At 45.4% G+C, this 60,948-nt stretch overlaps 2 protein-coding genes across 2 annotated transcripts; both read left to right on the top strand.

Annotated features, from left to right (window-relative positions):
• Positions 1-5,519: 5,519 nt before the first annotated feature.
• On the top strand, positions 5,520-31,005 carry LOC137537029 (zinc finger protein 585A-like). Its single transcript, XM_068259184.1, has 14 exons — positions 5,520-5,596; positions 7,135-7,254; positions 9,231-9,401; positions 9,487-9,610; positions 9,732-9,829; positions 11,550-11,838; positions 14,342-15,386; positions 16,260-16,344; positions 24,089-24,208; positions 24,558-24,728; positions 24,843-24,909; positions 25,033-25,130; positions 25,229-25,514; positions 28,376-31,005. Exons 2-14 carry the CDS (start codon positions 7,159-7,161, stop codon positions 29,518-29,520), a joined length of 3,795 nt encoding a protein of 1,264 aa, XP_068115285.1. The 5' UTR covers positions 5,520-5,596; positions 7,135-7,158; the 3' UTR covers positions 29,521-31,005.
• Positions 31,006-36,355: 5,350 nt separating this feature from the next.
• On the top strand, positions 36,356-52,521 carry LOC137535141 (zinc finger protein OZF-like). The gene is made up of 5 exons (XM_068256957.1): positions 36,356-36,391; positions 39,431-39,514; positions 39,596-39,693; positions 43,142-43,322; positions 49,985-52,521. The coding sequence occupies exons 2-5, from the start codon at positions 39,481-39,483 to the stop codon at positions 50,830-50,832; spliced, it is 1,161 nt and encodes a 386-aa protein (XP_068113058.1). The 5' UTR covers positions 36,356-36,391; positions 39,431-39,480; the 3' UTR covers positions 50,833-52,521.
• Positions 52,522-60,948: the final 8,427 nt, after the last annotated feature.

The raw sequence follows: 60,948 nt of genomic DNA on the forward strand, positions 1-60,948 counted from the left end.
TATATCACACTTTTCTCCTGGCGGACTCAAAGCACCAGAGCTGCAGCCACTAGGGCATGCTCTATAGGCAGTAGCAGTGTTAGGAAGAGAGAGAGATATGAATCTACCTGGCTATCTGGGGTTCTCTTTGGACACCTGTTGAACACAAAAGAGAAGGCCATGTCTGGCTACATATCTGTAAGCAGTGGCTGCATGGTTTAATGGTTAAGGGCTCTGTCTCTGACACAGGAGACCAGAGTTCAAATCTCAGCTCTGTCTGTTCAGTAAGCCAGCACCTATTTAGTAGGAGACCTTAGGCAAGTCTTCCTAACACTGCTACTGCCTATAGAGCATGACCTAGTGGCTGCAGCTCTGGTGCTTTGAGTCTGCCAGGAGAAAAGTGTAATATAAATGTTATTTGTCTTGTCTACTTTTTCTCTTGTATTGAGCATAAATGGTAATTTTTAGGCCAGCTTCAGTTGGTACAGTGGTTAGGGTGCATGCCCACCACACAGTGAGACCCAGGTTCAAATCCCAGCCAATGTGAGTTGGCTTTTATGCTACACATCCTTAAAGGGAACCTAAACAGAGAAGGATATGGATTTTTCCTTTTAAAATGATACCAGTTGCCTGAATCGCCTGCTGATCCTGTGTCTCTAATACTTTTAGCCACAGCCCCTGAACAAGCATGCAGATCAGGTGCTCTGACTGAAGTCAGACTGGATTAGCTGCATGCTTGTTTCAGGGTGTGATTCAGCCACTATTGCAGTCACAAAGATCAGCTGGACTGCCAGGCAACTGGTATTGTTTACAGGAAACATCCATATCACTCTCAGTTAAGGTTCCCTGTAAGCAACCTGTTTCTATTGCATTGAGCATAAATGGTAAATTTTAGGCCAGCTTCACTTACTACTGTAGTGGTACAGTGGTTAGGGTGACTTGGCCACCACACAGTGAGAGCTGGGTTCGATTCCCAGCCATGGTATGATATATACTGGTTTTTAAAATAGTATAATTCCCTGGCAGAAGAGACCCTCTTCCCTCCGGTAGGAGGTAGAAGGGAGGAGGGAGCCCACAAGAGGCTAATTAAAATCTCCCTAGCAGAGTGTGTAGCAGCTGTCCCATAACTAATTAGTGTAGACAGACAACTGAGTCAAATGGTATAAGGACCTTGCTTGGAGAAGGGAGGGAGGGTCCTCCAGCAGTGATGTGTGTTTCACTCAATCAGGTGTGCCTCCAGGTATTAGAGCTATTGAAACATGTTTTATATCATTTTTCTAGCCAGTAGAATTTTTTAAAATTTTCAAAGTTCGCTTCCCCATTGAAGTCTATTGCGGTTCGCGAACTTTTTCGCGAACCAAACCTATCGTGGAGGTTCGCGAACAGGGTTCGCGAACCGAAAATCGGAGGTTCGCGACATCTCTGCATGGCACATGTGCTGAATCTGGTCGTGCAAAGATTTGTCTCAAAGTACCCAGGCTTAGAGGACGTCCTGAAGCAGACCAGGAAGTTGTGTGGGCATTTCAGGCGGTCTTATACGGCCATGGCATGCTTTGCGGACATTCAGCGGAAAAACAACTTGCCGGTGAGACGCTTGATATGCGATAGCCCGACTCGCTGGAATTCCACCCTGCTCATGTTCTCTCGCCTGCTAGAACAGGAGAAAGCCGTCACCCAGTACCTGTACAACTACAGTAGAAGGACACAATCTGGGAAGATGGGGATGTTGTGGCCCAACAGCTGGACACTGATGCGAAATGCATGCAGGACCATGCGGCCGTTTGAGGAGGTGACCAACCTGGTGAGTCGCGCTGAAGGCACCATCAGCGACTTGATCCCCTACGCTTACTTCCTGGAGCGTGCCGTGCGTAGAGTGGTGGATGAAGCTGTGGAGGGGCGGGAATAGGAACAGCTATGGCAGGAGGAGTCGTGGGACCAATTTTCAGCCGAACCACAGGTTTCCTCAACACCTGCGGCATCACAGAGGGGGGAGGAGGAGGAAGAAGAGGAGTCGTGTGGGGAAGGAGAGGAGTCAGACTCGGATGATTGATTATGAGGAAGGTGTTTCTGTGGAGGAGGAAGAGGCGGCAGTGGCAGAAGAACAACCGCAGCAGCCGTCACAGGGGGCTTCTGCTGCTCCACGTTCCCGTGGTATTGTTCGTGGCTGGGGGGAGGAAGAGGAGTTGCGTGACGTCACTGTGGAAGAGCAAGAGGAGATGGAGAGTACGTCTGGATCCGACTTTGTGCAGATGGCCTCTTTCATGTTGTCCAGCCTGTTGAGGGACCCCCGTATCAAAAGACTCAAGGGGAATGACCTGTACTGGGTGGCCACGCTACTAGATCCTCGGTACAGGCACAAAGTGGCAGACCTGTTACCAACTCAACACAAGGCGGAAAGGATGCAGCACTTGCAGAACAAGCTGTCAATGATGCTTTACAATGCATTTAAGGGTGATGTGACAGTACAACGGAATAAAGGTACCACTGGCAGTATTCCTCCTCCTCCTCACCAGTCCACGCAGGCAAGGACAGGACGCTCCAATGATCTCGGGGTGATGTCGGACATGCGGACATTCTTTAGTCCAACGCCTCGCAGTAGCCTATCGGGATCCACCCTCCACCAACGCCTGGACCGGCAGGTAGCCGACTACCTGGCCTTAAGTGTGGATGTACACAAATTGGCCAGAGCTGTCCCAATTTGCCATACAACTTCTCTCTTGCCCTGCCGCAAGCGTCCTGTCAGAAAGGACCTTCAGTGCAGCTGGAGGCATTGTCACTGACAAGAGAAGTCGCCTAAGTCATGACAGTGTTCAGTACCTGACCTTTATCAAAATGAACGAGGCATGGATCCCTGAGGGCTATTGCACGACCGAAGACTAAGTCAGTCCCCACACACAGCATCTCTGCCTGCAGGCTGCTTGACTGCCTTCTCTGCCACCACCACCAGGGTCCAGGACTCTATGCGGATTCCAGAATTTTTAAGGCCGCTGCTAGCAGCAGCCGCTATACTAATTTTTATGGGGCGTGCACATGCCTGCCTAATTTTTCAGGCTGAACTGCAGGCGGCTGCAACAAAAAAACAAAAGGCATGTACATGTGCCCATCCCCCTTCGTGATCATTACCTTGCCGCGGTGAAAGGGCTTGCGTATCACAATGAAGCAATGACCGCCGGCTATATGAGTGTCTCGGGTGGGGGTGGCACACCAAAGATAATAAGGTCGTTGTTTCATTGTGGTCAGACCAAATTTGATCAGCTGGACAGTCACTGTTCTGTCATTCAGCTACATCAGCCAGGCGACCATATGGGCTGAAAAGCCACCATCACCTGCACTCTCGTCATGGTGCGCACCAGTCCAGCACGCCCGTCACTACACAAACAGCTGTTTGCAGTCACTGCATACCTTTCATTGCATCTGTGACTGCACATTATACTTGGCAGTCAGTGCATAACTTGCACTTGAATGGATACAGTTTTAAACAATTTAAAAATACAACCATCTACAGTTTCAAACAATTTAAAAATACAACCATCTACATTTTCAAACAATTTAAAAATACAACCATCTACATTTTCAAACAATTTAAAAATACAACCATCTACATTTTCAAACAATTTAAAAATACAACCATCTACAGTTTCAAACAATTGAAAAAAAAGCAAAAAACTTGCCCTCCGTAAAACATTCTTGGCAAATGCTTTCGACTTGGTTTGTCTTCCGCTGGGTCAAGGGTCCATCTGATCACAGATGCCTGGTCTGCAAAGCACGGTCAGGGCAGCTACAGCATGGGTCTCAGCAGGCTCCCACTTCGGGCCGAAATCCAACCTTCATTCCCCGCCCATTACCCGTGGTGACAATGTCAGACTTGCCCGCCTACATATGATTCTCGTGAAAGGAATGTGGTGTCATCTTTGCCCACCATAACTGGTTCTCGTTAAAGGATTTAAAGTACATTCATTTCAAATACAGCAAGCCCTCGATAGTCCTCCTGTATTGTTATTTTTGGTCACTACCTTGGGACGGGCATGCCTGCCTGCTGCCCTCCTTGCCTGTGTAGTGGTAGCCGTTGCTCAGGCTCCACACCGGATTCCATCCCTCATTCCCCGGCCATTACCCGGGGTCACAATGCCAGACTTGCCCGCCTCCATAGGATTCTCATTGTAGCTGTACTAAACAAGTACACAGCAAGTAGAAAATGTAATTTAAAAACAAAACGTAAGCTTTTTAACAATGCCATGGAAAGTTGAGAAGGCAGTCACACATTACCTGACATCACTGAGTGAGGAAGAGCAATCTCGCCATGTTGCGCAGTAGTCCAGCATGCATGGCCGTCACTACACAAACAGCTGGTAACTTGCGGTGCGTTACACAGTTAGTTTGGTGTGTCAGTGTGAAGCAGTACTCTAATTACACTACCTGATTGATGTATACACATGCAAGATGTTTTAAAGCACGTTAGGCCTGCAATTTAGCATTCAATGTGATTTCTGTCCTTAAAACGCTGTTTTGCTTCACATCCAGATTTTTCCCTGGGACTTTTGGCATGTATCCCACTCCGCCATGCCCCCCTCCAGGTGTTAGACCCCTTGAAACATCTTTTCCATCACTTTTGGGGCCAGCCTAATTTTTTCTATTTTTCAAAGTTCGCCTCCCCATTGAAGTCTATTGCGGTTCGCGAACTTTTCCGCAAACCGAACCTTCCGCGGAAGTTCGCGAACCCGGTTTGCGAACCTAAAATCGGAGGTTCGGCCAATCACTACACAGCACCATGGCAGAGGTTGGGGCTATATAAATAAAAAAAAATCATAATAATAACAGCTAACTTTAGATCATAATGCTCACTACAATCTGTAGACTGAGGAATGCTTCCCAACTTTTTGAGATAAGAAAGAGGAACACTTAAGTCACGCCCCTGTCACACCCCTAATTATGGCCCCTGACACACCTATAGTCATGCATACTATAAAGATTTGTTCATTTTCCTCCATATCAATATTTGAAAATAAGAAATATATCAATTTTAAGGATGGGAATTAAGTGTCAAGTGTCTTTAGATTGTAAGCTCGTAAGGGCAGGGTCGTCCTCCTAATGTTTACTGTTTTTGTTGTAATATTTGTGCTGCTTGAGACTCTGCTGTACATGTTTTGGTTGTACCTATGTTCCCACTGTTGTCTTACTGTGCTTTTGTAAAGCGCTGCGGAATATGTTGGCGCTATATAAATAAATAATAATAATTATTTTTCAGTATATAAAATACATATATTTACATAGATTTGTATGAGTCCTGAAAAAGGGACAAGAGGAAGAATTAGATTTTGAGCTTCTCTAAGGGGCAGTTAGTGACAGTAATTTGTACTGTGGATCATGCTACTGAAATACTAATGATGATGATGGTAATAATATTAAAATTAATAATACACTTGGGAAATATAATGGGGAACATAACACAAGAAGTGTCATGACAGTTGCAGTTCCACTATTCTTCACAAGGTGGCGAGATGATCTAACTCATACAAAGTGGAATGCAGAGATGGAAAAAGGGTAGAGACACCGGAAGTTCTGGGTGAAGTGGGCGGAAGTAAGGTTGGAGACTTTGCTGGGACTGGCAGCAGAGGAGGTAATAAGAGATTATTATTTTATATTTATACGCAGTAATGCCCATGTAGCCCACTCCTATATTATCAGCAGCTTCTGCTGTACATAAACAGAACACAGTACTATGTGTATGGCTCTATTACATCTGATACAGACAGTTATTACCTATTTTGCAGGGACACTGAGTACACTAAGAGGCTCAGTTATAAATCAGTGATAAACACTCTACACTGCCTCCCTCATATCACAGTGCTCCTCAAAAACATATGCAGCACCATTTATTAAATAAAAAGGGACTTTGTTAGAGACGTATATGGCTGCAATGTGATCGAAAATATCGAGATTTTGGACACTTGACCCATGAGAGGTGCATGAGACTAACACCCACCTCACACACGCGCACTGAATACAAATATTGCAATTGTTAAGCGGCTACCACCTGTCTTTCTTTAGGAGCCAAATCCCACTGGCCTTATTTCTTTCTTACTTGCCACTCAGATTTCAGACACCCATTAGCCGTATGGGGTGACATAACTCTGTAAACGTACTGATTTTGACCGCCCCCCCCCCCCCCCCCTCCGATTTGGAATGATTGCACAGCACGTGACAATTTACTCTGCTTCAATTAATGTTCTCACATGATATGCATCTGTGGGTCTCGTTCTCTTCCTACTCTTGACTGCATGCTGTTACTGTAAACACAGTGCAAACATGCTGCCCCTGTAATCTCTGCTGCCTGATGCAGATGTTTCACCGTGCCTCATGAAAGAACCGACCCTGTTTGTAAGTTGAGTCATGTGTTAAACATGGCGGATCAGCTGTTTTCGGCGCACGGCTCTGAGAGCCGAATGCCGAAACTGGGCGCCCCAGAGCAGCAATGCTGTGTGAGGCGCGTAGCGGTGATTTGGGGCTCTGGCGGCTGCCAGACCCCGAATTACAACTCCTTCTGAGTTCCGACAACTTGGAAGGGGAATAGTATTTAATGGCGCCTCAGAGTTTATCGGCAGCAGGGAGAGCCGTCATTCGGCTCTCACCGCACCAAATTGAGCTGCGCCAAAGTAATATGCACCCTAAACATGGGGAAGCATGAATAAATAACTTACTTTTGGACAACTCTGAACTCTTTAAATGTACGGTACTTTTAAAGTCAATGGGAATCAGTTTAAAAAAAAAAGTGCTCCCGAAGACGGACCGCTCCATACTGCACAGGCTCAAGCACCCTCTCTCACGCACTCGCGCGTGTGCAGTATGGAGCTGCCTGTCTTTGGGAGGATTTGGCTCCCGAAGACTTCTGATGTCTCCCGTGCCGAGGGATCCAAACGGGGAAGCTATCACTGCACCGAGGGCACCGGGAGTGGGGAGGGAAGGCTCTATAGGACCCAGAGCCTTCCTTCTCCTTAGGTAAGTATCTGGATTTTTTTTTTACTGATTCCCATTTACTTTAAATTGTTTTAAACTACATATAACAGTTTATACAATATTGTAACATGTATCAACAAAAATATGTAATAAAAAAAGAGATGTGCAGTCTGGATAATTCTCAGTCTATTATCTTTACAGAGAGAGACGTGAGGACTAAACCACATGACCGCATCTCTGATGATGGATGAAAAACAGTGTCTTATAACTGAGAAGATATTAAATCTTGCCTTGAACATCATCTGCCTGCTGACAGGAGAGGTGAGGAGGATTCTGGGAGGACACATGACATCACTCTTATCTCTATTAATAAGACACACACCTGACTAGAGAGGCGAGGAGCATTCTGGGAGGTCACATGACATCACTCTTATCTCTATTAATAAAAAAAAAACACTTACCTGACTAGGGAGTTGAGGAGGATTCTGGGAGGTCACACCTTATCTCCATCAATAAACACACACCTGACTGGTGAGGTGAGGAGGATTCTGGTTGGTAACATGACATCACTTTTATCTCTATTAATAAAACACACACCTGAATGGAGAGAGGAGGAGGATTCTGGGAGGTCACATGACATCACGTTTATCACTATTAATAAAACACACACCTGACTGGAGAGGTAAGGAGGATTCTGGGAAGTCACATGACATCGCTCTTATTTCTATTATTAAGGCACAGACCTGGAGAGGAGGATTCTGGGAGCAAGGAACGTCACTCTGGTGCCTGCTCCGCACCACTCAGCGCCTGACTTGGACGCAGCTATAGACCGTAATGGGAATTACGAATATAGTGGTGCAGGGGGAAAAACACTGTGATTCAGGTTATGGCAATAGCTGGACCCCAATTCACACCTCTAAAGGAGTAGGCTAAGTAGTCTGTAGAACAGCGAGGAGAACTCCAGCGCTTACCACTAAGGCTGCATCTGAAATGACCACAGTGGGGGGAAAGGCTGTGCATCCCTAGACTGTTAGCACTTGTCTAGGATGCAGGGCATGCATTTTTCAGTCTGGCAGAGGCGGTGTATGCCTGTGTGATTAACCATTCATTTGCAACATGTGTCTAGGGATACGCAGCCTTTCTCCCCACCTTTCCTTAACTTTGTAACTATGTAACTGTCAGGTTAGCTGCTCCCAGCCCCTCCTCCTGAGTTTCCTGTTTGCATAAAAGTTACACATTTTTTTCACTTAGCTGCTCCCAAGGTTTTAAATTTAGGTTAGGTCACTTGCCCGGAGGTTTGCCTCACCGTGGCACAAGTGTCTAGTTTAATATACTTTGCATGCAAACCATATTGGAAGCTAAAGTTCCTCCTAGTTTAATAAATGTTAGCACTTGTCTAGGATGCAGGGCATGAATTTTTCAGTCTGGCAGAGGTGGTGTATGCCTGTGCGATTAACCATTTATTTGCAACATGTGTCTAGGGATGCGCAGCCTTTCCCCCCACCTTTCCTTAACTTTGTAACTATGTAACTGTCAGGTTAGCTGCTCCCAGCCCCTCCTCCTGAGTTTCCTGTTTGCATAATAAGTAGTAGCAGATTTGCATATGATTTTCATCTGAATTGAATGCAAAGTGTGCAGAAAATCTATTTAGGTGCTTCACACTGAGCTGGTGGTCATTTCAGATGCAGCCTTAGTGGTATGCGCTGGCGTTCTCCTCGCTGTTCAACAAAATGTAATTTACAATTTTTTTTGCTTAGCTGCTCCCAAGTTTTCAATTTAGGTTAGGTGACTTGCCCGGAGGTTTGCCTCACTGTGGCGCAAATGTCTAGTATAATATACTTTGCATGCAAACTATAATGGAAGCTAAAGTTCCTCCTAGTTTAATAAATGTTAGCACTTGTCTAGGATGCAGGGCATGCATTTTTCAGTCTGGCAGAGGCGGTGTATGCCTGTGCGGTTAACCATTTATTTGAAACATGTGTCTAGGGATGCGCAGCCTTTCCCCCCACCTTTTCTTAAGTAGTCTGGAGGACAATATATTTATTATAGTCCCCTAGATTACCTTGCGAAGGGGGAGCCATCTTGCTGCTTCTCCTTGCGCCCAAAATGCAGCTGGCGGGAACATACCTAGTCTCTGGGAGGTCACATGACATCACTCTTATCTCTAATAATAAAACTCAACCTAATTGATGAGGGGAAAAAAATTAGGGGGGTGTTGCACATTACACACACAAAATAGGTTAGGAGGATTCTGGGAATGCACATGGTGATGGTTCTTTCTGTATGTTATTACACAGGATTATGATGTAGTGAAGAAGACAACTGGTGAGCTTTTGGCATCCAGCAGCCATCTCCATCGCCAGTCCTCCATCACACTGCCCTCTAATCATTCTCCAACAACTGAAATAAATAATGAGAAGAAGATTCTAGATGCCATCCACAAGATGATTGAGCTGCTGACAGGAGAGGTAAGCAGTGCTGGGAATTATGGGACATAATCCAGTAACAACAAGGGGTGTGTCTGGGTGGTGACTGTATCATTGTGTGTGTCAGGTTCCTCTAAGGTGTGAGGATTTCACCATCTATTTCACCATGGAGGAATGGGAGTATATACAAGGACACAAGCACCTTTACAAGGACGCCATGATAGAGGATCAGCCGCCACTCACATCACAGAGTAAGAGGAGACTTTAATTTCTTGTATGGGAGAAAGCAGTACAGAGGGCCCACCTAGATCCCCCAACATTTGATAATCACTTGGAGACATGGTATTCAGTCAGTATGTGTGTTTCTTACAGATGGATCCAGTAACAGAAACCCATCAGAGAGATCTACAGGTCCTCTTTATTCCATGGATTGCTCACACAAAGATCCCATCATCCCTCACCCTGATCAGGTAGGTGGAACTAAAGTGTGTAAAGCCTAAAATTAGATCCTTGACTGAAAACCACTGTAGGTTATTTATATTGGCATTAATATTTTGAATATGTTAATACTACTAAAATTCACATATAAAGGTGAGCGTAAAAAACTGAACGGTCAATGCTGACACCACAAGAAAAACACACACACTGTCCCAAGCATAGGGCTTGATTCACTAAGCTGCACTGCTAAAACAGCACAGCTTAATGAGAGGCGTGCAAGGTCAGCGCACACTATGCTGCGGTAGTGCACCGTAGTGTGCGCTGCTAACTTACGTGCGCATCTTGTAACTAACGGCCACTCCACTCGTACCGCCCTGGGCCCTGGCAGGTCCAGTGGCCTTCAAGGACCTGTTCCAGGCATTTTGATTGGCCCAATAGGCTGCCTGTCAGGATTGAGCCAATCAACATACAGGGATCACGTCCTAGAAAGCCGCTGGATTGGGGGTCAGGGTGGGTTCAGTGGAGCGGGCGGTAGTTACAAGGAGCGCGCGTAAGTTACCAGCGCACACAAAGCTGCACTACCGCAGTATAGCATGCGCTGAGCTCGCACTCCTCCGATTAAGCTGCACTACTTTATGAATCAAGCCCATACAGAGCTATCTGATATCCTTTTACAAATTACACCTCATCTTCAGGTGTAAAATCTCCAATTGTAAAAGCAAAAACTAAAATCATACTCCTGTGCAAAAAAACACTCCTAATAGCCATTAGGTCTCTATGCTATGCTTGTTTTGCTTCCACCTTGTCCCACATCTATCGGCTTAAAATCAAAGTTCACTCAATGCAATTCCAATAGAGTCACTACGTCCAGCTGTCAGATATATTGCAGCAGATCTGCTACTCGCAGATAACACAGTGCCGTTGGTGTCACTCTGCTTATGCCAATCTTATTGCATTCAGCGGGTATGAACTTACCGTTACTTTGTTTCTCTTCATGTGTAGTTTGCCAGGTTTCCTTTCAGTGTCCCAGTGGAACTTGAGTACATCTCCTTTACTTTACCCTTTTAGCAGCCAATTTATTTAGAGGCTTGCAAGTGCACCAGGCCAATTTATTTTAGCACCTTTTTTTTATTTCTTCTTTGTTACATTTCCTTGCTTCTAATTAGTGCTACTATAATGTGTATTTATTGCCACTTGTCACTAGGGGGCAGTGTGAGACAATTACAGAGGACTTCTACTTTCAGTTTCTATATTTTCTGCTAGTAGAGAGAGAGATGAAAGCATTCCAAGAATTTACAGCACAATGAGTTCTGCCTACCGAGGTCAAATGCAGTGCACTTATCTTAAACAAGGTCACTCTATTGAAGATGCTAATGAGTTAAGGGATGATGTGTATGCAGATCTACACCTCACTGTACCCTATTAAACCAACATGTTTTGGCATAATTGTCTGAGTATGCCGAAACATGTTGGTTTAATTTTTAAAGCTATACCAGATAGCGCTGCATGTTTTTTATGCACACCTTTTATAGATGAGTTTTAGTAGTATTAAAATAAGGTCTACAACTCAGTTCTCCTCTGTTTTGAATTTTGTATCTTTTGGAGTGGGGTGAGGGGGGGTCCCTTATTTAGAGGAAAGCAGCAGGGTGAAACTTTTTGGCAGAACTGTACCGGTATACCTGCAGTGCTGCCTGAGTCTTGTATAATATCTTGAATATGTGTTTTTGTCATTATTTGTATTATGTTGTTTAGGATGAGGAAGATATTGATGTGAATGTTGAGCTTAAGGATAAAAAAGAAGCCGTATATGCGAGGAGTGATCAGTGGTCTACAGAGGGGGATGTCCTGAAGAGGACAATTAAAGAAGAAGCACAAGAAGAGTCATATGAGTGGGATAATCAGCAGGCTGCAGAAGAGGAGGAAATAATGAGGACTATTGAAGAAGAGGAAATGCATGTGAGGGGTTATCAGCAGTGTATGGAGGAGGGTGACATAATGAGGACAATTAAAGAGGAGGAATCTTCTCTAGATATTGGCATGGGTAAGTAATTAGCACTAAATACAGATTTTTCTCATATTCTCATGCTATTTTACAGCAGATCTTTAAATCTCCAGTGAAGATGAAATTACATTTTTAAGCTGTAGAGAGTAGCAAAAATCACTTTCAGTCAAATAACAAAATAATTCCTCCTACCTGTATGTGTAGGCCAGAGAAGTACAGGGAGTAGCGTTCCCCATGTTGAAAATATTTTCCTTACATTTGGTAGTCCAGTATAAAGAGTTTCTGCCTGGCTTAGCTTCTCCTTTCTTCTTTATTGCCAGGCTAGGCCTCTATTGTCTCTGTTAAGGGGTCTGAGCACTGCAGAAAATGAGTCATTGAGCAGGAGAACAACCATGGAGAGGGAGTAGGAGGCACTAGGTTGAGGAGCCTGGCCTTGTGAGCATACAATCTAGAGGGTAGTAGGGTGGAGACACCAGGGAGAGAACCCTGCACATGTGAGCTTAGTATATGGTAGTGGGGTGGAGACACTAGTGAGAAGACCCTGCTCATGTGAGCTTACAATTTAGAGGTAATAGGGTGGAGACACTTTGGGGAGGACCCCTCCCATGTGAGCTTAGAATCTAGAGGGTAGTGGGATGGAGAAACAATGGAGAGGGCCCTGCTTGTCTTCATTCATATTGCAACAAGCTTGGCAGCTGGCATTGGATTGGCTGGGTCATTGACTTTAAAGCTGGCCTTCATTCGCCTGATGGAGGACTTGCCTGCTGACATTGAGGACTAGGTGATAGGCTTGCCTACTGTCCTTGAGGGGTTAGGTTATGGGCTTGTCTTCTGGCCTTGAGGGGCTAGGTGATAGACTTACCTACTGACCTTGAGGGCCAGCTGATGGGCTTGCCTATTGTACCTGAGAGACTATGTGGTAGGTAGACTTGCTTACTGATCTTAAATGGCTAGGTGATAGACTTACCTACTGACCTTGAGGGCCAGCTGATGGGCTTGCCTACTGTACCTGAAAGGCTATGTGGTAGGTAGACTTGCTTACTGATCTTAAATGGCTAGGTGATAGTCTTTATTAATGACCTTGAGGGACTAAGTAATAGGCTTGCCTACTGACCTTGAGGGACTAGGTGATGGGCTTGCCGAATAGGTTTGCGTGGCCACAGTTCCTTCCGTGTACGAGCGGAGCCGCACTGAGCAGGCACTAGATAGACCATGCCTGTGCAGTAGCACAGAGCCACTCATAAATGGCTTTTTCCTCTGTGCACAAGTGGCTCCATGCTTTTCCACAGGCATGGACCATCGGTGCACCTGTGCAGTCTGGCCAAGCTTGTACACAGAGGGGAGCGCAGCTGCTAAGAAGAAGAGGGTCCTGGGGACCAGCGGTATGCAGCATGGAAGATCCAGAGGCTTCCCTTTTCTCAGGTAAGTACCTACATTTTTTATTTTTTTAAGTCACAGGTTTGCTTCAATAATAACTTTCAAGCACCAGAAGCCAAGTTTATCTGGCATTTACCAATCCCCGTTGGTGCAGGATAACTGAGACACTACTGTAGTAATTAAAAGAGAGTTTAAATTACGGTACCTTTTTAAAGGCTACCAGAATCTGAAAAAAAAAGATACTTACCTCAGAGGGACAGATACGCTGCCAGGGGCTGGAGGAGGCCCCAGGTAAGTAGATCTTGTTTTCTTTTTGTTACCTTGGACCTGTCCTTTAAGGCCCCAGAGAAAGGGATATTTTTTCCTTGAGAAAGATAAGGTCCAGCTGAGTAAAACATATAGGCATGACAGCTCTTACACACCAATCCTGGCCTTTCATGTCTGGAGTGAGCGCTCCTCCACCTACTGTCTACGGCACACCAGCTGTATGAGTCACATGACGCAGCTGTGACTTCCTGGATGTACTGAGGGATGGCATTTATAGCCAATCCAGCCAAGCTGCACTGGCGGTTACCGGCGCTACGTCTCACGCGTGAGTCACCCCCCAGGAACAACCTGCTGAGACCTCTCCAGGAATTCACTGGCACTGTGACCAGGCAGACGTTTGAAGTGGCGGAGGGTGAGATACAATTTACCATCTTTGTTGCACCCCTCTCATTACCGCTGTAATATCTGCCGTTTTTGGACTACCTTACCTTCCTAGTTTCTGCCTGAATGTCGGGCCCAACATCGTTTACAACTCAATCAGACATACACTGAGGTTGTTTATGATGGATGTGGTTGTATGCCATCTGTCAGTGTGTGGAGGGGCGCGCTATTGAGAGTCGGACATGTTATTGGCTTTGGTTCTAGCCTGCACCTCTTTGCTGGTGGTATTCACACACGTGTGTATTTTTGATGTGCAATAATAAAGTTACTGTTTAACTCTTTCTGAGCCATCCATGAGTTTATGCTCTACAAAAAGCGAATTTAACCTTTTCCACAAGTGTTCATCTGTAAATATAATTAGACAGTCAATAGTATTCCCTTTACTTGCTTCGGCCATTCTGTGTTTTTTTTTCTTCAGTAACCCTGCAAGCACCAATCTTCTTTTTTTTCACATTAGATGGACACAATATCGAGATCCCCTTGGAGGGATGTCTTTTCTCACCTCCAGATGATGCTGCAGAAGATAATGGTGTCATGGAATATTCTCTAAGCGGAGACCCCATCACTGGAAATACACATTACAGACTTTACCATGAGGAGAGATCACCGGATCCCTCTAATCCTGAGGAGTCTTCTGATAGATCCCATACTGTTACCTCACAGATCCCGCGGGGTTATCACAGGGAGGAGAGGTCATCAGATCCTTTCAGTCTTCTCAGACTTCACAGCGTGGATAGATCAAAAGATTTGTTTAACCGTGACGGATCATCTTGCCCTGTTAAATATGAAAGCGAGAAGCTATATCCATGCCCCGCCTGTGACAAATGCTTTAGATGGAAATCACGCCTCATCCTGCATCAGAGAGTGCACACCGGAGAGCGGCCTTTTTCATGTTCACAGTGCGGGAAAGGGTTCAACCGTAAAGGGTACCTTCTCCAACACCAGAGAAGTCATGCCGGGAAATTTTTACTTTCAGGCTCAGAGTATGGGAAGTGCTTCAGCCAAAAAGGAACCTTTATTACTCACCCGAATATCCACAGAGGTGAACAACCTTTTTCGTGTTCAGAGTGTATGAAGTGGTTTCTGCTTAAAAGCGACCTCCTTAGACACCAAAAAGTTCACAGGGGTGAATGTCCCTTTTTCTGTTCAGAGTGTGGGAAAGGCTTCAGTCACAAGGAAAGCTTCCTTTCACACCAGATAAGTCACACTGGCTTCACTTATAAGAGAAATCTCCTCGCACAGCACAAACATCACATAGCTGATCGGCCCTTTTCCTGCTCAGAGTGTGGGAAACGTTTCCTTCAGAAAGATCACGTCATCACGCATCAGAGAATCCACACTGGCGAGCGCCCCTTTTCATGCACAGTGTGTGGGAAATCCTTCAACGTGAAAGGTAACCTTCGCAGGCACCAAAGAATTCACACAGGAGAGCATCCATTTTTGTGTTCAGTCTGTGGAAAATCTTTTACTCAGAAAGAACATCTGGTCGCACATCAGAAAATGCACATGCACTAAATGTAGGTGCTGTGTGAATTGATCTGTCAGTAGAAAAACTGTAGCATAAGGATGAGGTGATCCTCACTCTCCACTCAAAAGTTATCATCACCTGTTGTCATCTTGTCGCTTGAGGACTCAAGTGGGGGCATCCTAGAGTCATCCTTTCTGGTTCTGTTCCCAATAACTTGTGAGTGTTTGGCCCACTTTAGTTGTACATCCACTAATAGGGTATATGGGATTGTGGGTCAGTAAGCATACCCAGAGTAAAGACTTGGTAGCAGGGCTAACTCTCACCTGTCTGCCAGAGCTTCTTCCCATTTTTTCTCTCCACTGTGTCACCTGACTAGAAGCCTCTAGTGTTCACGTAAGGTACGTGCCACGGTGCCTGTTGTGTTTGGCCTCTAGCGTTTTTCAGGTGCCCTGGGAATGAAGACATGGGGGGAATGCCCGGCGGTGGAGAGAAGATACGGAAGGAAGCGTTGGCAGACGGGTGAATGTATTCAGAGACCCGGCAGGTAATGCCTATAGATTTAATCCTGAAATCTATTGGAAATTAGTGTGTAGAAGGATTCGATCCCATAGATCCCTCTCTGATCGACCAGGGTCTGGCCAGCTTTAGACGGGAGAGTTGTTTAATCTATGTTACTGGTGTAGAAGATCAGGTTAACAGCTCCGGAATATAAGCTTACAAGTCAGGGTGGAGTCCTGGGGCCTCTAGTGTTGGGATTGGTGGCCCCTCCTAAGCTCCTCCCATCCCAGCTTTTCTTTTGTGTTCTTCTCTGTTCTTGTTATTATCAGCTGTGCGTTCTTTTCTTCTGTATTATTTTGTTTTGGTTTTTCTGTTGTATGTAGAAGATAAAAACATATTAAAATACCAGATCTGTGATCTCTCTGAGTTCTGTCATTGCTCTGCTGTGTCCTTTGGGGAATAATCGCACCAATCCCTCCAAGAAGAAGTCATCGGTGAGCCTAATAGGTGGTCCTATGCCTATCCTCCAATAACAAGCCCCTGCCCTTCAATTATATTTAATTTGTTTTCATTTTGTATAATGTGAAACTTGCAGGTTATAGTGAAGTGTGAAGCACAGTGAATGGTAAGATATACAATCGGGTATGTGTTAGTGATAAGTTATAATGAGGTGCATAGGGGGTTGATGCACAAAACAAGCATGCAGCTAATCTTGTCAGGTCTGACAATAATGTCAGGAACATCTGATCTGCATATGCTTGTTCAGGGTCTATGGATAAACGTAATAGCGACAGAGGATCATCAGGGATGCTAGGTAATGTGCATTGTTTTAAAAGAAAAACATGGCAGCCTCCATATTCCTCTCCAGTTGTCCTTTAAGTTGCGCTAATAGCGTAACTCGTGGTACTGCAGGCAAAAGTTTACCAATGTTTTGTGCATCAACCCCTGCGGTAAAGAGAAGGATAAGGTGTAATGAGTTACAGAGAGGGATGAGGTATAAGGAGGAACAAGATATATTGAGGCCCATTCAAATCTGGGGAAAGCCAAATACAGCATTTAATCTGAAGAACCTAATCCCAACTGTAAAGCATGGTGGTGGAAATGTTATAAGTATTATTTATAAAGTGCCATCATATCACAAAGTAATGGACAATTAATATACTGTATTAATATACAGTATATATTAATAAATAGGGGTAACAGACAGCACTAGAACAATATAAGAATACAAGATCATGTAGCCCTGGAGAATGGCATGAGTGCAAAGCGATGTGCATGCAATCTATGATGTTAGGGTCTTAGAGACCAAGTAAGCCAATCAGTCAATGAAATAGGTGCATGATAATAAGGGAATGCAATCAAATAGGGTACACAAGGGGGGTTGGACACCCTGTCAAAGGCATACAATCTAAAGGAAGGAGGAAGGAACACACTGGGTAGGGTACTTATGTATGGCTGATCAGCAGAGAAGGTTAGGACAATGATGAGGGAGGGAAGATGAGCAAGCTGATCAGCAGAGAAGGTTAGGACAATGATGAGGGAGGGAAGATGGGCATGAACAGGTGCATTTTGGAGGTTCTGAAGGAAGGTACAAGAACAAGCCTAATGGGGCTTAGAAGGGAGCTCCAGAGAGTAGGAGCAGCTCTAGAAAAATGTTGTTTGGTTGTTGATTTGCTGCATCAGGGCCTGGGCATGCTAGGATTTTATTTGAATATGTAAAAGCATCCATCAGAAGACTGAAGCTCTGAAAGCAGACCTTGCAACACGACAGCAGACATAAATATTCTGGTATATCCACCAAAAATATCTCTGGTAAATAAATAAATAGAGTTCTGCGATGGTGAAGTTACAGCTCAGATCTAAGGGCTGGGTCACACTGGGGCGATTCTTCAGTGCTTTGCTGATCGCTGGCGATCATCAAAGCGCTGCTACAATGTATCCCTATGGATACATTCACACTGCAGCCGTTGCGATTTCGATCAAATGGGGGCGATTGCTCTGTGATTCTCGTTCTATTGAACGAGAATCACAAGCGCAAATCACGCTAAATCACAAGATTTTGCCCGCTAATTGCGATTGCGGAGCTGAACGCGATCGCAGGCAAAGCGCCAAGTGTAAACCGGCCCTTAAGCCTATTGATGTGTTAATTATTTAAAATAGCCTTTGGTCCCCACAAACATCAATGAGCCATAGGCTGTGTACACACATCCAATTTTAATTGGCCAATTTTTCCACCCCCATGTACTGTTGCATGAGGATCAACAGATTTTGAATACTATGAACAGATTGTGTTTTTAAGCTATTGTACTGTATGGAAGTGGTAAAATGGACAATCAAAATTGTATATGTGTGTATGCATCCTAAAAGTCTTGTGCGTATGTACAAGGCTTGGTGTCCAGCAGGGATTGGGATGTGATCCCTAGGGCGACATTGCAGGGCTGAGACTGTACAGACACGTTGCTAGCCTGAAGGCTAGTGGCACAGGTGTGATGTCATGCAGGTGGGAAGATCAGTGCTCTTGGAAGAAGCAGTCCGTCAGGCTGATTGCTGGGGAGGGGGGGGGGGGGGGACTGTCAGGGGCTGCTGTACACATGCTAGATTCATACCTGGGGTTTCCTACAGCCCCCTTCACACTGATTGTTCCCTCACAACATTCCTCCTGTGCCACCTGTATCCTCTGCAATTCAGCCCAGTAAATCCTCTAGCCGGGGCGTACTGTGCATGCACTGCTTAATTGCATGCACGCCCCCGTTGCTGGCAACTGCGCAGGACACTCCCAGTGATGGGAGCGCGATGGGGGTGTGCTCAACTGGACTGTGCATGCTCCAAATGGCCCCCAACTGAAGAAATGACTGGGCCGAATAGCGGAGGATCCAGGCAGCGCGGGAGGATGGTGAGGGTGCGATCAGCCTGGCGGGGCTGGAGGAAGCTCCAGGTATGTATGCTTTTTTTATATTCCCCGTCTCAGGTACACCTTAAGGCCAATATCTCGGAGGAGCTAATTAGTCTGCAGGTTTTTAGGATGTAAGAGAAAACAAAAGTTTGCTTTCTTAAAACAAAGTATTTGTGATAATTCAGGTTGGAGTGAGCTCCGAGATGTCTCCCAGTGAATCTTTGCTGAAATATGCAAAATATCCATTGTTGTCCCTGAAAGCTAAACACACCTCCAGATCTGCTGGAATGCAATGATGTGTTAGCTTATTATTTGTACAGAGCCATTGCATTTTAGTAAGGGGGCTTTTTAAACCATTGTAGCCCCTTACACAATCCAATGAGTTCTGGTTCACCATGAGCTTGCTGGTTAGCCTGTACCTCTGGGTGTTTCGAGGCCTACTCCATAGGGCCACATTAATCCATGCCATGCACTGAGGAGGAGCAACCAATCCCAAACAGTTTGTATGCATGTTGGATTATTATGGCTCTGTACAAATTAACAAACTGACACATCATTGCATTCCAGCGGATCTGGAGGTGTGTTTAGCTTCCAAGGACAACAATGGTTGATTTGCATGTTTCAGCAGTGATGCACTGGTAGACATCTCGAGGCTCACTCCAACCTGAATTATCACAAATACTTTCTGTTTTAAGAAGCATTTTAGTAAGAGGGCTTTTTTGGACCATTGCAGCCCCTTACACCACTGGTGTTGAACTCCAGGCCTGGAGGGCCAGATCCATGCCAGTGTTTAGGATGGACGGAGAACGAGAGGAATGTGTTCTACCTGATGGAGCACACCTTTCCTGATTCAGACCCATCAATTAATTTAAGCTGTGCCAAAAACGTGTGAGGACCTCAGCCCCTCGAAGGACCAGTTTGACATCCCTGCCTTACACACTCCAATGAGTTCTGGTTCAACATGAACTTGCTGGTTAATCTGTACTATAGGATGTAAGAGGAGGAAACTGGAGTGGCCACAGGAAACCCACGCAAACACGTGGGAACCAGTGTGCTAAACTGCAGTCTGTCACAAGATTTGGAAAAGTGATGTGCTGATCAGTGGCGGACATACGGCCGTGCAGGCCGTGCCGCCGCACGAGGGCCCCTGAAGTTCCGTTGCTTCAGGGGCCCATTAAGTATTGCTGGGTTTGTTTGCCTCGGGGCCCCCCCTCATGCGGCGGGAGAGCGGAAAATACAGGAAGTCTCCGGGGCTCCAGCAGACGCTAGAGGCTCAGCCGCTTGGTCTCCGATATGTCTCCAACTTGGAGACATATCGGAGACCAAGCGGCTGGGCCTCTAGCGTCTGCTGGAGCCCCGGAGACTTCCTGTATTTTCCACTCTCCTGCCGCGCATACCGGGAGGGGGGCCCGAGGTGAGGGAGGGAGGGAGGATAGGAGTCGGGCCCCCATCGGATAGCTACCCACCCACCCGGCTACCTACCTACCTACCCACCCAGCTACCTACCCGGCTACCTAACCACCCACCCGGCTACCTACCCACCCGGCTACCTAGCCACCCTGCCGGCTACCTACCCACCCGGCTACCTACCCGGCTACCTAACCACCCACCCGGCTACCTACCCACCCAGCTACCTACACACCCACCCGGCTACCTACCCGGCTACCTAACCACCCACCCGGCTACCTAACCACCCACCCGGCTACCTACCCGGCTACCTAACCACCCTGCCGGCTACCTACCCACCCGGCTACCTAACCACCCACCCGGCTACCCGGCTACCTAACCACCCACCTGGCTACCTACCCACCCGGCTACCTAACCACCCACCCGGCTACCCACCCACCTGGCTACCTAACCACCCACCCGGCTACCTACCTACCCAGCTACCTAACCACCCACCCGGCTACCTACCCACCCGGCTACCTACCCGGCTACCTAACCACCCTGCCGGCTACCTACCCACCTGGCTACCTACCCGGCTACCTAACCACCCACCCGGCTACCTACACACCCACCCGGCTACCTATCCGGCTACCTAACCACCCACCCGGCTACCTACCCACCCGGCTACCTACACACCCACCCGGCTACCTACACACCTACCCGGCTACCTAACCACCCACCCGGCTACCTACACACCCACCCGGCACCTACCCACCAACCCGGCTACCTACCCGGCTACCTAACCACCCTGCCGGCTACCTACCCACCCGGCTACCTACCCGGCTACCTAACCACTTACCCGGCTACCTACACACCCACCCGGCTACCTACCCACCCACCAGGCTACCTACCCACCCGGCTACCTACCAACCCACCAGGCTACCTACCTAAAGACCCACCAGGCTACCTACCTACCCACCCACCCGGCTACCTACCCACCCACCCACCAGAATACCTACCCACCCGGCTACCCAGCCACCCACCAGGCTACCTACCCACCCGGCTACCCAGCCACCCACCAGGCTACCTACCCACCCGGCTAAGGGCTGCCTACATACCCACCCACCAGGCTGCCTACCTACCTACCCACCAGGCTACCTACCTACCCATTTACCCACCAGGCTACCTATCCACCCAACCACCCATGGGAGCTGCGCGCCGGATGGAGGCTGGGACAGGAGGTCTGCTGCTGCAGGTGAGTAAATGGTTTTTTTTATTATTTATATTAGCAGGTGTATGTTCTGGGCATGTCTGCCACATGATTGCGTGTATGTTCTGGGCAGGTCTGCCACATGATTGCATGTATGTTCTGGGCAAATTTGCTACATGATTGCATGTGTTTTCTGGGCAAATCTGCCGACATGATTGCACGTATTTTCTGGGCAAATCTGCCGACATGATTGCACGTATTTTCTGGGCATATCTGCCGACATGATTGCACGTATTTTCTGGGCATATCTGCCGACATGATTGCACGTATTTTCTGGGCATATCTGCCTACATGATTGCACGTATTTTCTGGGCATATCTGCCGACATGATTGCACGTATTTTCTGGGCATATCTGCCGACATGATTGCACGTATTTTCTGGGCATATCTGCCGACATGATTGCACGTATTTTCTGGGCATATCTGCCGACATGATTGCACGTATTTTCTGGGCATATCTGCCGACATGATTGCACGTATTTTCTGGGCATATCTGCCGACATGATTGAATGTATTTTCTGGGCATATCTGCCGACATGATTGCACGTATTTTCTGGGCATATCTGCCGAAATGATTGAATGTATTTTCTGGGCATATCTGCCGACATGATTGAATGTATTTTCTGGGCATATCTGCCGACATGATTGAATGTATTTTCTGGGCAAATCTGCCGACATGATTGAATGTATTTTCTGGGTAAATATGCTCACATTATGTGTATTTTCTTGAGAAAACCTGCACAATTATATGCATTTTCTGGGGAAAGGGTCACCAAAACTTGGGCCCACTGTCCTTGCGTTGCACTTTTCAAGGGAACCTGAGGTGAGAATAATATTGAGGCTGCCATATTTCTCTCCTTTTAAGCAATACCAGTTGCCTGGTTGCCGTGCTGGTCCTCTGCCTCTTATTCTTTCAACCATAGACCCTGAACAAGCATGCAGCAGGTCAGGGGTTTCTGACAATATTGTCAGAACTGAGAAGATTAAGCTGCATGCTTGTTGCTGGTGTAATTCAGTTTATTACTGCAGCCAAATAGATCAGCAGGGCCGCCAGGCAACTAGTATTGTTTAAAAGGAAATAAATATGGCAGCCTCCATATCACTCTCACCCCGGGATCACTTTAAAGTAAAGTTAGCTCCGCCCTTATCTGGTCATTGCCACGCCCATTTTTTGCAGCGGCGCTAAGCACCGCAGGTTCTATCCACACCCATTTTTTGCGCCGCAGGTTATAGCCACGCCCATTTTTTGGACGCGGCGCACTTTGCGCGCCGCAGGTCAGGGGGGCCCACAATTGAGATTTTGCACAGGGGCCCACTGCTGGCTGTGTCCGCCACTGGTGCTGATCATATAAAAGTGCTTCAGTTGAACTCCAGCAAAGTGCTGTTATAATTTGTACTCCAATTCTAATCTAGAACACATGCAGGTATGGAGTGATGGCTGCAGTTCCACTATCCTCCACAAAGTGTCTAAATGGAACGCTCAGGCACTGAGGTGGAATGCACTGACAGGATGAGGTGGGGCCTCCAGGCAGGAGTTTGGGGGTCAGGGGTGAAGAGGGAGGAAGTACAGAGCAGACATTGCTGGAACTGGCAGGAGAGGAAGTAGTAAGGTATTATTATATAACTATAGTTAAATGATTTACTGCTTTTCTGACTTGTGCACATATGAGGTCATTATCTGCAGGGAATTTACTTGAGCAAATGGTGAATTGTTTTGCAATGAAAATAACAAGGGGAATCGTCCTCTTTTTTCCTGTTTTATTGAAATTGTGGCATGAAAACCCTTGTTTTGTAGAGATGACTTAAAAAGTGTTAGTTTACTTCCCCTAAGTGTGATTAAGATGAGGTCCTTGATCAGTGGTGTAATATATGCATTGCAGTTTCTACCCATATTTCGTAACTTATCATGTGATGCTGAAAAACAGATGCTGGTGGCCCTGGTGGTTTTCAACTTCTTCCACTTTCCCCAGATTTGAGCCTCGAGACAATCCTGTCTCTGAGGTCTACAGACAATTTCTTTGACTTCATGCTTGGTTTCTGCTGACATGAACTGTCACCTGTGGGACCTTATATAGACAGGTGTTTGCCTTTCCAAATCATGTCCAATCAAGTGAATTTACCACAGATGGACTTCAATTAACTTACTGAAACATCTCAAGGATGATCAGGGGAAGCAGGATGTACCTGAGCTCAATTTTGAGCTTCATGGCTATGGCTGTAAATACTTAAGTACATGTGATTTCTGAGGTTTTTTGTATTTATAATACATTTTCCAAAACTTCAAGTAAACTTTTTCCACGTTGTCATTATGGAGTGTTGTGTGTAGAATTCTGAGGTAAAAAAAATGAATTTAGTTAATTTTGGAATAAGGCTGCTTCATACTAAAATGTGGAAAAAGTGATGTGCTATAACTGCTTTCCAGATGCACTGTATATATACAGTATATATATATATATATATATATATATATATATATATATATATATATATATATATATATATATATATATATACAGTATATATATATATACTCACAAGTGTATTTATCAAACTAACCTCAGTAGTGTTACACTTCTTTTCTTAGTGCTGTGCTCAGCATGCTGAGTGTGCGGCGCATAATGCTTACTCATCCTGATATAATAGAAAGACTTCAGTCCAAAAACTTCTCCGTTTACTATCTCTTTTACAGAGAACAACTCTCCAAATAGATCACATGACCACATTGTTGAGTATGAATGAGGACTGGAGTCACATGACAGAAAAGATACTAAACCTCACCCTGGAGATCATCTACCTGCTGACTGGAAAGGTGAGGAAGATTTTGGGAGGTCATATGACATCACTCTTATCTCTATAAATAAAACACACACCTGACTGGAGAAGTGAGGAGAATTCTGGGAGGTCACATGACATCACTCTTATCTCTATAAATAAAACACACACCTGACTGGAAAGGTGAGTATAATTCTGTGAGGTCACATGATATCACTTTTATCTCTATAAATAAAACACACACCTGACTGGAGAGGTGAGGAGAATTCTGGGAGGTCACATGAATCACCCTTATCTCTATTAATAAAACACACACCTGACTATAGAGGTGAGGATGATTCTGGGAATGGACATGGTGATGATTGTTTATGCACATGTTTCCACAGGATTGTGAAGTTGTGTCAACATTTTCTGGTGAGCTATTGGTATCCAGCAGCCATCTCCATGGCCCACCCCCTGTCAAAAAAAAGCCTCCACCTCACTTATCAACACCTGAGAGAAAGAAAACTAAAATTTTAGAGGTCATCCACATGATGATGGAGCTGCTGACAGGAGAGGTAAGGAGTGCTGGGAATTAGGAGGCATCCTGTAACAGCAACTCATGTTGCTGAGTGGTGACTGTTTATTGTGTGTTAGGTTCCTATAAGGTATAATTTTAACCCTGTCTACAGGAGTGGCAGTATATAGCAGGACACAAGGACCTCATGATGGAGAATCGGCCACCCCTCACATCACTGGGTAAGAGGAGACTTTAATTTCTTGTAAAGCAGAGAGCAGAATGGAGAGTCCTCCTAGATCTCACCCATGATCTCATAATCACATGGAGAGAACAGATTCAGTCACTGTGCGTTTTTCCTACAGATGGATCCAGTAAGAGCTCCCCACCAGAGAGATGTGCAGGTCCTCTTTATCCCTGGGCTCGTCCACAAGAAGAACATAACTACACACTCCGTTATCAGGTAGACTGAAAAGAAGGACCTTATAAAAAGAAAGATATCGTATTTTATTCTTCTGCACAACACTACGTTTGTTGTTGACTTTACTGTTTTGGTTTTAGGGAGAAGAGCAAATACAAGTTAAAATTGAGGTTATCAAGGAAGAAGAAGCCACAGATGTTATGAAAAATCAGGCGGCAGAGGAGGGTGAACTGATGAGGACAATTAAAGAAGAGGAAATAGAAGAGACGTATGTGAAACCTGATGAGCTGTCTGTAGACAGAGTACACATGATGGAGGCAATCAAAGAAGAAGAGACGTATGTGGAAGATGATCAGCAGTCTACAGAGGAGGGTAACATGGTGGAGAACATCGTAAAGGAAGACATTTCTCTAGATATTGGTACAGGTAAGTAATAATCACTATTGGCTGGAGTGTTTTACATTCCCATTTTACTTTTACAATAGAGGATTGTTGGAAAGAATTGGCAGGGAGTGTCCATGCTCAGACTATGGCCCACTGGCTGGTTCTGGGCCAACAAATTTTTCCTCCCTCTCTGTTACCATGGTTATGTTATCACTGCATCACATGATGCAGAACCAATATACTGGCGACAGAGGAATTTTGGAAGTGTGGCGCTACCAGCAGGTGATGGTTTAAATATTACCGCACTCTGGCATGGCAATCTCTGCTGGGAGGAGGCGCAGCAGATATATAGATATTTAACTGTTCTTGAGGGGCAATATTAGGAAGACTTCTATAACAAAGATATACTGAGTGGGAAGCACTATAACAGGGACATTATTACTGCAAGCTCTGTAATTATGCCACTAATATAGGGAACTCTGTGACATGGCCACTATTATAGGGAACTCTATGACAAGACCACTAATTTAGGTATCTATATGATTAGGCCATTATTATAGGGAACTCTGTGCCAAAGCCACTAATTTAGGGAACTCTATTATGAGGCCACTAATATAGGGAACCTTATGCCAAAGCCACTAATATAGAGAAATCTATGACGAGGCCAATAATATAGGGAACTCTATGAGAAGGTCACTAATATAGAGAACTCTATGATGAGACCACTATTATAGGAAACTCTATGACGAGGCCACTATTATAGGGAACTCTATGATGTGGCCACTATTATAGGGAACTCTATGACGAGGCCACTATTATAGGAAACTCTATGACAAGGCCACTAATAAAGGGAACTCTATGACGAGGCCACTATTATAAGGAACTCTATGCTGATGCCACTATTATAGGGAGCTCTATGCTGATGCCACTATTATAGGGAGCTCTATGCTGATGCCACTATTATAGGGAGCTCTATGACGAGACCACTATTATAGGGAACTCTATGATGCGGCCACTATTATAGGGAACTCTATGACGAGGCCACTATTATAGGAAACTCTATGACAAGGCCACTAATAAAGGGAACTCTATGACGAGGCCACTATTATAAGGAACTCTATGCTGATGCCACTATTATAGGGAGCTCTATGCTGATGCCACTATTATAGGGAGCTCTATGCTGATGCCACTATTATAGGGAGCTCTATGACGAGACCACTATTATAGGGAACTCTATGACAAGGCCACTAATAAAGGGAACTCTATGACGAGGCCACTAATAAAGGGAACTCTATGACAAGGCCACTAATAAAGGGAACTCTATGACGAGGCCACTATTAGAGGGAACTCTATGCTGATGCCACTATTATAGGGAGCTCTATGCTGATGCCACTATTATAGGGAGCTCTATGACGAGACCACTATTATAGGGAACTCTATGACAAGGCCACTAATAAAGGGAACTCTATGACGAGGCCACTAATAAAGGGAACTCTATGACGAGGTCACTATTATAGGGAACTCTATGACAAGGCCACTAATAAAGGGAACTCTATGACGAGGCCACTATTAGAGGGAACTCTATGCTGATGCCATTATTATAGGGAGCTCTATGACAAGGCCACTAATAAAGGGAACTCTATGACGTGGCCACTATTATAGGGAACTCTATGACAAGGTCACTAATAAAGAGAACTCTATGACGTGGCCACTATTATTGGGAACTCTATGATAATAATAAAACAAAAGCACCCAGATACAGCACTCATATATAATGGATACATGCATTTTAGCATAAAAATGCTCATATAAAATGAATCAATGAATTCACTTCTAAAAACTAAGCTAGCAAGCAGAGTCATACACCAAACACATTCCGTTAATTAACAGTCCTAGAGGGAGCGCTATGCCATGATGCGTGCGCCATCAAACAAATGACAGATAGTAAGTAGGTGAGCGCTTCAGGCAGTGCTTGCTCTATATATCACAGTCCACGCAGTGGGTGTCCCCCCTTTTTATAAGGACTCACCAGATGTTGCGGTCCTTAGGGCCCGTGTACGCTTCTGGGGTATTGGCCACCCCACGGCCTCTCTGGCAATCCACTACCACCACCTCTGTGGCTGTGTACAATAAAAGAAACCCCTCATCCCATAAAAGCGTAAGATTTATTCATAAAAAATATATATTAGAAAGTCGGAATACAAATGTTAAAGCATACCAGCATCGCCCGTCCTATTACATGTACAGTAACGCGCTCAACACACGTGCAGAGGGATTGCAGTGGACAAACCTGCTTTTAGCCAACATATGCGGGTAGCCACTGATGGCCTGGTCTAGCTTTACACCACAAAGTGCGGTCACCTGCTGGTAGCAAAAAGCAAAAACTCCCACGGTAACAGTACGGCCGCATCCGACCTACGTTCCACTCTGTGACGTCACTCCGTAACTCCGCCCAACGTTTCGTTTCCCTAGCAACTCATCAGGGGCAAAATGAGCTGTCCTGCAGAAACCCGTGTGGACCAGCCCAAAATAATTAATAAATGAATATTGTCAATATATAATAAGCAATTTTATTCATTATGTTATTTTCACAATTACTTTTTAAAAGGAACCCGATGTGTGAGACCTATGGTAGCTGCCATATTTATTTCCTTTTAAATAATACCAGTTGCCTGGCAGCCCTGCTGATCTTTCTGGTCAGTAGGGTCTAAATCACACACCTGAAACAAGCATGCAGCTAGTCTTGTTAGATTTGTCATAGACATCTGATCTGAGGCAGAGGATCAGCAGGAAAGCCAGGCAATGTGCATTATTTAAAAGGAAATAAAAATGTCATCCTCCATATCCCTCTCACCTCAGGTTCCTTTTAACATAATTTTATGACTACGTTTTCTCTCTAATAGATGGACACTACGTCTGTAATACCTCCGAGGGATGTCTTATCTCCCCTCCAGATGAAGCTGCAGAAGATAATGGCGTCACACAATGTTCTCCAGGAGGAAACCTCATTACTAGAAATACACATCACAGACTTTACCATGAGGAGAGATCACCGGATCCCTCTAATCCTGAGGAATCTTCTGACAGATCCCATCCTGTTACCCCAAATACCCACCCAGGATCAAACAGTGCAGGTAGATCACATGATCTGTCTAATCCTGAGGGATCTCCCTCCAGTAACTCTGGTCCTGTGAGACACAGAGGTGAGAAGAGATTTGCATGTTCTAATTGCGATAAGTATTTTGTCAGGAAATCACTTCTTATCTTACATCAGAAGGCTCACTCAGACAAACATCCGTTTCTATGCCCTGAGTGTGGGAAATGTTATAGCACCAAAGAACAGCTGCAGAGGCACTTGAGGCGTCACACAAACAGGCGCCCCTTTTCATGTTCAGAGTGTGGGAAAGGATTTATTCAAAAAGGGGAGCTCCTTCAGCACCAGAGGGTTCACACGGGAGAGCGTCCTTTCTCATGTCCGCTGTGTGGGAAATGCTTCATCCAGAAAGGAGGTCTTCTCGCTCACCAGAGAATTCATATGGGTGCCCGCCCCTTTTCCTGTACAGAGTGTGAGAAATGTTTCATTCATAAGGCAGACCTCCTCAGACACCAGAGAATTCACACAGGTGAGCGGCCTTTTACGTGTTCAGAGTGTGGGAAAGGTTTCATTCGGAAAGGAGAACTTCTTAACCACCACAAAATCCACACGGGTGAGCGTCCCTTCTCGTGTTTAGAGTGTGGGAAACGGTTTGTTCACAAGGAAAAACTTCTCATTCACCAGAGACGACACACTGGCGAGCGTCCTTTTCCATGCCCAGAGTGTGGGAAATGCTACATGCACAAAGGAGACCTTCTTATACATCAGAGAAGTCACACAGGCGAGCGTCCTTTTTCATGCTCAGAGTGTGGAAAAAGTTTCACTCGGAAAGGGGTTCTTGTCGCCCACCAGAGAAGTCACACCGGTGAGCGCCCTTTTGTCTGTTCAAAGTGTGGAAAAGATTTTAAAAAGAAAGCGGCTCTGATTCAGCATCACAAAACACATAATTCCTGATGCCGAGGAGATGCAAAAGGTGGCAAGAAGAAAATATAAAGTTTATAACGTTTTTCACTTATGCTAAGGACAAATATGTATACCTTTTGGGACACGTTTTGCTACACATATGCACTTGACCCCGCCCTGGAAACCACTTTGTGTTTTACTCCAGTAACTTCCTACCATTTCTGACATCTATGGCTGTTATTCTTAACTGTTTACCTCCCCTTCCAGAACATGTCACATGACCCAGGGATTTTAAAGAAGGTCCGAACTCTTGCACAGCACACAATGAAAAGTCTTTATTCCACATATTGTTGCTGATGAAATTTTCTGTTCTGTGTTTGTTTAGCCAGTTTAAAGTTTCTAATAAGTACTTATCAGCAGCTGTGACTGCAGGAGCACTGCAGAGGCACCTCTCTCTATACAGCAAACACTGAGGGTTAAAGGACAACTGAAGTAAGAGGTATATGGAGGCTGCCATATTTATTATTTTTAAGCAATACCAGTTGCCTGGCTGCCCTGCTAATCCTCTTCCTCCAATACTTTAACCATAGCCCCCGAACAAGCATGCAGCAGATCAGATGTTTCTGACATTAATGTCAGATCAGACAAGATTAGCTGCATGCTTGTTTATGGTGTTATTCAGACGCTGCTGCAGCAAAATAGATCAGCAAGGCTGCCAGGCAACTGGTATTTTTCAAAAGGAAATCAATATGGCAGCCTCCATATTCTTCTCCCTTCACTTGTCCTTTAATCCCCCTTCACGCTCCCTGCAAAGTGAAACTTGCATTTTTATCATTTTCATAAATTGTAATGAAATATTGTTGTCCATGAAGTTTATTATGCTTTGACTACTCCCTTAGAGCAGAGAGGAAGTTCTTTGTTTAGTTCCTCTTTGAACCCCCATTATGTAAAAAAAAATAGGTTTTCATTAAAGGACAAAGCTTTATCAATGTCTTATGGTGGCCATACATAATTTAATGGGTATAAATTATTTTTTTTAATTAATTCTATGAAATGATTGTGGAAATGGACTATTCAGAAGAATCTCGAACGATAAAATATACCTGTGTGTTGCTGCCTGTACAGGGATGAGGGCCGCAGTGAGGTGGAAATATGGAGTAGGATGGGGCGGGTTGTTTCCTAAAGCTCACACATGTTGTCGGTTTTTAGGATAACAGTTAACAGTCTTGAAAGATGAGCTGACAGTCCAGGGATGAGTCTAGGCCCAGAATTTGTCTGATACGGAGAGCCCAGCTTGTTGTCTATAAACCAAAAATACTTTTCTTACCTACAGCTTCTTGCTTTCCATTAAAGACTCTGTACTTAAAAAAAAAAAACCCTCTGGGGGATACTTACCTCAGGAGAGTAAAGCCTCAGGGTCCCAATGAGGCTTTCCCATGCAGGGAATCCAGCGCTGTCTCCCTCCGAATCCACCCTGACAAGCTATGATATATTTACCTCTCCGGGATCCGCTGCAGGCGCACTAGCGGCTCTTCGTTCGTGTAAGGCAGAAATAGCTGAACCTGATCATATCCGCTCTACTGTGCAGGCGCAAAGGACTGGTGCCTGCGCAGTAGAGCGGATCCGATCGGGTTCGACTATTTCCGCCTTATCTGAACAAAGAGCTGCTAGTGTGCCTGCGCAGGATCGCGATAGGTAAATATTTACCTTGCCGTTGTTCGGGGGGCTGCAGCGCTGGATTCCTGGGACACCGGAGGACGGGGGAAGACTCATTAGGATCCAGAGGCTTCCCCCTCCCGAGGTAAGTATCCCCCAGAGGGTTGTTTTTTTATTACAGATTTTCTTTACAGCACACCTGAAGTGGAATGAAAGCGAGAAAAATACCCCAATAGTAGGAAGAATGTGGATAGTCCAGAGACTTCCCAGATCCTCCTCCAGCCCTAGGCTCCAGTGCTGGTTGTGTATGTATAAGTACGCTGCCTGGTCAATTGGGCAGAGGGTGAGCTAAATGACAGCTCACCCTGCTGCCGCTGAATCACCGGGCGGCGTTAAATACTATTCCATCTCCGAGTCATAGTGATTCATAGCGATTGCCGGAACCTCAAAGCTATAGCCGCACCGTCATCTGGTGCTAGGCACCTCCTTGTGTGTGCCCAGGTGACTTGCTTCAGCACAGGATCTATCTGAGCATATTCCACAGGAGTGTCAAATATTCTCTCATAGCCGTGCTCCCATCTGTGTACGAGAACCTCCGTTCTGTGCGTAAGGTCTGCCCAGACTCTGTATAACAACGCCGCTCCTTAGTGTTTTTTTCCTCCATGCACGAGAGGCTTTAATCTATTGGGCTTGTGTAGACCTTACTTGCACATGCGCAGTAAGGATGCACTCATACAGGGGTGGGAGCCCAGCCACGAAGAAGAGGATCTCTGGTAGCAGTGGTGGTCTCTTGGAGGATCTTGGAAACCACTGGAGCACCTAGAGGCTTCCCACTACTTGGGTAAGTATCCAGGGTCAGTTCTAGACTTTTTGCTGCCTGAGGCAAACTTGTGAAGAGGCACCCCCCAAATTGGAATGATCTCATAGCAACCGACAATTTACACCGCACGTTATAACTGCGGTGAGCCCCTAAAAAACACTCTCAGTATAGGTAGGTAGCCAGGTATAGGTGCCCTCAGTATAGGTTAGCCAGGTACAGTTGCCCCCAGTATAGGTTGGCCAGGCACTCTCTTCACTGCCTGATGCTGCCTCCAGACTTCTGCCGCCTGAGGAAGTCGCCTCACTTGGCATCATGGGCGGACCGGGCCTGTAAGTAACTCTTAGGCCCCGTTTACAGTGGTCAGTTGCGTTGCAGAATAATTCTGCATGTCAACTCACTGCTCATACAATTCTATAGGCCTGTTCACAGTAATGGATCGTGTTATTGTAACTCGCTGGAAATGAATGTCACCACGTCACAGGATTTGTGCACAGCGGTAAGTAATGTCTGTAGTGATTCATTGCTGGCTGTAAAGGCCGCTAGCTACTGTAAGCTGTGTGCAGTTTTCTTCCTCGGACGGTGTTATTTAACTTTTTTTGTTATATATGAAAAAAGATGAAATAATAATAAAAGATCAGATCCGTGTCTTTGTGTGCCTGAATTCTGTCATTACTCTGCTGTGTCCTCTGGGGAAGAATCCCACTAATCCCTCCAAGGAAGAGTTCCCCCTGGTGGTCTTCATAGGCGGTGACACGTTTTATAAACTTGTGTTGCAATATTCTCTTGATCCATGTTTCACTGGGACAGCTACTACAGTCATTAACCCTCTGCACTCATGACACTCATGTTAAGCTAAAAGACTAGAAGCATTAAATCAATTAGGTTGCAAGGTTATGCAGTTGAAGATAGGAAATATTTGCTTCCAAAATGGATTGCATGCAATAGCATTCTGTACTAGACTCTTTCACCAGCGATGAGGTTTCCCCGTTTTGGTAACGGTCCCCAGGACCGCCTTAAGACATTTTGGGGCCCCTATCACACCATCAGGCCTGGGCCCACCCACTGGTTGCTGTGCCTACCCACTAGCCAAATGTGCATGGCTTCGACACTGAAGAAAGCGGCATGCACAGCATGATGTGGCAAAAAGTGGGCGTTACCATGGCATGTTGTGGGTGAAGCCAAATACTAGCAAAATACAGGTAGTCCCCCGGTTAACAAATGAGATAGGGACTTGTAGGTCTGTTATTATCCTTTATCCGTTCTCTTTTGTCCCCCTCTTTTCTTCCTGTGCCTCTTTTATCCCCCTCGGTCTCACCTCAGATTGTGCCTCTTTTGTGTCCCTCTGTGTGACCTCATGTTCCTGTCTCATCTCTTTTGTCTGCCTCTGTTCCCCCTGTGCCTCTTTCATCCCCGTGTGTTACCTCTTGTCCCCTTCTGTCTCAGCTCGTCCCTGTGCCCTAGCCAGGTATAGGTGCCCCCAGTATAGGTATCCAGGCATAGGTGCCCTCAGTATAGGTATCCAGGTATAGGTTCCCCCAATTTAAGTAGCCAGCTATAGGTGGTGCCCCAGTATAGGCCAGCAAGATACAGGTGCTCCCAGTATATGTATTCAACTATAGGTGGTGCCCGGTATAGGTAGCCTGGTATAGTTGCCCCCAGTATAGGTAGCCTGGTATGGGTGGTGCACCAGTATAGGCTAGCATGGTACAGGTGCCCCCAGTATAGGTAGCAAGCTATAGGCACCCCAGTATAAGTAGCAAAGTTCAGGTGGTGCACCAGTATAGGTAGCCAGGTACAGGTGGTGCCCTCAGTAAAGGTAGCCAAGTATAGGTGGTGCCCCAGTATAGGTAGCCAGGTATAGGTGGTGCCCCAGTATAGGTAGCTAGGGACAGGTGATTCCAGCCCCAGTATGAGTAGCCAGGTATAGGTGGTGCCCCAGAATAGGTAGCTAGGTAAAGGTGGTTCCAGCCCCAGTATAGGTAGCCAGGTATAGGTGGTGGCCCAGTATAGGTAGCCTGTAGCCAGATATAGGTGGTGCCCCAGTATAGAAAGTCCGCTGTAGCGAGCTCACTCATCTGCTCACCTACTCAAGCGCTGATGTCACTCTTGTCTCAGTGCTGGAACGCAGTGTGCTGGTTAGTGAGCCGCAGGCCCGCAGCCAGCACATGCGGCCCTTCCAGTGCTTTGGCGGGGGGGGGGGGGGGGCAGGGCCCCCAGAAGCCCTGGGCCCCTCACTGCAGTGTCAGTTGTACCCCCCTGATGGCTGCCCTGACGTTACCTACTCTATCTATACCAGTCAGCATGCAAGGAAACATTTCATGCTCGTAACCTGGGATTTATGCTGAGGCACTATCGAGTTCAACCATTCTAAGGAGTACATGCATGCATATAAATCAGTCTGAGATTGCCCGGGAGCAACAAACCGCACTACTTACACACCATCCTATAGATGGGCTGTACTGGCATAAGGGACATGGGAGCTACAGCCTTCAGACCACAATGGCTGCTAAGACATACATACAAGGAAGGAGGGGGGAAGGAGCGTAGCCCCTCATTCTTTACTATATATTTTCTGCTTAAGGCAGAGAACACACTTATTTGAATTGCATGTGCTTTGCTGCATAGCAGGAAACGCCTGTGAAATTGCATATGATGTAAGTCTATGAGGCACATGAAAATAACATTGGTGTGCATCTCCCATTGCGATTTGATGTGCTATTTAAAATCGCATAGCAATTTCCTTTTTCCACAGGTATTGTATGTGAATCGGAAATCCTGGTGAAGGCTTGGGAAGTACTTGCGTCCATGGGTAGTTTTGAAAAAGAGCGAGTCCACAATGCTTAAAGAACACCCGAGGTGAAAATAAACTAATGAAATAAATTGTATCTATCCTCCTCTTAAAAATGACTTTTTAAGATATTCCACAGTTTTACTTTTTAAGATATTCCACAGGGCGCCGGCTTCCAATGGGGCGCCTAAAGCTGGTTACCTATACTGAGGGCACCTGATTTCCTATACTGGAGGCACCTATGTCTGGCTTCCTATGGGGCTGATGGAGACCTTCAACTGACTTCCTATACTGGGGGCACCTACACATGAGACCCTATACTGGGGGCACCTATACCTACCTATACTGAGTCTGAGGGCATTTTTTGAGGGGGGGGGGCGCACTGCAGCTATAACGTGTGGTGCAAATTGTCGGTGCTGTGCTATCATTTTTAATGGGGGGGTGGTTAACTGTCCCACTGATTGTTTTTATTTAATATTCCAGAAAGGTTCTAGCCTTCATTTTTAAGTATATTCCGGATAATGCATTCTTTCTATCCATTCGTGGTTATTAATAATATTTTTCTATTATACATATGTGATGTGTCATGGAGATCTGAGCATTTGGCATGACGTCAAAAAGGTTGGGAACCGTTGTCCTATGAGATATCTCCGGAGAAAAGGTGATTTGCATATGGGCCTGTATGTGTGCGTGTGTGTGTGGATGAAAGGGCACAAAATTCAGGTTTCTCTCAGGGCGCTGTGAAGCCTAAGGTCGGCCCTGCTGGCATGACAATGACCATTAAGGTGCGTACACACGCACTACCGCCGGCAACAATGGGTCTGTCAGACCCTCCCGCTGGGCGGGCGTTCCAGCGACAGTAGTGCGTGTGTACAGTCTGTCAGTCAGACTGATAAGGCTGTTTCTGAACGATCCGCTGAGCGGATCATTTAGAAACAGCCTTGTCAGTCCACCGACCGCGCGTACACACGTGCTACTGTCGGATGAATGTCCGCTCAGTGGGAGGGCCTGGCAGACCCGTCGTTGCCAGCGGTAGTGCGTGTGTACGCACCTTTAGAGCCTTACAAATATATCAGCTGATCAACCTGATCACATGCTTCTCCATGTGCTCTCCTAGGCAGGGTTTTACGTATTCACGAACCTTGGTGACTTTATGATAAGGTGTACTGAGTTAAACTCACACAAAGCTGCAGATGGAGGGATTTGTGTGTGAGGGGACAAGAGGATTATTATTATTATGAATTACAAGAAAGGAGCTCCCCTTCAGCTGGTGGGTAGCTTACAGGGACAACAAGGGATAATTTGCATATTCATCAGTGATGCATCGTGGGAGACATCAAATGCTCACTCAAACCTGTATTATCGCAAATACCTTCTGTTTTAAAAAGGCAAACTTTTGTTTTGTCCTTCAGCAAAGTGAGATTTGTGAATTCCACTATCGTGCTATGAAGAGTAGTTATGATACTAACCACAAGATGGCTCCGTTGTAACAGTATATTGGTAGCCGCAGTTCCTGTATGCGACACTAGGTGGTAATCTGATCACAATTACAACAAGTGGAACGCACAGAGAACAAGGAGTGGAACGCACAGACCGGAAGCTGTAGGGGCAGGGGAGAGAGAAGACATTGCTGGACCGGGCAGCAGATGAAGAGGTAGGTAGGGAGATGTTATTGTTTATTTACAACCAGTAACCCCTCCTCAGCCCCCTCCCCCGTCACAGCAATACCTGATTACGGGGAAATACCTTTTATATAATCGTTGTGGTCTACTTGGTACTGGGATGGGGTGCCCCCACCATCACTGACCCCCACCCCATACTTCCCAACATCACAGCCCTCATTGGGCCAGATTTATCAAGAGTGTCTGAGACAAAATATTAGTAGGTTTTTAGAAATCCGTGCAGAGCTGTCTCCGACATCCTTAGAAATTTACTAGATGCAGATTCCTTCTAAAACAGTAAGGAATGGAATGAGTTAGGAAGGTCTCTCAGGCAGTGCAGTGTGTGAGGGGAATTGCTGTTGCTGAGGTAACCAACACACCTGCTGTCATCAAGCTCTGAGTGAGGGTGGAGGAGCCCTTCACAAATCACATCTAGCCTGCACTATCTGGAGAACTGCTAATGAGCACTTCTTAATCTGCAGCAGAATGGATTTGCACTTTTCTTAACTGTAATGTAGCTCTAGAAATCCACACTAATCTGCCACTATTACATAGGCTTTGGGGAGTTTCTTACTATCATGCAGAACTGTTCTTCTGCTGCTTAGAACAGTTTTAGAAGAAAAAACTGTCGGTAATGCTTTGATAAACTGGCCCAATGTGTCTTCCATCATCTTTGCCCCATCCCCCTACCTTCCCTAAACGTCTTCCATTATCACTGCACAGTACAGCACTTGCTATGCTATTTTCGTGTGCTTCCATAGACTATACCTAAGCACAATAAAAAAAAAACTGCACAGGCAGTGCGATTATACTTTGATAAAAACTGCAACGCATGTAATTGATACAGTGGAAAAGGGGCACTGCAGTTACGGTGTGAATCATGGCCACACCGTAACACACACTGGACATGTGATTCGATATTCAGATCAGAATGCACCTAGTGGAAAAAGGGCTCTTAAAAAGTACCTGCAGTTTAAGTCAGGCATGACAGGGGTGTTTCTCAGTGTTAATCATTTACCTGACATGATGTAATTGGACCACAGGTGATGCTCTGCCTCATTCCTTTGCAGTGTAGTCGTGGCCATGTTTCCTAGTCTGCCAAAGCCCACAGCTTGGCAGCCATCAATTAGGCTGCAGCTACCAAGCTGGGGGCGGTCCACGGCAACACAGATAGGGGTGGGCAGAGCCTTGGCAGTAATTTGAATAAAAACAGCTAAAGCTGTATTTCAGAGGGGGGCGGGGCAACAATAATCTGCCTGAATGAATTACGTTGGATCAGGTAAGTTTTAAAGCCTCAGAGTTCCCCCCCCCCCCAGTTTTAAATCATTAAAGAGAACCCGAGGCAGACCTGAATAGGAAACAGAGGCATGTTCTGTGCACAATGACAGTCCTCTGTGTTGTTCTGCTGCCGCTGCCAGTCCCCCCATGGCTCTGCTGCCCCCCCTGCAAAATAGCGCCAGGCTATCGACAATCTATTTGTCGGTAGCCTGCTATTTACCTTGTATTTGTTAATCAGCTTCCCCTCCTCTGCCTCCTCTATTGCAGGGCTTCCCCACCTCTGTTCCCTTGCTCACCGCCTCCGTAAGCTACGCCTAATTGGAAGCTAAGCCATGACCCAGGAACGGACAAAAAGTAGGGATAATAAAAATTGCACCCTGCAGGAAGAAAACACAGAGACAACAGGAGCCCAAATGGTGCAGTATGTCACAGTACCAGAAGCATGTAAAATATGCGAATGTATTATACTCACAAAGCTGGGTTGCAGAAGGGCAACCGACCACTAGAAGCAGGTGGAGATGTATAACCCCGACTCCACTCGGGTGACCAGACAGAGCTGGTGATGGTCGCACTCTTGATAAAAAGCAAACCTCAAATGACCTAAACTGGTCAAAGAGGGTTGATCCCCCTCCAAAAGGAGGGTGAAGGCACAAGGTAAAGGGGGAAGAGGCGCCCAGAGCAGATAAAATACGTTAAAAACAAATAAAATGAAAAAAGTGAGGTGGCTTACCTCAATGAAGACAAATTCACGTATTAATAGAATTTTATTGCACTGGCAACGCGTTTCGTGGGTGCATACCCACTTCCTCAGGCCAAATAGCAGTGCCTAATAGTGCTTGTAGCCACAAATAAGGCGCCTTATTTGTGGCTACAAGCACTATTAGGCACTGCTATTTGGCCTGAGGAAGTGGGTATGCACACACGAAACGCGTTGCCAGTGCAATAAAATTCTATTAATACGTGAATTTGTCTTCATTGAGGTAAGCCACCTCACTTTTTTCATTTTATTTGTTTTTAACGTATTTTATCTGCTCTGGGCGCCTCTTCCCCCTTTACCTCATGACCCAGGAAGTACTTTGGTGGCAATAGAAGGACACAGAGGCATGTCATTGTGCACAGAACATACCTCTGTGTCCTATTCAGATTTTTAAAAAATTGCTAATTGCTCGGGTTCTCTTTAAGACAGAGCCTGGCATGACAGGCTTTATCTTTTTTTTAGAGCTGGTTCACACTGCAAGAGCTTTCTAAGTGCTATTGATTTGAAAAGCTTTTTTTGTGCAATGCTATGGGGGATTTTTACAAAATCACATCACTCCATTGAGAACACACACATAGCATTACATTAGCAAGAGTTTTATAAACCACAAAGCGCTTAGAAAAGCTCTTGTGGTGTGAACCAGCCCTTACTCAGGTACTCTTTAAACTGATGCGGGGTTGGTTGTTGGCTGCACACACAATGCCACCTACTAAATAGCACTATTTGACTTACAGTGACCCTGTAGTGACAGCGAGACAAGCATGCAGCTGGTGTGCACACACATTAGTCATATTCATTCTGGGTCTGTGGCCCAAAGTATCGGAGATGGAGGGCCTGGCATTGTTTTAAAGGAATGAAATATGGCAGCCTCCTCCTCATGCCTCTCACTACAAGAACAGGGGAACTGTGATCCTGTGACCAGACCAATCATTGGCCAGTACAAGTGTTTGGCTGTTTTGTTTTGTCCTATAAGGTGTCAGGATTTCTATTTCCCTATGCAGGAGCGGCGGTACTGTATATAGAAGGACACAAGGACCTCTACAAGGACTTCATGATGGAGAATCAGCCACCCCTCCCATCACCAGGTAAGAGGAGACTTTCATTTCTTTGTATCAGCTGAAAATGCCATTGAGACAATGTCCTCAGTCAATGTGTGTTTCCTACAGTTGGATCCAGTAACAGAAACCCACCAGAGAGATGTACAGGTCCTCTTTATTCCCCGGATTGTCCAAAGGAAGATCCCCCCACCCCCCACCATTATCAGGTAGGTAGAACTGAGGGTGAAAAACGATTAACTGTACAATTTTATACTGTTTATTTGTTACATCATACCTGACCTCTGATTATCTTTTTTAACCATTTAAGGACCACAGTGATTGAAATCTACGCCCTGTTTTGGTGGGCCTTTGGCTGGCGAGGCGTAGATCTCAATCACTGTCTGCCGCTCCCGCCGCTCAAACCCGACGAGTCTCGCCGCATCTCACAGGCTCTGCCTGTCTCTATGACAGCAGAGTCATGTGAGCCGGTCAGGAGCCGATTTCATTGGCTCCTGGCCCAGTCTTTCAAAGTAAGCTGCTCCCATTGGCTTACATTGAAAAACAGGATCAGGAGCCAATGAAAGCGGCTCCTCACCGGCTCACATGACTCTGCCATCATAGAGATGGCAGAGTCTATGTCCTCGGGATCGCGGCGAGTATGTGCGGCAATTTGTTGGGATTCCGTTGGGATTGGACCAGCAGTCTCTGGTCCTTAAGTGCCCAGAGACCGATGGTCCTTAAGTGGTTAAATTTAAAGGTATTAGCATGTTCTTCCCTGAAAAACAATGAGCTGCATTACTGTTGTTTTTTTTTCCATCAGATTCTCTTCCTCAAATGTACCCACTTGCTGGTTGTTGGTTTACTACAGTCAACAGCGGCAACTGGTATTGCTTAAATGGAAATAAATATGGCAGCCTCCATACCCTTCTCACTTCAGTTGTCCTTTAAAGCAAACCTGCAATTTTAAAGTGAACCAAGCACCATTTTTACCACCCAGGGCATCTCAATAGCACATTTACAATGCATGCCAACAATGTGGCTCATTACTAAAAAACACATTCCATTTTTAACCTTTATTTTTACATTTAAAGTTTAGCACAGACTTCAACAGACCTGCCCAACTGTCCTGTCCACAGAGCTTTTAGGCAGCTGAGGACTTAAAGAGGAACCCCAGTGAAAATAATGTAATAAAAAATGCTTAATTTTTACAATAATTATGTATAAATGATTTAGTCAGTGTTTGCCCATGGCAAAAGCTTTCCTCTACCTGATTTACATTCTGACATTTATCACATGGTGACATTTTTGCTGCTGGCAGGTGATGTCACTGGAAGTAGCTGCTGCTTGCTTTTTTGGCAGTTGGAAACAGCTGTAAACAACTATTTCCCACAATACAACAATGTTCAGAGAAAAAACTGCCAGGACAGTTTCCTGTGGAAGGGGTTTCACTACAATATAAGCCATATAGAGCCCCATGATGATCCGTTTGTGAAAAGGAATAGATTTCTTATGTAAAAGGGGGATTCAGCTACTGATTGGGATGAAGTTCAATTCTTGGTCATGGGTTCTCTTTAAGTAATTGTTTTATTGTACTCATTAGCAATAAGTAAACAATACCTTTTCATCAACAGAGGGGGGGGGGGGGGGGGGGGGGGTAATTAGGACAACTTCTTCAAATAGCTTATCTAGAGGGAATGTGTGAAGATAGCATTGGGGACTTCTGTAAATAAGGAAGGCAAGGAGGGAACATGGCAGCTCCTATAGTTATTACAAGCCAGGAGAAATTCCAGGGAAAGGGTGCTTAGTTTCCTTCAAAATGCAAAAATTAGATACTTACTTCATTATAGGAAAGATTCTGGATCCTCCAGAGGCTTCTCTGATCCTTCTTGATCCCATTACTGGTTGCTCTGTGCTTCTGGTTGTCCATGAACAATCACCACTGCACTGATAGCCCACACCTGAAGCCCAGAGCCACTCATGCAAGGGGTAGAAAGCAGTGCACAAGCGGCTCCATGCTACTGCACAATCTAGCGTCTGTGCCACACTCTCCTCCATGAAGCCCTTGTCAAATAGCTTCAGAGGGTTCCTGCGCTGGAACGGCGAGCTTGAGCAGGATGGGAGAAGGGTCTGGATTCTGTAGAGGTTTCCCTGTACAGAGGTAAGTATCTAACTTTTGGTTTTTTTCCCCTTCAGTTACACTTTAAAGTGGACCTGAACTCAGAACTTCCTCTCTGCTTTAAAATATTCATGACAGCATAATAACCTTTAAAGAAATAAACATTTCTTTATTACAGCTGATACAAATCCTAAAATAAATCTGCAGTGTGTTTCTACTTGATTCATTATTATTATTATTTTTTATTGTATTACTGGACATTAAATATATACAATGATAGGATGACAGACATTACAAGGTTATACAACATAGAACAAAGTTATACAAGGCAAATTGTACAAAATACATGATCATGCAATATGGGCTGGTTAGGTAGGCCCAGTAATACAAGTACAGGCTGTCATAGGACAGGAGCACACAATCCTGTAGATTACACTAGATTCAAGATACTGTGCCTGACCTACAAATCTGTCCACAAAACCTGTCCAACCTACATTTCCGATCTTACTCAGAGGTACACACCTAGCCGCTCACTCCGCTCTTCCAATGAACTTCGCCTAACCGCCCCCGCATCACCCAGTCCCATGCACGCCTCCAGGACTTCTCAAGAAATGCTCCAACACTATGGAACTTCCTACCTCCACCCATTAGGGCAGCCCCCTCCTTCAACATCTTCAAGAAGGCCCTCAAAACTCACTTTTCACTCTGGCCTACCACCCCTCACAAGTGCTCTAAACCCACAGCTGAACTCTGGTCCCCTACCTTTCGTGTCCCTTCCTCTCCCTCTAGATTGTAAGCCTTTGGGCAGGGTCCTCCTCCTTTTGTGTCCTACCTGATCATGCACCTCCATTACTGTGCACCCATGGTGTGCATCTGAGCGAACCTAACTTGCCTAATCTCTATGCTCCCATCCAGTGACTGACTAAGCATTACCTTGTACTCATACTGTGCTGTATGATCTGGTCTTTCTTGTATTCCTGTATTGTCATATTGCTGTATGTCACCCCTAAATATTGTCTGTAACCTAAACTAATGTCCAGCACTGCGTAATATGTTGGCGCTTTATAAGTACAATAAATAAATAAGGGAAGACCCTGCCAGAGGCTTACAATCTAAAGGGGTGGGGTGGAAACACATAGGTGGGGCTGTGAAATAAATATTCAGTAGAGAGTTACTCTGTGGTAGGGGGTGGGTAGGCCATCTTAAAGAGGTGGGTTTTGAGGGCTTGCTTGAATGTGTTGAGAAGGGGGGGAAAGTCTGATGGGCGGTGGAAGGGCGTTCCAGAGGGAGGGGGCGGCTCTTAAGAAATCCTGCAGGATTCATGAAAGCAGACATATTGTTCACATCCTGTGTTCACCAATTAGCTCTCTGCTGGGCAGGCAGCTGACACAGCCTAGGGATCAAATTACAACTTGTGATTAGTCACAAATGAGGGGGCATTAGACAGGCTAAACTCTCAAAATAAATACAGGGTGCATTTCTTTATGTTTTTCTTCTGTCCTGTGCAAGAGTTCAGGTCCACTTTAAACATGTCATTCTCTGTGGTTTTGTTGGATTAGTGTGAAGATGAGATGGACATAAAAGTGCAGATTAAAGAAGAGATGGATGTGACGGGCGATCAGCAGTCTATGGAGGAGGATTACATAATGGTGAGAATTAAAGAAGAAGAAGAAGAGATTGAGGAGGATGAAATAATTCAAACTATTAAAGTAGAGGAATCTCCTCTAGATTTCAGCCCGGGTAAGTAACTAGCTCTACACACATGTACCATTGTTTCATTTTTCTCCCTTGAGTCTGAGATATGTAGTATGAATAGTGATTCACAACATCAGATAAAATGAAACAAGTATAGAGAGTGAAACCGTTCATGTAGGCAAATAAATTACGAGCGCTGTAATTACAGCGCAGGAGATTTGGGCACAGCCGGCGCCACCATAGACCGTAATAGGAATTACGGTTATAGCCACACACTGAGTAACTTCGGCGCCGTCAAAAGACAGAGCTGAAGTTACTATTAAAACACTAATTCGGCCTCCAGCAATTACTGAAAGCCTAATTAAATCATTACCCACCATCCACATGGACCTGGAGGGGGAATAGTAATTAACGCAGCCGGGACTTGTGCAGCAGCAGGATAAGCCATATACCGGCTGTATCCTGCGCCCAAGTCTCCCAGCCGGGATATCATAGTTATGCAAGAAATGATGGTGGTATCCAGTGATAATTCAGAGGATGGACTCCACCAACCTGACAGAGATACCAGGAGCTCCAATATAATGTAGTGCTTCCAGAGAATGGGATAACTGGTAAAAGTAGTGCTACTTACAAGACTCGATTGCTGAAAGGAAACCACAGTAACAGGCATGTAAAGAATTCCATCTCCACGCGGATATATAGGAATCTTCTTCTCAATATGGGTGGGTCGCACTTCAGAAAAAGCAGGTCCCCCAAAAATGTGCACAGCTGGGAAGCAGTATGAGATAAATAATCTTACTTGGGTAGAGGAAGGAAAATAGGAACCATTCAGTTTATTGAACACTAAAGGACGATGCATTTTGTGGGCCTTACCCACTTCTTCAGGTGTATTTTTTTGCCCCAAAGAAGCAAGTAAGGCCAGCAAAATGCGTTTCTCTTTAATTTCCAGTACATTGAATAATTCTTATTCTCCTTCCTCTACTAAACAGCAAAAATATTGTTGTTAAAGGGAAGGTTCAGGGACTGTCTAAAAAAAATAAAAATCTGCATCCACTTACCTGGGGCTTCCTCCAGCCCGTGGCAGGCAGGAGGTGCCCTCGGCGCCGCTCCGCAGGCTGCCAGTGGCCGACCCGACCTGGCTAGGCCGGCGGCCAGGTCGGGCTTCTTCCGTGTTCCAAAATGCGCCTCACGGCGGCGCGCTGACGTCATCGGACGTCCTCCAGGCTTTACTGCGCAGGCTCAGAACTACTGAGCCTGCGCAGTAAAGCCCGGAGGACGTCCGATGACGTCAGCGCGCCGCCGTGAGGCGCATTTTGGAACGCGGAAGGAACCCGACCTGGCCTGGCCAGGTCGGGTCGGCCACCGGAGACCACCGGCAGCCTGCGGAGCGGCACCGAGGGCACCTCCTGCCTGCCACGGGCTGGAGGAAGCCCCAGGTAAGTGGATGCGGATTTTTTTTTTTTTTTAGACAGTTCCTGAACCTTCCCTTTAAGCTGCGCTCCTTTTTCTCCTTGTTTCCCAAAATATGACAATAAGGAGAAATACCCTGATAAATAAATTATAATCTGCACATAGTGCCAAGTATTGTCTGTATTAAGTCTCAAATTTCCACCAAGTGTTGCACTCTTAACCTTCCTGGCGGTTTATTTTTTCTGCAAAAATTGCAGAAATCCAATTTTTTTTTATTTTTTTTTTATGTTTCATGTAAAGCTACCAGAGTGGTAGCTACATGAAACTCCACTAGAGGGCGCATGTGTCCCTCTAGTTCGATCGCCGCCGGCAACAATAGCAAACAGGGGAACACGTATATAACGCGCTCCCCTGTTTGGCTTCTCCTGTCGCCATGGCGACAATCGGAATGACGTCATGGACGTCAGCCGACGTCCTGACGTCAGACGCCTCCGATCCAGCCCATAGCGCTGCCCGGAACTCATTGGTCCGGGCAGCGCAGGGCTCTGGCGGGGGCCCTCTTCCGCTGCTGCATGCGGGCGATCGCAGCAGAGCGGCGGCGATCAAGCTGTACACGCGGCTAGCAAATGGTGCAAATCGCCCCACCAGGGGCTGAGATCTCCTCCTGCGCGGCATAGCCCGAGCTCAGCTCGGGCTTACCGCCAGGGAGGTTAAAGGGATGTGCCACCACCAGCGAGGGATAGGAGTCAAGAAAAAAAAAACTTTTGTGGGTGCAGTCACCAACTAGCCACTTGTCAGCTTGCATATAATCAGATCTTTACAATAAATCCAAATTACAATGGGGAGAGCATCCTAAAAGCAAATTAAAAATTCGCACATAGTGCTAAATACTGTTTAAAATAAAACAGAACCCGCATTGGATGCTGCACTCCAACGGGATTAGTGATGGGAATTCCGGCTCTTTTAAGAGAATCGGCTCTTTTGGCTCGGCTCCCATTAAAGAGCCGGCTCGTATGGCTCTCAAACGGCTCTTCATTGAATATCATTAGAAGCCACTCCGATACAGAAGAAAAGCCCTGCCCTGTCTCCATGACAACTCCAGGCTGCTTCTCTGAGTGGGGCAATCCATCTTGCTGCTCTGCTCCGCCCCATACACCCCTACAAGCTACAGGAGGAGGACTACATCTCCCGGCATGCCTCAGCGCCCTTTATTGCAGAGCAGAGCGCACTGGTGAGTGACTCACAGGCATCGGCTCTTTTTAAACTGAGCACCAGCTCTTGTCGTTCGCAGAGCCGGCTCGTTCACGAACGACCCATCACTAAACGGGATGTGCTGCCCCAAGAAAATGGAAAGAGACGTATCGGTCCCCCTTCGTGGTTACACTCACCAGCTGGCCACTTGTAGCTTTGCATGTAGTTAAACACCCAGGATGCGTCTCATTCAAAAGAGCTGTTTTATTCCAAAACACGGCTACCACTCACAGAGTCTGGCACCCCGGCCGTGGATAGAGGGCGGCATGACCCTAGCGGTAAACCTACTTCCTGGCAGCATCAGGTGAACCTCTACTGAGGTAAGATTGTATATTTCATACTGCTTCCCATCTGTTCCACCTGTCTTTCTGATGTAGGAAGAAAGGTGCTTATCTCCCATACAGGACTCTCTCCAGGCTCCCTTGAAGCAGAATGAATCCGATGTTCCTCCCAGTAGGCAGTGAGTGACGGGAAGGTGACAAGGTCACACCCATTTTCTCATAGGCTGTCCTGGATCCTTATTTACTCCACTTCATTTTTTTCCTTGGGGGGGTTGTTTAATTGGTTCCTCCGTTATGAAAATGTATGCAGCTGCTGCAACAACTATTTGTCTCACTCACCATTATTAGCACTTATTGAACATCCCTAGTTGACAGACAGGAAGGGAGAGTCCCTATAAAGGCATGGTGCATTACATGGAGAATAATATCTGGCTGCAGGAAGGGTGTCTCAGCCAGATTAAAGGACACCTAAAGTGAGAGGAGTATGGTAGCTGCCATATTTATTTCCTTTTAAACAATACTGGTTGCTTGGCTATCTTGCTGGTCTTTCATGCATCAATAGTGTCTGAATCACCCACCTGAAGCAAGCATGTAGCAAAACCAGTCAAACTTCAAACATCTGATCTGCATGCTTGTTCAGGGTCTAGGGCTGAAAGTATTAGAAACAGAGGATCAGCAGGACAGCCAGGCAATGTGTATTGTACAGCAGGAGACATTGGCAGCGCTTCCAAACAGAGGCTGCACACGAATTGACTACCTGCAATAGATGTGCAGAGCTCCACTAGACTAGCGGTAGGTCTTCCCCGAGAGGACCCGTCACCGCCTTGGGGAAGTCTAGTAGGGAATAATTTGTGCACATATTATTTATACTGAAGCTAACGTCCTCCACTGCTGTACCTGTTTTGAATGCATGTTGTGTATTTTAGTCCACAATTGTGGAGCTCTGCACATCTATTGCAGGTAGTCAATTCGGGTGCAGCCTCTGTTTGGAAGTGCAGCCAATGTCTCCTGCTGTACAAAACTCATGTAAGTATACTTATGGCTAGCTGCATTCATGTGCATCAATTTGCATTCAAATTATAGATTAGGACTAGTACATGATTTGCATTCAAGGCATGTATTTAGCCCTGTGGATCTCTGCATGCCTCTGTTGGTCTACAATTCAGTTGCAGCCTATGAGCGCTGTCATTTGTTTGTTGTCTGTTTGAGAGGCAGTGTGTATTGTTTAAAAGGAAATAAATATTGCAGCTTGTTGAACACAGACATGAGTTCCACAAATGCGCAGTATATGCAGACAGAGACCAGGGCTGTGGAGTCGGAGTCAAGGAGTCAGAGCAGTTTGTGGATACCTGGAGTCGGTGGTTTCATAAACTGAGGAGTTGGAGTCAGATTATTTTTTTTTTACCCACTCCACAGCCATGCAAGGTCTGTGGAGTCTGAATTGAGAAGTCAGAGCAATTTTGGGTACCTGAAGTCAGAGTCATGGTTTCATAAACTAAGGAGTTGGAGTCAAATTATTTTGTACCCTCTCCATAGCCCTGACAGGGACTTCTTGAGACAGACTAAGAAGGGACATGAAACAGTCTATACCTTGTGTCCCTGCCGACACATAATGCAATCTGTGGTGCTAATGTCTCTTTTGCACAAATTCAAGACTAATAGTAGTTGGTTTTTCAGCTTGTGCTGTACTTGTGCTAGAGAAGCAGTTTCATAGTATGTGGCATTAAAGAGGAACTTTAATGAAAAAATAGCAGTAGGGAGAAAAAAAATTCAATACATTGCAAAGTGAGAAGTAAGAAAAATAGAAGAGAGAACAAAAAATGGTTGATATTCGCCATGTAATTCTTTCATGTTGTTTGATCCACTATGAGCCTACAGGTCATCATCTTTACTATGGGCAGGCAAGAAAACAAGTGCCAGCTGCCATTATCTATAACCACACCCACTAACAATGTGATAGGCTTAAAGGTTGTTGTTGTTATTTTTTTATAGATATACATATGCACAGAGGGAGATACTGGTTGCTTGGCTGTTCAAGACAGCCATTATTCCCCACAATGCAACAAAGTTCAGAGAAAGGAAACTGTCATAACCATGGTCATGACATCACACTGTGGGATGGTTTTCACCACCATATGAAAGGCCCATCTCCATTACTCAGTATAACATCATAGCACCAACAAATGGGGAGGAGATACTGTACACCATATGAGAGGTCCATCTCCATTCCTCAGTATAACATCATAGTACCAACAAATGAGGAGGAGATACTGTACACCATATGAAAGGTCTATCTCCATTCCTCAGTATATCATCATAGTACCAACAAATGGGGAGGAGATACTGTACACCATATGAGAGGTCCATCTCCATTCCTCAGTATAACATCATAGTACCAACAAATGAGGAGGAGATACTGTACACCATATGAAAGGCCCATCTCCATTCCTCAGTATAACATCATAGCACCGACAAATTGGGAGGAGATACTGTACACCATATGAAAGGTCCATCTCCATTCCTCAGTATAACATCACAGCACCAACAAATGAGGAGGAGATAGTGTACACCATATGAAAGGTCCATCTCCACTCCTCAGTATAACATCATAGCAGCAACAAATGAGGAGGAGATACTGTACACCAGGGGTCTCAAACTCAATTTATCTTGGGGCCGCAGGAGGCAAAGTCAGGATGAGGCTGGGCCGCATAAAGAATTTCACAATCGCGGCGCATCGCCGCCTCTGCCCGCCCCTCTCACTCTTCCTTTACAGAGAGGGGCGGGGAGAGACGGCGATCCGTGCGGCGATTGACGTCAGGAGGGGCAGAGGTGAAGCTGAAAGCTCAGCCCCTTCCAGGAAATGCCGGCGGATTGCCCCCCGGGCGATTTGGGGGCTCTGCAGCCCTCGTTTAGCGACAGGATGCGGTGGATTACTTGGGAGCACTGAAGCGAACTACAAGGAAGCTTTTGCAGGCGAGGGCCACAAAATATTGTATCGAGGGCCACGAGTTTGAGACCCCTGCTATACACCATATGAAAGGTCCATCTCCATTCCTCAGTATAACATCATAGTACCAACAAATGAGGAGGAGATACTGTACACCATATGAAAGGTCCATCTCCATTCCTCAGTATAACATCATAGTACCAACAAATGAGGAGGAGATACTGTACACCATATGAAAGGTCTATCTCCATTCCTCAGTATAACATCATAGCACCAACAAATGAGGAGGAGATAATGTACACCATATGAAAGGCCCATCTCCATTCCTCAGTATAACATCATAGCACCAACAAATGAGGAGGAGATACTGTACACTATATGAAAGGCCCATCTCCATTCCTCAGTATAACATCATGGTACCAACAAATGAGGAGGAGATACTGTACACCATATGAAAGGCCCATCTCCATTCCTCAGTATAACATCATGGTACCAACAAATGAGGAGGAGATACTGTACACCATACGAAAGGCCCATCTCCATTCCTCAGTATAACATCATGGTACCAACAAATGAGGAGGAGATACTGTACACCATATGAAAGATTAATCTCCATTCCTCAGTACATCATAATATCAACAAATGAGGAGGAGATACTGTACACCATATGAAAGATTAATCTCCATTCCTCAGTACATCATAATATCAACAAATGAGGAGGAGATACTGTAGAATAATTTTGGAAGTTTTTGCATCTCATTGATCATCCGTAGTCACAAGAATGCAAGATGGCAGATTTAATGTTCTCTCTCTCCCAGCAGGTGAAGATAATATTGGGAACAGGTCAGAAGGACACCTTCATGTACTTCCAGAATGTAATGCAGCAGATTATGGTGTCACACAGACTCACACTGCTGACAGAGCAAATGATTGGTGTAATTCCCAGGAATCTTCCAGTAACTCGGATTCTGTAAGAGATGGATCTAGTCGGGTACTTTCATGTTCTGACTGTGGGAAATCTTTCAGAATTAATTCAGAATTTCTTGCACACCAGAAAACTCACCGTGATGATCGTCCTTTTTCATGTTCAGACTGTGGGAAAAGTTTCCTTCAAAGTAAACTCCTTCGCAGACACCAGAAAATCCACACAGGGGAGCGTCCTTTTTCATGTTCAGAGTGTGGAAAAAATTTCATTCATAAACACTCCCTACTTGAACACCAGAGAATCCACACAGGGGAGCGACCTTTCTCATGTTCAGAGTGTGGGAATAGCTTCAGTCAGAAAGGAAACCTTGTTCAGCACATGAGAATTCACACAGGCGAGCGTCCTTTTTCATGTTCAGACTGTGGAAAAGATTTCAATCACAAAGGAGACTTTGTGAGGCACCAGAGAAGACACACCGGCGAACGTCCGTTTTCATGTTCAGAGTGTGGGACAAGTTTTAATCATAAACAGTCCCTTCTTGTGCACCAGAGAATTCACACTGGTGAGCGGCCTTATTCGTGTTCAGAGTGTGGGAAAGGTTTCCTTCTTAGTTCTCTCCTTTACAGACACCAGAAAGTTCACACGGGAGAACGTCCTTTTTGGTGTTCAGAGTGTGGAAAAGGCTTTACACAAAAAGGAAATTTGATTTCTCATCAGAAGAAAGCACACACTGACACCTAGAGAGGCATTTGTTTGACTGAATCGAGGTTCCTTACTCTAACCTGACTCTAACCATGAGTAAGGCCCATTGTACCAACCTGCTGGAGGAGGAGATTGTAAAATTCAGTCCCACTGTACACACACCCGATTTGACGACTGAACGACCGGTCGTTTGGACGCCCAAACGACAGGGCGTTTGCGCAAATCTGACATGTGTATGTACCTTAAGCCTCAGTTAAAGGCATTTTAACCTCACCTACTGTAAGCTTTTCTCTTTGTACTGTGCGTAGAAAGGCTGATGATTAGGGATAATCAATGAGATGCAAACATTTCCAAGTTCATGCAGGATTATGTACATGTTTATGCAAATATATGCAGCCTGAAAATGGACTATTCATGTCCCACCCAGGTTTAAGGAGGCTATTGCGGGCTGAAACGCGAAGAAAGCTTCGCCTAGCCCGGGGCGCGCAGTTGCCGTCGACTAACGGTAACAAAACGAGCTAGCGGCAGCAGAAGGGAGGATGGTGCAGGACCGGCCCGGGACAGTATGGCTGCTGGGTGCTTGGGGAAGCCCCAGGTAAATTAACCTGTTTGTTTTTGTAGGAGTTTACAGTTCTGCTTTAAACTGATTGGTCCATATTCAAGCTGCATATATTTGCATACAAATTTACATAATTCTGCATGAACGTGGAAATCTTTGCATCTCATTGATCATCCCTACTGATGATGAGCAGAGAGTCCTGCAGTAATTAGCCAGGATGGCGGAGGCACTTTTACTATATGGAGTTTAGCCTAGAGGGTTTTGTTGTTTCCGAGGTGCTGCTGTACATATATTATGCCGCTACAGCTACTTTTCCAATAAAGAGCTACTAAATTACTGAAGGTGGTGCCTGCTTCACTTGGATCTGCATATATTATGGAACATTTGTCCCACTGGACTAAGCCCTATATGTACATGAAACTGTCTATTATACAGACCAGATTGGTCACTATATTTTATTCAATCTAAAAAGAGTGAGAGCACAGGTGAGTCATCTTGAACCCAACTCTCTCACACATCTCAAGAAGGTGGTCTCTGCTTGTCCCCCCCCCCCCCCCACCCCTCATACGTAGTAGCAATGATGGCGTGCAGCTATACCTAGGAGTGTGTACAGAGGGTTTGTGAGCACGTCTCTCTAAAAAAGCACCTAATGGGTCACCCCTTGGTGTTTTTCTAGGATGCCCACAGGAACTAAATGTTGGAGGAGTGGATGTATCCAGAGACGGAAATCGGGGTAAGATAAGGCAAGTCTGAAGGATTTCACCCCATCCGTCTCTTCTCCATTGTTACTGAACACAACTGCTGTACAGTATGTGTACTCAGGAGACAAAATAAGAATACAACAGATAACAGTATAAACGTGTAAAATAAAGTAATCCCCCCCCTCCCCCCCACCAGGTCAAACACACATGCAGAAGCAGAACAACCCAAGAAAATATAGGGCTTAGTCCAGTGGAACAATTGTTGCATAATTATCCCCTTGCACAACTTGTTCAGATTGTGTGGTAAATCTATTATGTCTAATGTTTGCAGTGAATAATGCTGCTTATGTACTTTTGGTTGGAAAGATTGTTTCTTTATCTTCTGCTTACCATAAGCTGTGCGTTCTTTTCTTCTGTATTCTTTTACTTTGATATTCTGTTGCATGAAGAAGATGAAATAATAATAAAAGACCAGATCTGTGAGCTCTGTGTGCCTGAATTCTGTCATTGCCCCACTATGTCTTCTGAATTATCCCACCAATCTCTTCTAGGAGAAGTCCCCGGTGGTCCTGATAGGTAACCCTATAGTGATCTAATCTGGCATCTTCTAATGTCAGGTGTGGGGTCTTCTGAAGTCGAGTTGTAGGGGGCATAACTAAAAATCATGTGGCTCCCAAAGCAAAGTTTTGGTTGCCCCCCCCCTCCCCTCCCCCCAAAAAAGGAAAAAGGTATAAGGTAGCCCCACCCCTACACACACCAATTTTAGGTAGCCAGAGGCACCTACTGAAGGCAGCTCTTCAGTAATAGTAGCCAGAAGTACCCCCTAGGTAGACCACAATACAGTATAGGTACCCGTAAGCTCCCCTCACCAGTATAGGTCACCAGAAGTAGTGTCCAAAACTCCTCCCCAGCATAGGTAGCAAGTGATGACCCCCATATAGGTATCCAGAACTAATCCTCTCAGGAAAGGTAGCCACAGGGCCCCCCTTATGGGTAGCTAGAAGTAGTTACCCCCAGAACCCAGTATAGGCACACCCCCATGCGGTCTTGCTGCTATCCTCTAATAGAGTGGGGTATCCCTTGCCCTCTCTCAGAAAGTTAGAAGTATAGAAAAAGATACAGGAGCGCTGGATCTATAATTTAAAAAAAATGGTTATTATATTTCCACAATGGATAAATGTAGAAGCAAGGTAAATATGCAGTTGTTCAAATGTAATCACTAATCTGAGTGATCGAATCATCATAAGGGCTTGTGCTGATGATTTCACCGCTGTCCATCACCCTTCAGATGAGCAAGGCTCTAGTCTAGCAGTAGGAGAACAGAGGCGCCAGCAGGATAAAAGTGGATAAAAACTTTAAAATTTGCTGGGAGGAAGTGGTGGACAGAATTTCAGCAATAGCTCAGTGTAGGCGCTACACTGGCCATTGCTGAAATTCTGTCTTGTCCCCATGTTTATTGCCTGATGAAGCGGGCTGGGCCTGCGAAACGCGTTGCACTGTTTTGGGGTACTAATTAATAAATGTGACTACTATTCAGACAGTCTTTCGTGTCTGCTTTATGGAGGTAAGTCCACCACTTCCTCCCAGCAAATTTTAAAGTTTTTATCCACTTTTATCCTGCTGGCGCCTCTGTTCTCCTTTTGCTATACCATGTCCACCCCTGGTGGAGGGGTGATCTACCCCCTTTCGCATCTACAGAGAGCGACTTCTTATCCCTGAGTGAGGACAGGTCTAATCTCCTCACCTGCCTATACAGTGGTTGCCTTTGTGGTAACCCACGTTTGTGAGTATAATTTTCTCACGATAACCTTTACTTCATTTATGCTTAACATACTACACTATATTGGGCTCTCGGTTTCTCTACACTTTAAGGCTCTAGTCTAGTTTCATCAAACTAATAAATAACAAAATAATAAATAAATAACAAAATAATGAGCTTAAACTTTCCTGACTGGGTATCAGCTGATATAGCCCTTTCTATGTTTGCTTATTCTATGAACTGGGACTGAAATCATATACTGACATTTTTATTTATACCCATTTGAAGATCTTTTTCCAAAGTTCAATAAAGCAGACCTGAACTCTTGCACAGGACAGAGGAAAACAGAGAAATGCGCCCTGTATGTATTTAGAGAGTTTAGCCTAATTCTGCCCCCATCTGTGACTAATCACACGTTGTAATGTGATTCCTCATCTGTGTCAGCTGACTGCCATGTCAGAGTTCATTTGAAAACACAGGATGTTAACCCTATGTCTGCTTCCATGAAAGCAGGAAGTAGGCACACTGCAGATTTATTGCAAGGTTTGTATCAGCTGTAACAACAAACTGTTTTTCTTTGAAGGTTATCATGCTGTTGCTTATCTTTTAGCGCAGAGAGGACGTTATGAGTTCAGGTCAGTTTAAAGTAACCTGTTGGGTAAAGAAGGAGCATAAGAAGAAGTCACACCTTAGGTGGCAACACTTGACTTAAGTCCCAAAATGATGCCATCTGCTGATCCAAGAACTCCCTTTAGACATATTTTGTTGTGTTATTGGTATTGTTTTTTGATTTACTTAGAACAGTTATGTGTATGCTTGTTAAATATACCACTTCTACTGACAAAGGTGTGAATTTGTAGAGGTGTGGACAGTGTGGGTGGGGTGACACTGTAGAGGTGTGGACAGTGTTGGTAGTATGACCTTGTAGAGTTGTAGGTGGTGTGAGTCTGTAGAGGTGTGGACAGTGTCGCTGGTGTGAGTCTGTAGAGGTGTGGACAGTGTCGGTGGTGTGAGTCTGTAGAGGTGTGGGTGGTGTGAGTCTGTAGAGGTGTGGACAGTGTGGGTGGTGTGAGTCTGTAGAGGTGTGGACAGTGTCGCTGGTGTGAGTCTGTAGAGGTGTGGACAGTGTCGGTGGTGTGAGTCTGTAGAGGTGTGGGTGGTGTGAGTCTGTAGAGGTGTGGACAGTGTGGGTGGTGTGAGTCTGTAGAGGTGTGGACAGTGTCGGTGGTGTGAGTCTGTAGAGGTGTGGGTGGTGTGAGTCTGTAGAGGTGTGGACAGTGTGGGTGGTGTGAGTCTGTAGAGGTGTGGACAGTGTGGGTGGTGTGAGTCTGTAGAGGTGTGGACAGTGACGGTGGTGTGAGTCTGTAGAGGTGTGGACAGTGTCGGTGGTGTGAGTCTGTAGAGGTGTGGACAGTGTCAGTGGTGTGAGTCTGTAGAGGTGTGGGTGGTGTGAGTCTGTAGAGGTGTGGACAGTGTGGGTGGTGTGAGTCTGTAGAGGTGTGGACAGTGTGGGTGGTGTGTGTCTGTAGAGGTGTAGGTGGTGTGAGTCTGTAAAGGTGTGGACAGTGTGGGTGGTGTGAGTCTGTAGAGGTGTGGACAGTGTCGGTGGTGTGAGTCTGTAGAGGTGTGGACAGTGTCGGTGGTGTGAGTCTGTAGAGGTGTGGGTGGTGTGAGTCTGTAGAGGTGTAGGTGGTGTGAGTCTGTAGAGGTGTGGGTGGTGTGAGTCTGTAGAGGTGTGGACAGTGTGGGTGGTGTGAGTCTGTAGAGGTGTGGACAGTGTGGGTGGTGTGTGTCTGTAGAGGTGTAGGTGGTGTGAGTCTGTAGAGGTGTGGACAGTGTGGGTGGTGTGAGTCTGTAGAGGTGTGGACAGTGTCGGTGGTGTGAGTGTAGAGGTGTAGACAGTGTCGGTGGTGTGAGTCTGTAGAGGTGTAGGTGGTGTGAGTCTGTAGAGGTGTGGACAGTGTGGGTGGTGTGAGTCTGTAGAGGTGTGGACAGTGTGGGTGGTGTGTGTCTGTAGAGGTGTGAACAGTGTGGGTGGTGTGAGTCTGTAGAGGTGTGGGTGGTGTGAGTCTGTAGAGGTGTGGGTGGTGTGAGTCTGTAGAGGTGTAGGTGGTGTGAGTCTGTAGAGGTGTGGACAGTGTGGGTGGTGTGAGTCTGTAGAGGTGTGGACAGTGTGGGTGGTGTGAGTCTGTAGAGGTGTGGGTGGGGTGATTCTGTAGAGGTGTGGACAGTGTGGGTGGTGTGAGTCTGTAGAGGTGTGGACAGTGTGGGTGGTGTGATTCTGTAGAGGTGTGGACAGTGTGGATGATATGAGTCTGTAGAGGTGTGGACAGTTTGGGTGGTGCGAGTCTAAAGAGGTGTGGACACTGGACAGTGTAGGTGGTGTGAGTCTGTAGAGGTGTGGGTGGATGGTGCGAGTCTGTAGAGGAGAGGACAGTGTGGGTGGTGCGAGCCTAATGAGGTGTGGACAGTGTAGGTGGTGTGAGCCTGTAGAGGTGTGGGTGGGTGGTGGAAGTTTGTAGAGGTGTGGGTGGTGTGAATCTGTAGACGTGTGGAAAATGTGGACAGAGTCATTCTCTGTCATCATATGCAGTGGCCAACTGAACAGGAACTCAGTGTTCAAGTTAAAAAGGTATAATTTTAACTAATGTTATAAGAGACATCCTATTCCGAGGACATATTGTGCAGAACAGACAAGTAACCTGAAGTGTAGCCTGGCTTCTCACTACACACCAAGGCCCTGTCACCTACAGGCAATAATGAACTGTGTAATCATGTGAACATGCAGACGGCCATTTCATTATTTTTAAGTACGATTTTCTTTTATACTGCTTTCTCCTTTAGGCTCCTTTCACATCTAAAAATGCGCGCAGGAGCTGTTCTCCTGCACGCGTTGATAGCCTGCAGCGTGTCGTCAGGAACCTGCGGTGCGACGCTGAGTAGAGGCGGTAGTATTAACGCGAAGGGAAAACGCAGATTTCCGACGATAAAATGCTCCCGAGTGCGTCGTACTGCAATGCATCGAAACGCAGCGTCGGATGTGAAAGTAAAATGAAAGTCTATGGACTTTCAATTTACCTTGATTAAATCAAAGTATAGACTTTGCGTTAAAAACGCTGAAAAAGGGCTCTGGTGTGAAAGAGCCCTTACAAGAAATGAAAGTCTCCTCTTACCTGTGTTAGTTCCAAAATAAAATAGGTGAGCCAACTGGGGAATACTAAACTCAATGAAGGGTCAGTTTTCCTAGGGTCAGTCAGATGGGCTCTCTGCCCCTGTCATACCAACAATATGTATTTGTAGCATCACAGATATTCCCTATGAAATCCTTTGTCTATAATAAATGTATTCTTGTCATTTATATACAGAAAATATACAAAGAAGAATATAAGAGGATTATAATCAGTTATAATCATAATCAGCAATAGATCTGCAAACAGTTTTGTTCATCACTACTAATAAATGGAAGTGGGCTTTTCATATGGTGTACAGTATCTCCTCATTTATTGTTACTGACTGTGATGTTATACTGAGGAATGGAGATGGGCCTTTCATATGGTGTACAGTATCTCCCCCTCATGTGTTGGTACTATGATGTTATACTGAGGAATGGAGATGGACCTTTCATATGGTGTACAGTATCTCCTCATTTGTTGGTACTATGATGTTATACTGAGGAATGGAGATGTGCCTTTCATACGGTGTACAATATCTCTTCCTCATGTATTGGTAATATGATGTTATACTGAGGAACGGAGATGGGCCTTTCATATGGTGTACAGTATCTCCTCCTCATTTGTTGGTGCTATGATGTTATACTGAGGAATGGAGATGGGCCTTTCATATGGTGTACAGTATCTCCTCCTCATTTGTTAGTACTATGATGTTATACTGAGCAATGGAGATGGGCCTTTCATATGTTGTACAGTATCTCCTCCTCATTTGTTGGTGCTATGATGTTATACTGAGGAATGGAGATGGGCCTTTCATATGGTGTACAGTATCTCCCCCTCATTTGTTGGTGCTATGATGTTATACTGAGGAATGGAGATGGGCCTTTCATATGGTGTACAGTATCTCCTCCTCATTTGTTGGTACTATGATGTTATACTGAGGAATGGAGATGGGCCTTTCATATAGTGTACAGTATCTCCTCCTCATTTGTTGGAAACATGATGTTATATTGAGGAATGGAGATGGGCCTTTCATATGATGTACAGTATCTCCTCCCCATTTGTTGGTACTATGATGTTATACTGAGGAATGGAGATGGACCTTTCATATGGTGTACAGTATCTCCTCCTCATTTGTTGGTACTATGATGTTATACTGAGGAATGGAGATGGGCCTTTCATATGGTGTACAGTATCTCCTCCTCATTTGTTGGTGCTATGATGTTATACTGAGGAATGGAGATGGGCCTTTCATATGGTGTACAGTGCCTCCTCCTCATTTGTTGGCACTATGATGTTATACTGAGGAATGGAGATGGGACTTTCATATGGTGTACAGTATCTCCTCCTCATTTGTTGGTGCTATGATGCTATACTGAGCAATGGAGATGGGCCTTTCATATGGTGTACAGTATCTCCTCCTCATTTGTTGGTGCTATGATGTTATACTGAGGAATGGAGATGGGCCTTTCATATGGTGTACAGTATCTCCTCCCCATTTGTTGGTACTATGATGTTATACTGAGGAATGGAGATGGGTCTTTCATATGGTGTACAGTATCTCCTCCTCATTTGTTGAAAACATGATGTTATATTGAGGAATGGAGATGGGCCTTTCATATGGTGTACAGTATCTCCTCCTCATTTGTTGGTGCTATCATGTTATACTGAGGAATGGAGAAGGGCCTTTCATATGGTGTACAGTATCTCCTCCTCATTTGTTAGTACTATGATGTTATACTGAGCAATGGAGATGGGCCTTTCATATGTTGTACAGTATCTCCTCCTCATTTGTTGGTGCTATGATGTTATACTGAGGAATGGAGATGGGCCTTTCATATGGTGTACAGTATCTCCCCCTCATTTGTTGGTGCTATGATGTTATACTGAGGAATGGAGATGGGCCTTTCATATGGTGTACAGTATCTCCTCCTCATTTGTTGGTACTATGATGTTATACTGAGGAATGGAGATGGGCCTTTCATATAGTGTACAGTATCTCCTCCTCATTTGTTGGAAACATGATGTTATATTGAGGAATGGAGATGGGCCTTTCATATGATGTACAGTATCTCCTCCCCATTTGTTGGTACTATGATGTTATACTGAGGAATGGAGATGGACCTTTCATATGGTGTACAGTATCTCCTCCTCATTTGTTGGTACTATGATGTTATACTGAGGAATGGAGATGGGCCTTTCATATGGTGTACAGTATCTCCTCCTCATTTGTTGGTGCTATGATGTTATACTGAGGAATGGAGATGGGCCTTTCATATGGTGTACAGTGCCTCCTCCTCATTTGTTGGCACTATGATGTTATACTGAGGAATGGAGATGGGACTTTCATATGGTGTACAGTATCTCCTCCTCATTTGTTGGTGCTATGATGCTATACTGAGCAATGGAGATTGGCCTTTCATATGGTGTACAGTATCTCCTCCTCATTTGTTGGTGCTATGATGTTATACTGAGGAATGGAGATGGGCCTTTCATATGGTGTACAGTATCTCCTCCCCATTTGTTGGTACTATGATGTTATACTGAGGAATGGAGATGGGTCTTTCATATGGTGTACAGTATCTCCTCCTCATTTGTTGGAAACATGATGTTATATTGAGGAATGGAGATGGGCCTTTCATATGGTGTACAGTATCTCCTCCTCATTTGTTGGTGCTATCATGTTATACTGAGGAATGGAGATGGGCCTTTCATATGGTGTACAGTGCCTCCTCCCCATTTGTTGGTACTATGATGTTATACTGAGGAATGGAGATGGGTCTTTCATATGGTGTACAGTATCTCCTCCTCATTTGTTGGTACTATGATGTTATACTGAGGAATGGAGATGGGCCTTTCATATGGTGTACAGTATCTCCTCCTCATTTGTTGGTGCTATGATGTTATACTGAGGAATGGAGATGGACCTTTCATATGGTGTACAGTATCTCCTCCTCATTTGTTGGAAACATGATGTTATATTGAGGAATGGAGATGGGCCTTTCATATGATGTACAGTATCTCCTCCCCATTTGTTGGTACTATGATGTTATACTGAGGAATGGAGATGGACCTTTCATATGGTGTACAGTATCTCCTCCTCATTTGTTGGTACTATGATGTTATACTGAGGAATGGAGATGGGCCTTTCATATGGTGTACAGTATCTCCTCCTCATTTGTTGGTGCTATGATGTTATACTGAGGAATGGAGATGGGCCTTTCATATGGTGTACAGTGCCTCCTCCTCATTTGTTGGCACTATGATGTTATACTGAGGAATGGAGATGGGACTTTCATATGGTGTACAGTATCTCCTCCTCATTTGTTGGTGCTATGATGCTATACTGAGCAATGGAGATGGGCCTTTCATATGGTGTACAGTATCTCCTCCTCATTTGTTGGTACTATGATGTTATACTGAGGAATGGAGATGGGTCTTTCATATGGTGTACAGTATCTCCTCCCCATTTGTTGGTACTATGATGTTATACTGAGGAATGGAGATGGGTCTTTCATATGGTGTACAGTATCTCCTCCTCATTTGTTGGAAACATGATGTTATATTGAGGAATGGAGATGGGCCTTTCATATGGTGTACAGTATCTCCTCCTCATTTGTTGGTGCTATCATGTTATACTGAGGAATGGAGAAGGGCCTTTCATATGGTGTACAGTATCTCCTCCCCATTTGTTGGTACTATGATGTTATACTGAGGAATGGAGATGGGTCTTTCATATGGTGTACAGTATCTCCTCCTCATTTGTTGGTACTATGATGTTATACTGAGGAATGGAGATGGGCCTTTCATATGGTGTACAGTATCTCCTCCTCATTTGTTGGTGCTATGATGTTATACTGAGGAATGGAGATGGACCTTTCATATGGTGTACAGTATCTCCTCCTCATTTGTTGGTGCTATGATGTTATACTGAGGAATGGAGATGGACCTTTCATATGGTATACA

Source organism: Hyperolius riggenbachi, chromosome 10 (assembly GCF_040937935.1).
Source record: "Hyperolius riggenbachi isolate aHypRig1 chromosome 10, aHypRig1.pri, whole genome shotgun sequence".
In the NCBI taxonomy this organism is placed as follows: domain Eukaryota; kingdom Metazoa; phylum Chordata; class Amphibia; order Anura; family Hyperoliidae; genus Hyperolius; species Hyperolius riggenbachi.

Coding starts and splice junctions, on each gene's coding strand:
- LOC137537029 (XM_068259184.1), top strand. CDS start 7,159: ATGACCGCATCTCTGATGATGGATGAAAAACAGTGTCTTATAACTGAG. Junction 7,255..9,230: donor TCTGCCTGCTGACAGGAGAG/GTGAGGAGGATT, acceptor GTTATTACACAG/GATTATGATGTAGTGAAGAA. Junction 11,839..14,341: donor TTCTCTAGATATTGGCATGG/GTAAGTAATTAG, acceptor TTTTCACATTAG/ATGGACACAATATCGAGATC.
- LOC137535141 (XM_068256957.1), top strand. CDS start 39,481: ATGATGGAGAATCAGCCACCCCTCCCATCACCAG. Junction 39,515..39,595: donor GCCACCCCTCCCATCACCAG/GTAAGAGGAGAC, acceptor TGTTTCCTACAG/TTGGATCCAGTAACAGAAAC. Junction 39,694..43,141: donor CCACCCCCCACCATTATCAG/GTAGGTAGAACT, acceptor TTGTTGGATTAG/TGTGAAGATGAGATGGACAT.